We start from the raw sequence: 72,089 nt of genomic DNA, 5'->3' as shown, positions 1-72,089 counted from the left end.
CAATGCATCAATCTTGCATTGGTGACCTTTGCTTTATTCAAAATATAAAAGCGGCTGATGGTCCGTTTGCAAGGTAAACTCCCTCCCAAAAAGATATGTAATGAATTTTCCTATTCCCCATACTAAACCTAGGCACTCCTTTTCAATCACGGAGTACTTTTCTCTCTAGGGAGAAATTTCCTACTTGCATAAGCAATGGGCAATTTCATCCCCCCTTGCTCCTGTAGCAAAACAGCCCCAAGACCCGTATCGGACGCATCAGTCCTCAGTACAAAAGGTTTATCTATTTCCGGCAACTTTAAAATTGGTGCACTTACCAGTTTGTGTTTTAGAGTGTTAAACGCTTTTTCCTGGCATACACCCCATGAAACTTTATTCGGTTGCCCCTTCCTAGTCAAATCCGTTAATGGGCTGGCAATAGCCGAAAGTTGGGGACGAATTTCATGTAGAACCCGATTAGACCTAGGAAAGACCTTACTTGTTTTTTTGTCTCTGGTCTAGGGGCATCCCTGATTGCTCCTATTTTATCTGGATGAGGTTGCAACTGGCCTAGTCCACTTACCAGATGTCCCAAACATTCCAAACTGGAATACCCTATGCTACACTTAGTAGGCCTAACTGAAAGATTTGCAATGTGAAGTCTATCTAACAGATCCCGTAATACCTTAACATGTCTATCCCATGTATGCGTGTAAACAAAGATGTCGTCTACGAAGCTGTCGACGTTTTCCGTTCCGTTTAATAATTTGCGCATGAGACGAACGCACGACGCACCGGCGTTGACTAAACCGAAAGGCATAACTTAAATTGGAAACAGTCCTTTGGGAGTCGCGAATCCGTTAACTCGCGGGCATTATCGGCGATGGGTATCTGCCAATATCCCCTGCTTAGATCTAATTTGGGAAATGTATTTATGACCTGCCAATTTTGAAAATACACTTTCCATATCTGGCATTGGTTCTGCATCAAATTACGGTGATCCTGTTTAATTGCCGAAAGTCGATGCAAAACCGGTTGGTCCCGTCTTTCTTTCTGACTAACACCACGGGGGACGAGTATGGGGAGTTTGAAGGTTCGATCACTCTGGTCTAACATTTTCATCACTTCTTCGCTGATTGTCTCCCGTGCATTAAAGGGTATCGGATATCCTTAATCCTGATAGGCTCAGTGGTATTCAATTTGATCTCGTGTCGAATTAGACCCGTACAGCCTGGTCTGTCCGTGAACACATCTGGATATTTGGACAAAACCTCCATAATCTGTGTACGTTGACCCTCCGATAACTCAGGGCATACATTATCTGGCAATACTTTCTTTACCAACGTCCATGGGGTATTCAAGGGGTATTTCTGTGCTGGAGACGAATTCCGCTTCGTCACCAGACCTATCCTCTATCACCGCAACGCATACTACATTCAAAATCCCTTATCAATCGTTTGTCCAGGTCTCGCTACGTAGAGTTTAAGCATATTGGCATGAAATGTCTTGGGACTTCCCCTCCATATCAATGATATAATCCATTTCGCCTTTCACCTGCTACTTCATATTGGCCCTTTCCATTGGACTAGCAGCTTGTTGTTATTCGTTGGGAGAAGCACCAACACTTGATCGCCTACGTCAAATGTTTTACTCCGAGTTCCTCGGTTGTAGTACTTGGCGTACCTACGACTAGATTTCGCGAGTTCGTCTTGCGCCATTTGACAAGTAGTTTCTAATCTTTCGCGCAAATCAATCTACGTTAATGGTATGTGGTCTTAACTTCTTCGTCCGCGACCTCGTCTGTCCACAGTTCACGAAGTATGCGCATAGGACCACGAACTGTCCTGCCGTACAATAGTTCAAACGGGGAGAAACCCAAGCTTTCCTGAGGAACCTCACGATATGCGAACAAAAGGGCGTTCATATATCTATCCCAATCCTTCGGTCCTTTCCGCACACATTCTCCGCAACATTTGCTTCAATGTGCCGTTGAATTTCTCGACCAATCCATTGCACATAGGATGGTAAGGTGTTGTGCGTAACTGTTAAGGACAACAACCTACTAATTTCTGCCATAAGATCTGAGGTGAATTCGCTCCACAATCCGTAAGAACCTCTTCGGGCACTCCGACCCTGCTGAACATGTCTACGAGCGCTTCGGCTACACGTTCCGGTTTCAATTGATGGCAAAGCTATGGCTTCTGGATATCTGGTAGCGTAATCTACCAGTGTCCAAGATGTATCGGTTTTTCCGATCTGTAAGCGGAAATATTGGTCCTACAATGTCGATAGCTACTCGTTTGAACGGAGTATTCTCAAGGGCATCTGACCTAACGGTACTCTAGTTACCCTGCCCTTAGAGATCGTCTTCTGGCAAACGTCGCACGAGCGACAGAACCGCGCTATGTCGCTATTGACGCCAGGCCAATAAAATTCTCTTAATACCCTATCCGTTGTTTTCTTTACGCCTAAATGACCTGCCATACTCGACTCGTGCGCGACCTTTAGTACATGTGCCCTAAATTTCTGGGGAACCACTAATTGCAAGAACTTCCTATCCGATGTAGAGTATTCCCTGTACATTAAACCCTTTCGATCAAGGAATTTAGAGGAACCCCCGTTCTTACACTTTCTCACGGTACCCGTTAATGCCTTCTCAGAGGTTGCACGTAAAGACGCGTCACGTTTTGCTCATTTTGGAATTCTTCGCGGGATATATCAGTAATGGCTTCCGGTACTTTTAACTTACGCAAAGGTTTATTTTCCTCCTTTACCTGAGCCCTAGTTTGCACTGCCTGGATGATAGGGAATCGGAAATCTGCTATGGTTGGAAGTCTAGAACCCGGTACGTTGCCAATCCGTCAGTTCATAGATCGGGTTGGCTACGCATAAAGCTTCCACAGTCCCGGTCAAAAAAGGTGTATCTATCATTATCCTTGCAACTGGGACGTGGTCGATTGTCTGGTCAAGCAACATGCAAGGTGATTTAAACCCAAGCAATTGATCATCGCGGACTAAGCTCCGTTTCACGACTACAGTAGTGCATCCCGTGTCTCGTAGAACGGTGACTTCTTGTCCGTTAACAGTGCCGTTTGCGGTCGGCACCCGTGCCTCTGGAAAAATACACGTGCCGATTGATTGGATCACATCGCGACTGGTCTCTGAACGCACCACCGGTTCACGCACCGCTTTCCGCTTAACTTGCTGGGAAACATTAAGTTTTCCATTTACCGATCTTCTGCCTCTAATGGCTACCGTTACTTTCTGGACTGGTCCCTTCCGCCTTAGGACAATAGTGGGAGATATGACCCACTTCCTTGCAAATGAAACATTGCATGTCACTCCGCTTCCCCTGGTTACTCCTACCAGATTTTTCAGGTTCCCTGGGTTTTCTGTCGTTGACCTGATTCCCACCTTTGACATCTCGCGTGATGACATTCTGCGAACCTCCCCGAGCTTCGGCGAACAAATCCGCCTGTGTGGCCATTTCATGTACATTTTTGAAGGATCTTTCCTTCAAGAATAAATATAACTCCTTGCCACAAGTTGTTAACAATTGGTCACGAAGCAAGAAATCGACAAAACCCTCAAAATGTCTTGACGACTTTACCACATTCCACCCATCGCTGCAAATAATTGCAAGTCCTACTGACGAACTGTATGAATGTTTCGCCTCTCTCTGGTTTACTATACTTAAACTTCTTGCGAAACCCTTGCTCGGTTAGTTCATATTTCTTGAGAAGTGCCTCTTTCAACACGGGGTAATTGAGCGAATCGGCCGTGGATAAACGCGAATACACGTCTAACGCTTTACCTTTCAATAACGCGCTAAGATGGAGACGCCAATCGTCTTTCTTCCATTTTTGTACCGTAGCATACCTCTCGAACCTATTTAGATAACTATCCATATTATCTTTATCGTCTTCAAATGGGGGCAATTTTGGACCTCTCAGTTTAACATCATGTTCCCCCTCTTTTTTTAGCTTGCAATAGCTCAGAATTTCTTAGATGTTCCCTCTGCCGATTTCTATCTTCCCCTTCTAACTTCTCCCTCTCTGCTTCCCTTTCCCATTCTATCCTTTCCCTCTCAGCCTGTTTCTCTAGTTCAATCTTACCCTTCTCTAATTCTATCATTTCCTTCTGGGTTTCCCTTTTTTCCCTTTCTAATTCCCTCTCTAATTCCCTCTCCTTTAATCTTTGGTCCCTCTCCCGGGCTTGTTCTTCACGAACGAAATTTCTAAGGGACTCCCCCTCATAACCAAACTGTTTCCCCAGTTCTACCAGTTCTTTCATAGAAGTCATTTCAAAAGTTTGGTGGTGACCAACCTTAAAGTGCAGTTTTATACAAACCACGTAATTACCACAAACCGTATTTTCTTTCACGAAATGCAACAAAAATATTAAATACAAAAAATAAAGTAATATTAGGTATCTACCTAACCTTGGTGCTTTGTCAAACGCATCTGAAACACACAAAAAGCATACAAATATAGTAAAACAATTTCAGTGCTCTGTTATATCCGGAATGATCCCACTTCTGACACCATTTGTAACAAGATAACCGGGTGGGATATTTCGGATTAACAACAGAACACGTAATGACGACACATATATATGATTTAATGTGGCGATTTATATGAATAGTGGATTATGAAGATGTGTGCGTATTTATAATCCAAATATTGGATCTATTTAACATAAAAAACGCACAGTTTCAAAGATGGAAAAAATATACAAATAAATTTAGTTCAGTAACCCTAAAATACAGGATAAATGATTTCACAAATGATTCAATAATGAAAAGATGAATATAGTTCACTCAAATAGTAAACAATGTAAGTGTTTACACATAGTAAAAAATGTATTCGCTCAGGTAGCGAAAATATATCACTAAACAAGAACGGATATACAATCTATCCTTCCAGTCCTGAATAATACACTGGGTCTTACTAACCCAAAATTAGCATACAGCTAAAAATACACGTGTGGAGATGCACTCCGTCACCCGTGCACCATATCCTCTCCACAGCTCCTCCGAATCAATTTCACAACCAATATAGACTCCGGACCCTCGGAATACTATGATCACTTGAAATATTAGACCCTCCGGATACTTGAAATACTAGACCCTCCGGACCCCCTGGTCCTTTGACGGCTCTACAGCTGGGTCACCTTAGTCCCTCTGGACACTCCGGACGCTAGACAGTAGACGCTCCGGCACCTTAAACGCTCCGGACACACGGACGTTTCTACCCTCTGACAACACCGGACACCCCGGATATTCCTACCATCAAAAACTCACTCACTCACTCAGCTGAAAATATACCCGATACAGTGTACTACACTTGTTACAGACATAACGTAAGGACGTTATACATGGTAAGTTAAAAAGATTATATTATAATGGCAATTACAAAACAGGTTCAATAGTAAACCTAACCCTGCTTGATAAGACAATAGTAAACAATTCTTTTAAAAAAATTTAGCTTTACATTACCAATATAAATCTACATCGCAACAAGAATAAAAAATGCACGCATTATGGTATGTAAAGAAAACTATAACAAACATGCAAAGGCAAATATGGTAATACACTAGTTATCGCTTAAAACCCCAAACATTACCTACCCCTACAGCTGGAGTTGTGCGATTCCTTTTAGCAGGCCGCTTGCTGACAAAACCATTAGTATTGTAAAGGTCCTTTACATGTAGTAACGTATTTATACCTTTAGAATTTTCGTTATTCTTTATCAAAGGCACCTTGCACGTGTGGCACAGGACGAATCGTACTCACGATTTCGAAATACATAGACCATATTATAATCACCCTCGGGTATCGTTGTACAGAGAAAAAGAAACGAAACTCGAGTACATGTATTTAATTAACAACATTTACACCATTCCGTGACAATACCTCCCCCCTAAAAAAAGGGGTATCACTTTTAGAACAATCACGGAATGTGAACAATGAATCATTATTAAAACTTCCAATTTTCAGACCGAACGAAATGATTTGCTAATTACACCCTACTTAAAAAATCAGCTCCCACATTTTCTGACCCTCGAATTGCCTCGATTCGAAAACTGTATGGTTGCAAAGACAACGCCCAATGCATCAATCTTGCATTGGTGACCTTTGCTTTATTCAAATATAAAAGCGGCTGATGGTCCGTTTGCAAGGTAAACTCCCTCCCAAAAAGATATGTATGGAATTTTCCTATTCCCCATACTAAACCTAGGCACTCCTTTTCAATCACGGAGTACTTTTCCTCTCTAGGGAGCAATTTCCTACTTGCATAAGCAATGGGCAATTTCATCCCCCCTTGCTCCTGTAGCAAAACAGCCCCAAGACCCGTATCGGACGCATCAGTCCTCAGTACAAAAGGTTTATCTATTTCCGGCAACTTTAAAATTGGTGCACTTACCAGTTTGTGTTTTAGAGTGTTAAACGCTTTTTCCTGGCATACACCCCATGAAACTTTATTCGGTTGCCCCTTCCTAGTCAAATCCGTTAATGGGCTGGCAATAGCCGAAAAGTTGGGGACGAATTTCCTGTAGAACCCGATTAGACCTAGGAAAGACCTTACTTGTTTTTTTGTCTCTGGTCTAGGGGCATCCCTGATTGCTCCTATTTTATCTGGATGAGGTTGCAACTGGCCTAGTCCACTTACCAGATGTCCCAAACATTCCAAACTGGAATACCCTATGCTACACTTAGTAGGCCTAACTGAAAGATTTGCAATGTGAAGTCTATCTAACAGATCCCGTAATACCTTAACATGTTCATCCCATGTATGCGTGTAAACAAAGATGTCGTCTACGAAGCTGTCGACGTTTTCCGTTCCGTTTAATAATTTGCGCATGAGACGAACGCACGACGCACCGGCGTTGACTAAACCGAAAGGCATAACTTTAAATTGAAACAGTCCTTTGGGAGTCGCGAATGCCGTTAACTCGCGGGCATTATCGGCGATGGGTATCTGCCAATATCCCCTGCTTAGATCTAATTTGGAAATGTATTTATGACCTGCCAATTTTGAAAATACACTTTCCATATCTGGCATTGGTTCTGCATCAAATACGGTGATCCTGTTTAATTGCCGAAAGTCGATGCAAAACCGGTTGGTCCCGTCTTTCTTTCTGACTAACACCACGGGGGACGAGTATGGGGAGTTTGAAGGTTCGATCACTCCCTGGTCTAACATTTTCATCACTTCTTCGCTGATTGTCTCCCGTGCATTAAAGGGTATCGGATATCCTTTAATCCTGATAGGCTCAGTGGTATTCAATTTGATCTCGTGTCGAATTAGACCCGTACAGCCTGGTCTGTCCGTGAACACATCTGGATATTTGGACAAAACCTCCATAATCTGTGTACGTTGACCCTCCGATAACTCAGGGCATACATTTATCTGGTCAATACTTTCTTTACCAACGTCCATGGGGTATTCAAGGGGTATTTCTGTGCTGGAGACGAATTCCGCTTCGTCACCAGACCTATCCTCTATCACCGCAACGCATACTACATTCAAAATCCCTTTATCAATCGTTTGTCCAGGTCTCGCTACGTAGAGTTTAAGCATATTGGCATGAAATGTCTTGGACTTCCCCTCCATATCAATGATATAATCCATTTCGCCTTTCACCTGTCTGACTTCATATGGCCCTTTCCATTGGACTAGCAGCTTGTTGTTATTCGTTGGGAGAAGCACCAACACTTGATCGCCTACGTCAAATTTTTTACTCCGAGTTCCTCGGTTGTAGTACTTGGCGTACCTACGACTAGATTTCGCGAGTTCGTCTTGCGCCATTTGACAAGTAGTTTCTAATCTTTCGCGCAAATCAACTACGTAATGGTATGTGGTCTTAACTTCTTCGTCCGCGACCTCGTCTGTCCACAGTTCACGAAGTATGCGCATAGGACCACGAACTGTCCTACCGTACAATAGTTCAAACGGGGAGAAACCCAAGCTTTCCTGAGGAACCTCACGATATGCGAACAAAAGGGCGTTCATATATCTATCCCAATCCTTCGGTCTTTCCGCACACATTCTCCGCAACATTTGCTTCAATGTGCCGTTGAATTTCTCGACCAATCCATTGCACATAGGATGGTAAGGTGTTGTGCGTAACTGTTTAAGGGACAACAACCTACTAATTTCTGCCATAAGATCTGAGGTGAATTGCGCTCCACAATCCGTAAGAACCTCTTCGGGCACTCCGACCCTGCTGAACATGTCTACGAGCGCTTCGGCTACACGTTCGGTTTCAATTGATGGCAAAGCTATGGCTTCTGGATATCTGGTAGCGTAATCTACCAGTGTCAAGATGTATCGGTTTTTCCGATCTGTATGCGGAAATATTGGTCCTACAATGTCGATAGCTACTCGTTTGAACGGAGTATCTATCAAGGGCATCTGACCTAACGGTACTCTAGTTACCCTGCCCTTAGAGATCGTCTTCTGGCAAACGTCGCACGAGCGACAGAACCGCGCTATGTCGCTATTGACGCCAGGCCAATAAAATTCTCTTAATACCCTATCCGTTGTTTTCTTTACGCCTAAATGACCTGCCATACTCGACTCGTGCGCGACCTTTAGTACATGTGCCCTAAATTTCTGGGGAACCACTAATTGCAAGAACTTCCTATCCGATGTAGAGTATTCCCTGTACATTAAACCCTTTCGAACAAGGAATTTAGAGGAACCCCCGTTCTTACACTTTCTCACGGTACCCGTTAATGCCTTCTCAGAGGTTGCACGTAAAGACGCGTCACGTTTTTGCTCATTTTGGAATTCTTCGCGGGATATATCAGTAATGGCTTCCGGTACTTTTAACTTACGCAAAGGTTTATTTTCCTCCTTTACCTGAGCCCTAGTTTGCACTGCCTGGATGATAGGGAATCGGAAATCTGCTATGGTTGGAAGTCTAGAACCCGGTACGTTGCCAATCGTCAGTTCATAGATCGGGTTGGCTACGCATAAAGCTTCCACAGTCCCGGTCAAAAAAGGTGTATCTATCATTATCCTTGCAACTGGGACGTGGTCGATTGTCTGGTCAAGCAACATGCAAGGTGATTTAAACCCAAGCAATTGATCATCGCGGACTAAGCTCCGTTTCACGACTACAGTAGTGCATCCCGTGTCTCGTAGAACGGTGACTTCTTGTCCGTTAACAGTGCCGTTTGCGGTCGGCACCCGTGCCTCTGGAAAAATACACGTGCCGATTGATTGGATCACATCGCGACTGGTCTCTGAACGCACCACCGGTTCACGCACCGCTTTCCGCTTAACTTGCTGGGAAACATTAAGTTTTCCATTTACCGATCTTCTGCCTCTAATGGCTACCGTTACTTTCTGGACTGGTCCCTTCCGCTTAGGACAATAGTGGGAGATATGACCCACTTCCTTGCAAATGAAACATTGCATGTCACTCCGCTTCCCCTGGTTACTCCTACCAGATTTTTCAGGTTCCCTGGGTTTTCTGTCGTTGACCTGATTCCCACCTTTGACATCTCGCGTGATGACATTCTGCGAACCTCCCCGAGCTTCGGCGAACAAATCCGCCTGTGTGGCCATTTCATGTACATTTTTGAAGGATCTTTCCTTCAAGAATAAATATAACTCCTTGCCACAAGTTGTTAACAATTGGTCACGAAGCAAGAAATCGACAAAACCCTCAAATGTCTTGACGACTTTACCACATTCCACCCATCGCTGCAAATAATTGCAAGTCCTACTGACGAACTGTATGAATGTTTCGCCTCTCTCTGGTTTACTATACTTAAACTTCTTGCGAAACCCTTGCTCGGTTAGTTCATATTTCTTGAGAAGTGCCTCTTTCAACACGGGGTAATTGAGCGAATCGGCCGTGGATAAACGCGAATACACGTCTAACGCTTTACCTTTCAATAACGCGCTAAGATGGAGACGCCAATCGTCTTTCTTCCATTTTTGTACCGTAGCATACCTCTCGAACCTATTTAGATAACTATCCATATTATCTTTATCGTCTTCAAATGGGGGCAATTTTGGACCTCTCAGTTTAACATCATGTTCCCCCTCTTTTTTTAGCTTGCAATAGCTCAGAATTTCTTAGATGTTCCCTCTGCCGATTTCTATCTTCCCCTTCTAACTTCTCCCTCTCTGCTTCCCTTTCCCATTCTATCCTTTCCCTCTCAGCCTGTTTCTCTAGTTCAATCTTACCCTTCTCTAATTCTATCATTTCCTTCTGGGTTTCCCTTTTTTCCCTTTCTAATTCCCTCTCTAATTCCCTCTCCTTTAATCTTTGGTCCCTCTCCCGGGCTTGTTCTTCACGAACGAAATTTCTAAGGGACTCCCCCTCATAACCAAACTGTTTCCCCAGTTCTACCAGTTCTTTCATAGAAGTCATTTCAAAAGTTTGGTGGTGACCAACCTTAAAGTGCAGTTTTATACAAACCACGTAATTACCACAAACCGTATTTTCTTTCACGAAATGCAACAAAAATATTAAATACAAAAAATAAAGTAATATTAGGTATCTACCTAACCTTGGTGCTTTGTCAAACGCATCTGAAACACACAAAAAGCATACAAATATAGTAAAACAATTTCAGTGCTCTGTTATATCCGGAATGATCCCACTTCTGACACCATTTGTAACAAGATAACCGGGTGGGATATTTCGGATTAACAACAGAACACGTAATGACGACACATATATATGATTTAATGTGGCGATTTATATGAATAGTGGATTATGAAGATGTGTGCGTATTTATAATCCAAATATTGGATCTATTTAACATAAAAAACGCACAGTTTCAAAGATGGAAAAAATATACAAATAAATTTAGTTCAGTAACCCTAAAATACAGGATAAATGATTTCACAAATGATTCAATAATGAAAAGATGAATATAGTTCACTCAAATAGTAAACAATGTAAGTGTTTACACATAGTAAAAAATGTATTCGCTCAGGTAGCGAAAATATATCACTAAACAAGAACGGATATACAATCTATCCTTCCAGTCCTGAATAATACACTGGGTCTTACTAACCCAAAATTAGCATACAGCTAAAAATACACGTGTGGAGATGCACTCCGTCACCCGTGCACCATATCCTCTCCACAGCTCCTCCGAATCAATTTCACAACCAATATAGACTCCGGACCCTCGGAATACTATGATCACTTGAAATATTAGACCCTCCGGATACTTGAAATACTAGACCCTCCGGACCCCCTGGTCCTTTGACGGCTCTACAGCTGGGTCACCTTAGTCCCTCTGGACACTCCGGACGCTAGACAGTAGACGCTCCGGCACCTTAAACGCTCCGGACACACGGACGTTTCTACCCTCTGACAACACCGGACACCCCGGATATTCCTACCATCAAAAACTCACTCACTCACTCAGCTGAAAATATACCCGATACAGTGTACTACACTTGTTACAGACATAACGTAAGGACGTTATACATGGTAAGTTAAAAAGATTATATTATAATGGCAATTACAAAACAGGTTCAATAGTAAACCTAACCCTGCTTGATAAGACAATAGTAAACAATTCTTTTAAAAAAATTTAGCTTTACATTACCAATATAAATCTACATCGCAACAAGAATAAAAAATGCACGCATTATGGTATGTAAAGAAAACTATAACAAACATGCAAAGGCAAATATGGTAATACACTAGTTATCGCTTAAAACCCCAAACATTACCTACCCCTACAGCTGGAGTTGTGCGATTCCTTTTAGCAGGCCGCTTGCTGACAAAACCATTAGTATTGTAAAGGTCCTTTACATGTAGTAACGTATTTATACCTTTAGAATTTTCGTTATTCTTTATCAAAGGCACCTTGCACGTGTGGCACAGGACGAATCGTACTCACGATTTCGAAATACATAGACCATATTATAATCACCCTCGGGTATCGTTGTACAGAGAAAAAGAAACGAAACTCGAGTACATGTATTTAATTAACAACATTTACACCATTCCGTGACAATACCTCCCCCCTAAAAAAAGGGGTATCACTTTTAGAACAATCACGGAATGTGAACAATGAATCATTATTAAAACTTCCAATTTTCAGACCGAACGAAATGATTTGCTAATTACACCCTACTTAAAAAATCAGCTCCCACATTTTCTGACCCTCGAATTGCCTCGATTCGAAAACTGTATGGTTGCAAAGACAACGCCCAATGCATCAATCTTGCATTGGTGACCTTTGCTTTATTCAAATATAAAAGCGGCTGATGGTCCGTTTGCAAGGTAAACTCCCTCCCAAAAAGATATGTATGGAATTTTCCTATTCCCCATACTAAACCTAGGCACTCCTTTTCAATCACGGAGTACTTTTCCTCTCTAGGGAGCAATTTCCTACTTGCATAAGCAATGGGCAATTTCATCCCCCCTTGCTCCTGTAGCAAAACAGCCCCAAGACCCGTATCGGACGCATCAGTCCTCAGTACAAAAGGTTTATCTATTTCCGGCAACTTTAAAATTGGTGCACTTACCAGTTTGTGTTTTAGAGTGTTAAACGCTTTTTCCTGGCATACACCCCATGAAACTTTATTCGGTTGCCCCTTCCTAGTCAAATCCGTTAATGGGCTGGCAATAGCCGAAAAGTTGGGGACGAATTTCCTGTAGAACCCGATTAGACCTAGGAAAGACCTTACTTGTTTTTTTGTCTCTGGTCTAGGGGCATCCCTGATTGCTCCTATTTTATCTGGATGAGGTTGCAACTGGCCTAGTCCACTTACCAGATGTCCCAAACATTCCAAACTGGAATACCCTATGCTACACTTAGTAGGCCTAACTGAAAGATTTGCAATGTGAAGTCTATCTAACAGATCCCGTAATACCTTAACATGTTCATCCCATGTATGCGTGTAAACAAAGATGTCGTCTACGAAGCTGTCGACGTTTTCCGTTCCGTTTAATAATTTGCGCATGAGACGAACGCACGACGCACCGGCGTTGACTAAACCGAAAGGCATAACTTTAAATTGAAACAGTCCTTTGGGAGTCGCGAATGCCGTTAACTCGCGGGCATTATCGGCGATGGGTATCTGCCAATATCCCCTGCTTAGATCTAATTTGGAAATGTATTTATGACCTGCCAATTTTGAAAATACACTTTCCATATCTGGCATTGGTTCTGCATCAAATACGGTGATCCTGTTTAATTGCCGAAAGTCGATGCAAAACCGGTTGGTCCCGTCTTTCTTTCTGACTAACACCACGGGGGACGAGTATGGGGAGTTTGAAGGTTCGATCACTCCCTGGTCTAACATTTTCATCACTTCTTCGCTGATTGTCTCCCGTGCATTAAAGGGTATCGGATATCCTTTAATCCTGATAGGCTCAGTGGTATTCAATTTGATCTCGTGTCGAATTAGACCCGTACAGCCTGGTCTGTCCGTGAACACATCTGGATATTTGGACAAAACCTCCATAATCTGTGTACGTTGACCCTCCGATAACTCAGGGCATACATTTATCTGGTCAATACTTTCTTTACCAACGTCCATGGGGTATTCAAGGGGTATTTCTGTGCTGGAGACGAATTCCGCTTCGTCACCAGACCTATCCTCTATCACCGCAACGCATACTACATTCAAAATCCCTTTATCAATCGTTTGTCCAGGTCTCGCTACGTAGAGTTTAAGCATATTGGCATGAAATGTCTTGGACTTCCCCTCCATATCAATGATATAATCCATTTCGCCTTTCACCTGTCTGACTTCATATGGCCCTTTCCATTGGACTAGCAGCTTGTTGTTATTCGTTGGGAGAAGCACCAACACTTGATCGCCTACGTCAAATTTTTTACTCCGAGTTCCTCGGTTGTAGTACTTGGCGTACCTACGACTAGATTTCGCGAGTTCGTCTTGCGCCATTTGACAAGTAGTTTCTAATCTTTCGCGCAAATCAACTACGTAATGGTATGTGGTCTTAACTTCTTCGTCCGCGACCTCGTCTGTCCACAGTTCACGAAGTATGCGCATAGGACCACGAACTGTCCTACCGTACAATAGTTCAAACGGGGAGAAACCCAAGCTTTCCTGAGGAACCTCACGATATGCGAACAAAAGGGCGTTCATATATCTATCCCAATCCTTCGGTCTTTCCGCACACATTCTCCGCAACATTTGCTTCAATGTGCCGTTGAATTTCTCGACCAATCCATTGCACATAGGATGGTAAGGTGTTGTGCGTAACTGTTTAAGGGACAACAACCTACTAATTTCTGCCATAAGATCTGAGGTGAATTGCGCTCCACAATCCGTAAGAACCTCTTCGGGCACTCCGACCCTGCTGAACATGTCTACGAGCGCTTCGGCTACACGTTCGGTTTCAATTGATGGCAAAGCTATGGCTTCTGGATATCTGGTAGCGTAATCTACCAGTGTCAAGATGTATCGGTTTTTCCGATCTGTATGCGGAAATATTGGTCCTACAATGTCGATAGCTACTCGTTTGAACGGAGTATCTATCAAGGGCATCTGACCTAACGGTACTCTAGTTACCCTGCCCTTAGAGATCGTCTTCTGGCAAACGTCGCACGAGCGACAGAACCGCGCTATGTCGCTATTGACGCCAGGCCAATAAAATTCTCTTAATACCCTATCCGTTGTTTTCTTTACGCCTAAATGACCTGCCATACTCGACTCGTGCGCGACCTTTAGTACATGTGCCCTAAATTTCTGGGGAACCACTAATTGCAAGAACTTCCTATCCGATGTAGAGTATTCCCTGTACATTAAACCCTTTCGAACAAGGAATTTAGAGGAACCCCCGTTCTTACACTTTCTCACGGTACCCGTTAATGCCTTCTCAGAGGTTGCACGTAAAGACGCGTCACGTTTTTGCTCATTTTGGAATTCTTCGCGGGATATATCAGTAATGGCTTCCGGTACTTTTAACTTACGCAAAGGTTTATTTTCCTCCTTTACCTGAGCCCTAGTTTGCACTGCCTGGATGATAGGGAATCGGAAATCTGCTATGGTTGGAAGTCTAGAACCCGGTACGTTGCCAATCGTCAGTTCATAGATCGGGTTGGCTACGCATAAAGCTTCCACAGTCCCGGTCAAAAAAGGTGTATCTATCATTATCCTTGCAACTGGGACGTGGTCGATTGTCTGGTCAAGCAACATGCAAGGTGATTTAAACCCAAGCAATTGATCATCGCGGACTAAGCTCCGTTTCACGACTACAGTAGTGCATCCCGTGTCTCGTAGAACGGTGACTTCTTGTCCGTTAACAGTGCCGTTTGCGGTCGGCACCCGTGCCTCTGGAAAAATACACGTGCCGATTGATTGGATCACATCGCGACTGGTCTCTGAACGCACCACCGGTTCACGCACCGCTTTCCGCTTAACTTGCTGGGAAACATTAAGTTTTCCATTTACCGATCTTCTGCCTCTAATGGCTACCGTTACTTTCTGGACTGGTCCCTTCCGCTTAGGACAATAGTGGGAGATATGACCCACTTCCTTGCAAATGAAACATTGCATGTCACTCCGCTTCCCCTGGTTACTCCTACCAGATTTTTCAGGTTCCCTGGGTTTTCTGTCGTTGACCTGATTCCCACCTTTGACATCTCGCGTGATGACATTCTGCGAACCTCCCCGAGCTTCGGCGAACAAATCCGCCTGTGTGGCCATTTCATGTACATTTTTGAAGGATCTTTCCTTCAAGAATAAATATAACTCCTTGCCACAAGTTGTTAACAATTGGTCACGAAGCAAGAAATCGACAAAACCCTCAAATGTCTTGACGACTTTACCACATTCCACCCATCGCTGCAAATAATTGCAAGTCCTACTGACGAACTGTATGAATGTTTCGCCTCTCTCTGGTTTACTATACTTAAACTTCTTGCGAAACCCTTGCTCGGTTAGTTCATATTTCTTGAGAAGTGCCTCTTTCAACACGGGGTAATTGAGCGAATCGGCCGTGGATAAACGCGAATACACGTCTAACGCTTTACCTTTCAATAACGCGCTAAGATGGAGACGCCAATCGTCTTTCTTCCATTTTTGTACCGTAGCATACCTCTCGAACCTATTTAGATAACTATCCATATTATCTTTATCGTCTTCAAATGGGGGCAATTTTGGACCTCTCAGTTTAACATCATGTTCCCCCTCTTTTTTTAGCTTGCAATAGCTCAGAATTTCTTAGATGTTCCCTCGGCCGATTTCTATCTTCCCCTTCTAACTTCTCCCTCTCTGCTTCCCTTTCCCATTCTATCCTTTCCCTCTCAGCCTGTTTCTCTAGTTCAATCTTACCCTTCTCTAATTCTATCATTTCCTTCTGGGTTTCCCTTTTTTCCCTTTCTAATTCCCTCTCTAATTCCCTCTCCTTTAATCTTTGGTCCCTCTCCCGGGCTTGTTCTTCACGAACGAAATTTCTAAGGGACTCCCCCTCATAACCAAACTGTTTCCCCAGTTCTACCAGTTCTTTCATAGAAGTCATTTCAAAAGTTTGGTGGTGACCAACCTTAAAGTGCAGTTTTATACAAACCACGTAATTACCACAAACCGTATTTTCTTTCACGAAATGCAACAAAAATATTAAATACAAAAAATAAAGTAATATTAGGTATCTACCTAACCTTGGTGCTTTGTCAAACGCATCTGAAACACACAAAAAGCATACAAATATAGTAAAACAATTTCAGTGCTCTGTTATATCCGGAATGATCCCACTTCTGACACCATTTGTAACAAGATAACCGGGTGGGATATTTCGGATTAACAACAGAACACGTAATGACGACACATATATATGATTTAATGTGGCGATTTATATGAATAGTGGATTATGAAGATGTGTGCGTATTTATAATCCAAATATTGGATCTATTTAACATAAAAAACGCACAGTTTCAAAGATGGAAAAAATATACAAATAAATTTAGTTCAGTAACCCTAAAATACAGGATAAATGATTTCACAAATGATTCAATAATGAAAAGATGAATATAGTTCACTCAAATAGTAAACAATGTAAGTGTTTACACATAGTAAAAAATGTATTCGCTCAGGTAGCGAAAATATATCACTAAACAAGAACGGATATACAATCTATCCTTCCAGTCCTGAATAATACACTGGGTCTTACTAACCCAAAATTAGCATACAGCTAAAAATACACGTGTGGAGATGCACTCCGTCACCCGTGCACCATATCCTCTCCACAGCTCCTCCGAATCAATTTCACAACCAATATAGACTCCGGACCCTCGGAATACTATGATCACTTGAAATATTAGACCCTCCGGATACTTGAAATACTAGACCCTCCGGACCCCCTGGTCCTTTGACGGCTCTACAGCTGGGTCACCTTAGTCCCTCTGGACACTCCGGACGCTAGACAGTAGACGCTCCGGCACCTTAAACGCTCCGGACACACGGACGTTTCTACCCTCTGACAACACCGGACACCCCGGATATTCCTACCATCAAAAACTCACTCACTCACTCAGCTGAAAATATACCCGATACAGTGTACTACACTTGTTACAGACATAACGTAAGGACGTTATACATGGTAAGTTAAAAAGATTATATTATAATGGCAATTACAAAACAGGTTCAATAGTAAACCTAACCCTGCTTGATAAGACAATAGTAAACAATTCTTTTAAAAAAATTTAGCTTTACATTACCAATATAAATCTACATCGCAACAAGAATAAAAAATGCACGCATTATGGTATGTAAAGAAAACTATAACAAACATGCAAAGGCAAATATGGTAATACACTAGTTATCGCTTAAAACCCCAAACATTACCTACCCCTACAGCTGGAGTTGTGCGATTCCTTTTAGCAGGCCGCTTGCTGACAAAACCATTAGTATTGTAAAGGTCCTTTACATGTAGTAACGTATTTATACCTTTAGAATTTTCGTTATTCTTTATCAAAGGCACCTTGCACGTGTGGCACAGGACGAATCGTACTCACGATTTCGAAATACATAGACCATATTATAATCACCCTCGGGTATCGTTGTACAGAGAAAAAGAAACGAAACTCGAGTACATGTATTTAATTAACAACATTTACACCATTCCGTGACAATACCTCCCCCCTAAAAAAAGGGGTATCACTTTTAGAACAATCACGGAATGTGAACAATGAATCATTATTAAAACTTCCAATTTTCAGACCGAACGAAATGATTTGCTAATTACACCCTACTTAAAAAATCAGCTCCCACATTTTCTGACCCTCGAATTGCCTCGATTCGAAAACTGTATGGTTGCAAAGACAACGCCCAATGCATCAATCTTGCATTGGTGACCTTTGCTTTATTCAAATATAAAAGCGGCTGATGGTCCGTTTGCAAGGTAAACTCCCTCCCAAAAAGATATGTATGGAATTTTCCTATTCCCCATACTAAACCTAGGCACTCCTTTTCAATCACGGAGTACTTTTCCTCTCTAGGGAGCAATTTCCTACTTGCATAAGCAATGGGCAATTTCATCCCCCCTTGCTCCTGTAGCAAAACAGCCCCAAGACCCGTATCGGACGCATCAGTCCTCAGTACAAAAGGTTTATCTATTTCCGGCAACTTTAAAATTGGTGCACTTACCAGTTTGTGTTTTAGAGTGTTAAACGCTTTTTCCTGGCATACACCCCATGAAACTTTATTCGGTTGCCCCTTCCTAGTCAAATCCGTTAATGGGCTGGCAATAGCCGAAAAGTTGGGGACGAATTTCCTGTAGAACCCGATTAGACCTAGGAAAGACCTTACTTGTTTTTTTGTCTCTGGTCTAGGGGCATCCCTGATTGCTCCTATTTTATCTGGATGAGTTTGCAACTGGCCTAGTCCACTTACCAGATGTCCCAAACATTCCAAACTGGAATACCCTATGCTACACTTAGTAGGCCTAACTGAAAGATTTGCAATGTGAAGTCTATCTAACAGATCCCGTAATACCTTAACATGTTCATCCCATGTATGCGTGTAAACAAAGATGTCGTCTACGAAGCTGTCGACGTTTTCCGTTCCGTTTAATAATTTGCGCATGAGACGAACGCACGACGCACCGGCGTTGACTAAACCGAAAGGCATAACTTTAAATTGAAACAGTCCTTTGGGAGTCGCGAATGCCGTTAACTCGCGGGCATTATCGGCGATGGGTATCTGCCAATATCCCCTGCTTAGATCTAATTTGGAAATGTATTTATGACCTGCCAATTTTGAAAATACACTTTCCATATCTGGCATTGGTTCTGCATCAAATACGGTGATCCTGTTTAATTGCCGAAAGTCGATGCAAAACCGGTTGGTCCCGTCTTTCTTTCTGACTAACACCACGGGGGACGAGTATGGGGAGTTTGAAGGTTCGATCACTCCCTGGTCTAACATTTTCATCACTTCTTCGCTGATTGTCTCCCGTGCATTAAAGGGTATCGGATATCCTTTAATCCTGATAGGCTCAGTGGTATTCAATTTGATCTCGTGTCGAATTAGACCCGTACAGCCTGGTCTGTCCGTGAACACATCTGGATATTTGGACAAAACCTCCATAATCTGTGTACGTTGACCCTCCGATAACTCAGGGCATACATTTATCTGGTCAATACTTTCTTTACCAACGTCCATGGGGTATTCAAGGGGTATTTCTGTGCTGGAGACGAATTCCGCTTCGTCACCAGACCTATCCTCTATCACCGCAACGCATACTACATTCAAAATCCCTTTATCAATCGTTTGTCCAGGTCTCGCTACGTAGAGTTTAAGCATATTGGCATGAAATGTCTTGGACTTCCCCTCCATATCAATGATATAATCCATTTCGCCTTTCACCTGTCTGACTTCATATGGCCCTTTCCATTGGACTAGCAGCTTGTTGTTATTCGTTGGGAGAAGCACCAACACTTGATCGCCTACGTCAAATTTTTTACTCCGAGTTCCTCGGTTGTAGTACTTGGCGTACCTACGACTAGATTTCGCGAGTTCGTCTTGCGCCATTTGACAAGTAGTTTCTAATCTTTCGCGCAAATCAACTACGTAATGGTATGTGGTCTTAACTTCTTCGTCCGCGACCTCGTCTGTCCACAGTTCACGAAGTATGCGCATAGGACCACGAACTGTCCTACCGTACAATAGTTCAAACGGGGAGAAACCCAAGCTTTCCTGAGGAACCTCACGATATGCGAACAAAAGGGCGTTCATATATCTATCCCAATCCTTCGGTCTTTCCGCACACATTCTCCGCAACATTTGCTTCAATGTGCCGTTGAATTTCTCGACCAATCCATTGCACATAGGATGGTAAGGTGTTGTGCGTAACTGTTTAAGGGACAACAACCTACTAATTTCTGCCATAAGATCTGAGGTGAATTGCGCTCCACAATCCGTAAGAACCTCTTCGGGCACTCCGACCCTGCTGAACATGTCTACGAGCGCTTCGGCTACACGTTCGGTTTCAATTGATGGCAAAGCTATGGCTTCTGGATATCTGGTAGCGTAATCTACCAGTGTCAAGATGTATCGGTTTTTCCGATCTGTATGCGGAAATATTGGTCCTACAATGTCGATAGCTACTCGTTTGAACGGAGTATCTATCAAGGGCATCTGACCTAACGGTACTCTAGTTACCCTGCCCTTAGAGATCGTCTTCTGGCAAACGTCGCACGAGCGACAGAACCGCGCTATGTCGCTATTGACGCCAGGCCAATAAAATTCTCTTAATACCCTATCCGTTGTTTTCTTTACGCCTAAATGACCTGCCATACTCGACTCGTGCGCGACCTTTAGTACATGTGCCCTAAATTTCTGGGGAACCACTAATTGCAAGAACTTCCTATCCGATGTAGAGTATTCCCTGTACATTAAACCCTTTCGAACAAGGAATTTAGAGGAACCCCCGTTCTTACACTTTCTCACGGTACCCGTTAATGCCTTCTCAGAGGTTGCACGTAAAGACGCGTCACGTTTTTGCTCATTTTGGAATTCTTCGCGGGATATATCAGTAATGGCTTCCGGTACTTTTAACTTACGCAAAGGTTTATTTTCCTCCTTTACCTGAGCCCTAGTTTGCACTGCCTGGATGATAGGGAATCGGAAATCTGCTATGGTTGGAAGTCTAGAACCCGGTACGTTGCCAATCGTCAGTTCATAGATCGGGTTGGCTACGCATAAAGCTTCCACAGTCCCGGTCAAAAAAGGTGTATCTATCATTATCCTTGCAACTGGGACGTGGTCGATTGTCTGGTCAAGCAACATGCAAGGTGATTTAAACCCAAGCAATTGATCATCGCGGACTAAGCTCCGTTTCACGACTACAGTAGTGCATCCCGTGCCTCGTAGAACGGTGACTTCTTGTCCGTTAACAGTGCCGTTTGCGGTCGGCACCCGTGCCTCTGGAAAAATACACGTGCCGATTGATTGGATCACATCGCGACTGGTCTCTGAACGCACCACCGGTTCACGCACCGCTTTCCGCTTAACTTGCTGGGAAACATTAAGTTTTCCATTTACCGATCTTCTGCCTCTAATGGCTACCGTTACTTTCTGGACTGGTCCCTTCCGCTTAGGACAATAGTGGGAGATATGACCCACTTCCTTGCAAATGAAACATTGCATGTCACTCCGCTTCCCCTGGTTACTCCTACCAGATTTTTCAGGTTCCCTGGGTTTTCTGTCGTTGACCTGATTCCCACCTTTGACATCTCGCGTGATGACATTCTGCGAACCTCCCCGAGCTTCGGCGAACAAATCCGCCTGTGTGGCCATTTCATGTACATTTTTGAAGGATCTTTCCTTCAAGAATAAATATAACTCCTTGCCACAAGTTGTTAACAATTGGTCACGAAGCAAGAAATCGACAAAACCCTCAAATGTCTTGACGACTTTACCACATTCCACCCATCGCTGCAAATAATTGCAAGTCCTACTGACGAACTGTATGAATGTTTCGCCTCTCTCTGGTTTACTATACTTAAACTTCTTGCGAAACCCTTGCTCGGTTAGTTCATATTTCTTGAGAAGTGCCTCTTTCAACACGGGGTAATTGAGCGAATCGGCCGTGGATAAACGCGAATACACGTCTAACGCTTTACCTTTCAATAACGCGCTAAGATGGAGACGCCAATCGTCTTTCTTCCATTTTTGTACCGTAGCATACCTCTCGAACCTATTTAGATAACTATCCATATTATCTTTATCGTCTTCAAATGGGGGCAATTTTGGACCTCTCAGTTTAACATCATGTTCCCCCTCTTTTTTTAGCTTGCAATAGCTCAGAATTTCTTAGATGTTCCCTCTGCCGATTTCTATCTTCCCCTTCTAACTTCTCCCTCTCTGCTTCCCTTTCCCATTCTATCCTTTCCCTCTCAGCCTGTTTCTCTAGTTCAATCTTACCCTTCTCTAATTCTATCATTTCCTTCTGGGTTTCCCTTTTTTCCCTTTCTAATTCCCTCTCTAATTCCCTCTCCTTTAATCTTTGGTCCCTCTCCCGGGCTTGTTCTTCACGAACGAAATTTCTAAGGGACTCCCCCTCATAACCAAACTGTTTCCCCAGTTCTACCAGTTCTTTCATAGAAGTCATTTCAAAAGTTTGGTGGTGACCAACCTTAAAGTGCAGTTTTATACAAACCACGTAATTACCACAAACCGTATTTTCTTTCACGAAATGCAACAAAAATATTAAATACAAAAAATAAAGTAATATTAGGTATCTACCTAACCTTGGTGCTTTGTCAAACGCATCTGAAACACACAAAAAGCATACAAATATAGTAAAACAATTTCAGTGCTCTGTTATATCCGGAATGATCCCACTTCTGACACCATTTGTAACAAGATAACCGGGTGGGATATTTCGGATTAACAACAGAACACGTAATGACGACACATATATATGATTTAATGTGGCGATTTATATGAATAGTGGATTATGAAGATGTGTGCGTATTTATAATCCAAATATTGGATCTATTTAACATAAAAAACGCACAGTTTCAAAGATGGAAAAAATATACAAATAAATTTAGTTCAGTAACCCTAAAATACAGGATAAATGATTTCACAAATGATTCAATAATGAAAAGATGAATATAGTTCACTCAAATAGTAAACAATGTAAGCCAAATGATTCAATAATGGAAAGATGAATATAGTTCACTCAAATAGTAAACAATGTAAGTGTTTACACATAGTAAAAAATGTATTCGCTCAGGTAGCGAAAATATATCACTAAACAAGAACGGATATACAATCTATCCTTCCAGTCCTGAATAATACACTGGGTCTTACTAACCCAAAATTAGCATACAGCTAAAAATACACGTGTGGAGATGCACTCCGTCACCCGTGCACCATATCCTCTCCACAGCTCCTCCGAATCAATTTCACAACCAATATAGACTCCGGACCCTCGGAATACTATGATCACTTGAAATATTAGACCCTCCGGATACTTGAAATACTAGACCCTCCGGACCCCCTGGTCCTTTGACGGCTCTACAGCTGGGTCACCTTAGTCCCTCTGGACACTCCGGACGCTAGACAGTAGACGCTCCGGCACCTTAAACGCTCCGGACACACGGACGTTTCTACCCTCTGACAACACCGGACACCCCGGATATTCCTACCATCAAAAACTCACTCACTCACTCAGCTGAAAATATACCCGATACAGTGTACTACACTTGTTACAGACATAACGTAAGGACGTTATACATGGTAAGTTAAAAAGATTATATTATAATGGCAATTACAAAACAGGTTCAATAGTAAACCTAACCCTGCTTGATAAGACAATAGTAAACAATTCTTTTAAAAAAATTTAGCTTTACATTACCAATATAAATCTACATCGCAACAAGAATAAAAAATGCACGCATTATGGTATGTAAAGAAAACTATAACAAACATGCAAAGGCAAATATGGTAATACACTAGTTATCGCTTAAAACCCCAAACATTACCTACCCCTACAGCTGGAGTTGTGCGATTCCTTTTAGCAGGCCGCTTGCTGACAAAACCATTAGTATTGTAAAGGTCCTTTACATGTAGTAACGTATTTATACCTTTAGAATTTTCGTTATTCTTTATCAAAGGCACCTTGCACGTGTGGCACAGGACGAATCGTACTCACGATTTCGAAATACATAGACCATATTATAATCACCCTCGGGTATCGTTGTACAGAGAAAAAGAAACGAAACTCGAGTACATGTATTTAATTAACAACATTTACACCATTCCGTGACAATACCTCCCCCCTAAAAAAAGGGGTATCACTTTTAGAACAATCACGGAATGTGAACAATGAATCATTATTAAAACTTCCAATTTTCAGACCGAACGAAATGATTTGCTAATTACACCCTACTTAAAAAATCAGCTCCCACATTTTCTGACCCTCGAATTGCCTCGATTCGAAAACTGTATGGTTGCAAAGACAACGCCCAATGCATCAATCTTGCATTGGTGACCTTTGCTTTATTCAAATATAAAAGCGGCTGATGGTCCGTTTGCAAGGTAAACTCCCTCCCAAAAAGATATGTATGGAATTTTCCTATTCCCCATACTAAACCTAGGCACTCCTTTTCAATCACGGAGTACTTTTCCTCTCTAGGGAGCAATTTCCTACTTGCATAAGCAATGGGCAATTTCATCCCCCCTTGCTCCTGTAGCAAAACAGCCCCAAGACCCGTATCGGACGCATCAGTCCTCAGTACAAAAGGTTTATCTATTTCCGGCAACTTTAAAATTGGTGCACTTACCAGTTTGTGTTTTAGAGTGTTAAACGCTTTTTCCTGGCATACACCCCATGAAACTTTCTTCGGTTGCCCCTTCCTAGTCAAATCCGTTAATGGGCTGGCAATAGCCGAAAAGTTGGGGACGAATTTCCTGTAGAACCCGATTAGACCTAGGAAAGACCTTACTTGTTTTTTTGTCTCTGGTCTAGGGGCATCCCTGATTGCTCCTATTTTATCTGGATGAGGTTGCAACTGGCCTAGTCCACTTACCAGATGTCCCAAACATTCCAAACTGGAATACCCTATGCTACACTTAGTAGGCCTAACTGAAAGATTTGCAATGTGAAGTCTATCTAACAGATCCCGTAATACCTTAACATGTTCATCCCATGTATGCGTGTAAACAAAGATGTCGTCTACGAAGCTGTCGACGTTTTCCGTTCCGTTTAATAATTTGCGCATGAGACGAACGCACGACGCACCGGCGTTGACTAAACCGAAAGGCATAACTTTAAATTGAAACAGTCCTTTGGGAGTCGCGAATGCCGTTAACTCGCGGGCATTATCGGCGATGGGTATCTGCCAATATCCCCTGCTTAGATCTAATTTGGAAATGTATTTATGACCTGCCAATTTTGAAAATACACTTTCCATATCTGGCATTGGTTCTGCATCAAATACGGTGATCCTGTTTAATTGCCGAAAGTCGATGCAAAACCGGTTGGTCCCGTCTTTCTTTCTGACTAACACCACGGGGGACGAGTATGGGGAGTTTGAAGGTTCGATCACTCCCTGGTCTAACATTTTCATCACTTCTTCGCTGATTGTCTCCCGTGCATTAAAGGGTATCGGATATCCTTTAATCCTGATAGGCTCAGTGGTATTCAATTTGATCTCGTGTCGAATTAGACCCGTACAGCCTGGTCTGTCCGTGAACACATCTGGATATTTGGACAAAACCTCCATAATCTGTGTACGTTGACCCTCCGATAACTCAGGGCATACATTTATCTGGTCAATACTTTCTTTACCAACGTCCATGGGGTATTCAAGGGGTATTTCTGTGCTGGAGACGAATTCCGCTTCGTCACCAGACCTATCCTCTATCACCGCAACGCATACTACATTCAAAATCCCTTTATCAATCGTTTGTCCAGGTCTCGCTACGTAGAGTTTAAGCATATTGGCATGAAATGTCTTGGACTTCCCCTCCATATCAATGATATAATCCATTTCGCCTTTCACCTGTCTGACTTCATATGGCCCTTTCCATTGGACTAGCAGCTTGTTGTTATTCGTTGGGAGAAGCACCAACACTTGATCGCCTACGTCAAATTTTTTACTCCGAGTTCCTCGGTTGTAGTACTTGGCGTACCTACGACTAGATTTCGCGAGTTCGTCTTGCGCCATTTGACAAGTAGTTTCTAATCTTTCGCGCAAATCAACTACGTAATGGTATGTGGTCTTAACTTCTTCGTCCGCGACCTCGTCTGTCCACAGTTCACGAAGTATGCGCATAGGACCACGAACTGTCCTACCGTACAATAGTTCAAACGGGGAGAAACCCAAGCTTTCCTGAGGAACCTCACGATATGCGAACAAAAGGGCGTTCATATATCTATCCCAATCCTTCGGTCTTTCCGCACACATTCTCCGCAACATTTGCTTCAATGTGCCGTTGAATTTCTCGACCAATCCATTGCACATAGGATGGTAAGGTGTTGTGCGTAACTGTTTAAGGGACAACAACCTACTAATTTCTGCCATAAGATCTGAGGTGAATTGCGCTCCACAATCCGTAAGAACCTCTTCGGGCACTCCGACCCTGCTGAACATGTCTACGAGCGCTTCGGCTACACGTTCGGTTTCAATTGATGGCAAAGCTATGGCTTCTGGATATCTGGTAGCGTAATCTACCAGTGTCAAGATGTATCGGTTTTTCCGATCTGTATGCGGAAATATTGGTCCTACAATGTCGATAGCTACTCGTTTGAACGGAGTATCTATCAAGGGCATCTGACCTAACGGTACTCTAGTTACCCTGCCCTTAGAGATCGTCTTCTGGCAAACGTCGCACGAGCGACAGAACCGCGCTATGTCGCTATTGACGCCAGGCCAATAAAATTCTCTTAATACCCTATCCGTTGTTTTCTTTACGCCTAAATGACCTGCCATACTCGACTCGTGCGCGACCTTTAGTACATGTGCCCTAAATTTCTGGGGAACCACTAATTGCAAGAACTTCCTATCCGATGTAGAGTATTCCCTGTACATTAAACCCTTTCGAACAAGGAATTTAGAGGAACCCCCGTTCTTACACTTTCTCACGGTACCCGTTAATGCCTTCTCAGAGGTTGCACGTAAAGACGCGTCACGTTTTTGCTCATTTTGGAATTCTTCGCGGGATATATCAGTAATGGCTTCCGGTACTTTTAACTTACGCAAAGGTTTATTTTCCTCCTTTACCTGAGCCCTAGTTTGCACTGCCTGGATGATAGGGAATCGGAAATCTGCTATGGTTGGAAGTCTAGAACCCGGTACGTTGCCAATCGTCAGTTCATAGATCGGGTTGGCTACGCATAAAGCTTCCACAGTCCCGGTCAAAAAAGGTGTATCTATCATTATCCTTGCAACTGGGACGTGGTCGATTGTCTGGTCAAGCAACATGCAAGGTGATTTAAACCCAAGCAATTGATCATCGCGGACTAAGCTCCGTTTCACGACTACAGTAGTGCATCCCGTGTCTCGTAGAACGGTGACTTCTTGTCCGTTAACAGTGCCGTTTGCGGTCGGCACCCGTGCCTCTGGAAAAATACACGTGCCGATTGATTGGATCACATCGCGACTGGTCTCTGAACGCACCACCGGTTCACGCACCGCTTTCCGCTTAACTTGCTGGGAAACATTAAGTTTTCCATTTACCGATCTTCTGCCTCTAATGGCTACCGTTACTTTCTGGACTGGTCCCTTCCGCTTAGGACAATAGTGGGAGATATGACCCACTTCCTTGCAAATGAAACATTGCATGTCACTCCGCTTCCCCTGGTTACTCCTACCAGATTTTTCAGGTTCCCTGGGTTTTCTGTCGTTGACCTGATTCCCACCTTTGACATCTCGCGTGATGACATTCTGCGAACCTCCCCGAGCTTCGGCGAACAAATCCGCCTGTGTGGCCATTTCATGTACATTTTTGAAGGATCTTTCCTTCAAGAATAAATATAACTCCTTGCCACAAGTTGTTAACAATTGGTCACGAAGCAAGAAATCGACAAAACCCTCAAATGTCTTGACGACTTTACCACATTCCACCCATCGCTGCAAATAATTGCAAGTCCTACTGACGAACTGTATGAATGTTTCGCCTCTCTCTGGTTTACTATACTTAAACTTCTTGCGAAACCCTTGCTCGGTTAGTTCATATTTCTTGAGAAGTGCCTCTTTCAACACGGGGTAATTGAGCGAATCGGCCGTGGATAAACGCGAATACACGTCTAACGCTTTACCTTTCAATAACGCGCTAAGATGGAGACGCCAATCGTCTTTCTTCCATTTTTGTACCGTAGCATACCTCTCGAACCTATTTAGATAACTATCCATATTATCTTTATCGTCTTCAAATGGGGGCAATTTTGGACCTCTCAGTTTAACATCATGTTCCCCCTCTTTTTTTAGCTTGCAATAGCTCAGAATTTCTTAGATGTTCCCTCTGCCGATTTCTATCTTCCCCTTCTAACTTCTCCCTCTCTGCTTCCCTTTCCCATTCTATCCTTTCCCTCTCAGCCTGTTTCTCTAGTTCAAATCTTACCCTTCTCTAATTCTATCATTTCCTTCTGGGTTTCCCTTTTTTCCCTTTCTAATTCCCTCTCTAATTCCCTCTCCTTTAATCTTTGGTCCCTCTCCCGGGCTTGTTCTTCACGAACGAAATTTCTAAGGGACTCCCCCTCATAACCAAACTGTTTCCCCAGTTCTACCAGTTCTTTCAGAGAAGTCATTTCAAAAGTTTGGTGGTGACCAACCTTAAAGTGCAGTTTTATACAAACCACGTAATTACCACAAACCGTATTTTCTTTCACGAAATGCAACAAAAATATTAAATACAAAAAATAAAGTAATATTAGGTATCTACCTAACCTTGGTGCTTTGTCAAACGCATCTGAAACACACAAAAAGCATACAAATATAGTAAAACAATTTCAGTGCTCTGTTATATCCGGAATGATCCCACTTCTGACACCATTTGTAACAAGATAACCGGGTGGGATATTTCGGATTAACAACAGAACACGTAATGACGACACATATATATGATTTAATGTGGCGATTTATATGAATAGTGGATTATGAAGATGTGTGCGTATTTATAATCCAAATATTGGATCTATTTAACATAAAAAACGCACAGTTTCAAAGATGGAAAAAATATACAAATAAATTTAGTTCAGTAACCCTAAAATACAGGATAAATGATTTCACAAATGATTCAATAATGAAAAGATGAATATAGTTCACTCAAATAGTAAACAATGTAAGTGTTTACACATAGTAAAAAATGTATTCGCTCAGGTAGCGAAAATATATCACTAAACAAGAACGGATATACAATCTATCCTTCCAGTCCTGAATAATACACTGGGTCTTACTAACCCAAAATTAGCATACAGCTAAAAATACACGTGTGGAGATGCACTCCGTCACCCGTGCACCATATCCTCTCCACAGCTCCTCCGAATCAATTTCACAACCAATATAGACTCCGGACCCTCGGAATACTATGATCACTTGAAATATTAGACCCTCCGGATACTTGAAATACTAGACCCTCCGGACCCCCTGGTCCTTTGGCGGCTCTACAGCTGGGTCACCTTAGTCCCTCTGGACACTCCGGACGCTAGACAGTAGACGCTCCGGCACCTTAAACGCTCCAGACACACGGACGTTTCTACCCTCTGACAACACCGGACACCCCGGATATTCCTACCATCAAAAACTCACTCACTCACTCAGCTGAAAATATACCCGATACAGTGTACTACACTTGTTACAGACATAACGTAAGGACGTTATACATGGTAAGTTAAAAAGATTATATTATAATGGCAATTACAAAACAGGTTCAATAGTAAACCTAACCCTGCTTGATAAGACAATAGTAAACAATTCTTTAAAAAAAATTTAGCTTTACATTACCAATATAAATCTACATCGCAACAAGAATAAAAAATGCACGCATTATGGTATGTAAAGAAAACTATAACAAACATGCAAAGGCAAATATGGTAATACACTAGTTATCGCTTAAAACCCCAAACATTACCTACCCCTACAGCTGGAGTTGTGCGATTCCTTTTAGCAGGCCGCTTGCTGACAAAACCATTAGTATTGTAAAGGTCCTTTACATGTAGTAACGTATTTATACCTTTAGAATTTTCGTTATTCTTTATCAAAGGCACCTTGCACGTGTGGCACAGGACGAATCGTACTCACGATTTCGAAATACATAGACCATATTATAATCACCCTCGGGTATCGTTGTACAGAGAAAAAGAAACGAAACTCGAGTACATGTATTTAATTAACAACATTTACACCATTCCGTGACATTTGTCTTCTACTAAAATTTTGAACTCTGGCTTAATTCCATAGTGTGTTTCTTGTATCATTATTACATCAAAGTTTGTTTCTTTGGCTACTTTGTCTGCTTTCGCTTTGTCTATCCCATTGCTGTTGATAGTAGCGATCCGGAAATTTGTTTCTTCCATTTTTGCTTTACTCCCAGGTGCCGCATCACTTTTATATAGAATTTAATTGTATATATTTCAGTTAAAGTTATTATATTCCATTTTTTTTTGTACACACACACCAGCACGCTCGACAAAGAGCGCTTGAGTAATATACAGTTTGATACATCCTACATGGTAGTGGGCAGGAATACATATATAGGTCGTTATCCTTCTCGACCGAAGTAGTAACATTGTTCCAATGCTAACACTCGACGTCCTCGATTTGTGCTTCATCGTATTTGCAGTCTATACACTTAAAGTTACAATGGAAAAGTGTACATGAACATATTTATACCATAGACAGAGCCTTGAAGTACTACTTTTTTCGGTCTAAAACTGTCCAAAAAAAAAAAGAAAAAAAACCCCAGCATGTAATAGTTCATTTCGATACAGTTGCACAGAGCATTTGACGTTCATTTTGATGTCAATATATATTGATATCGATTAAGTGCGATTTGTTTTCAAAGCTGCTTTATTGCTGGTAGTGCTTCTGTTTTCAAGTTCGATATATAATATACCCATGGAGCAGTAGTAATACAGAAATCAGAACAACAACCATCATCATCATCGGGAGTATTATTATCGTATATGTTGGTCACATCGATGATCATTAATAAAAAGCGGTTGAAATATGAACAATATTCCATCTCTTCAAATAGCAAATAACCAAGCAAAGTGTGTGTGTGTGTGTGTGTGTGTGTGTGTGTGTGTGTAATTTTTAACGTAGCTTTAAAAAAAAATGCAATCATATCGCTACCATGTCTGCATTGTGACAGTTTATAATGATGTCTAGCAATGTGGCATCATGCCACAAACATACAGTATTTTGTCCCACCCAATCACATTATCCTCACACCAATATCTTAATGATGGGCGCCAAAAGAGGCAGCTGCTAGTACCATTTTTATGTCTTTAGTATGATTCGGCAGGGGTTTGAATCCGCGACCTCTCGCATCCAAGGCGGACGCTCTGTACAGACACTGCACCACCTGAGCGATCGCTTAGCAAAGAATGTACGATACTGTTTCCTGTTGTTCATAACAACTCGACCTGGAGACCTACCTGACGGAAAATGAAAGCGCATTATAACGTTATAATATACGAATCCGGAATTTTTTTGATTATTATAATTTTCAAGAAAGTTAGTGCCTTTTAGCATTTGACAAAGTGTGCTTGCAGTTGCATACTAAGGGGAGGGGGAGTTTACAACATACTTCGATGCTGACTACTGATTTGAAGCATAAAATTAAAACTAAACAACAGCATAACATGTTTATATATCTTATTAAATACGTCTTCGTTTGTCTTTCCGTGCGCCAAAATGCCTTCCTACACGAACATGTTCCATATAGGTAAATAAGTTGTACCAATCGTAAACAACCACCGACTTCGACATATATGATATCAATTTATAGGTTTCTCATCAGTTTAAATCGATCTGTGCAACAACAAAAAAAAAAAAAAAAAAAAAAAATAATTAAAAAAAATGTGTGAAAATGAATAATAAAAAAGTTGCTATTTGTGACTCATTGTCGCTTGCGACTTTACCGATCTTCGTATCCTTGATGCTTCCATCCTTCCCGTTTAGGGATGGTAGCACCTACTTGGATGCTAATACTATAGATTTGAAGCATATAATTAAAGCTGTACAACAGTAAATAATATGTTTATGTATCTTCTTATTAAGTACGTCTTCATAATGTATGTTCGTGTGCCCAATGCCTTCCTCTACGAACGGTTTCGATATACACGAATAAGTCATACCAATAGTAAACAAACACCGATTTTGACAAATTTCATATTAATATATAGGTTTCTCATCTGTCTAACTCGATCTGTGCCAACAGACATGTGTGAACATGCAGAATACAAAAAAGTGTACTTTTTACTGAATATTGGGTTCGACTTTACTGATCTTCATATCCTTGCTACGTTCATATACCGTTCCCGTTCTGCGATGGTAGCACATACTTCCATGCTAATACTATAGATCTGAAGCATAGAATTAAAGCTGTACATAATTATAAAATATGTGTATGTATCTTATTAAGCATGTCTTTATCTGTCTTTCCGTGTGCCTACATCTGACCTATACGAAAGTTTTCCATATGGGCGAATAAGTCATACCAATCGCAAAGAACGATTTTGACACGTTTGATATCAGTTGATAAATTTTTATCAGTCTAAATAGATCTGTGCCAATATAAATGGGTGAAAATGCAAAATAGAAAAGTTGGTATTTTTCACTCAGTATCGCTTACAACGTTACCGATCATCGTATCCTTGCTACGTCCATCTGCCATTCCCGTTTTGCGATCGTATCACATTTTTTCGATGCTAATTCTATAAACCTGACACATATAATAAAAGCTGTTCAACGGTAAATAATGTGTATGCGTCTTATGAAGTACGTCTTCATTTGTACGTCCTTGCGTTTAGTGCCTTCCTAACCGAATATTTTCCATATAGGCGAATAAGTCATACCAATCGCAAACAACCAACGATGTTGACAAGTTTGATATCAATTGATACGTTTCTCATGATTCTAAGTCGATCTCTGCCAATAGACATGTGTGAAAATGCAAAATAAAAAAGATTGTTCTTTTTACTGAATATCGGGTGCGACATTACCGATCTTCATATCCTTGGTACGTGAAACTACCATTGCCGTTTTGCGATTGTACCACATATTTCGATGCTAATACTATAAATTTGAAGAATATAATTAAAGCTGTACAACAGTAAATAATATGTGTGTGTATCTTATTAAGTACGTCTTCATTTGTCTGTCTTTTCTCCTAATGTCTTCTATACGATCGTTTAACAAACAGGTGAATAAGTCATTACAGTAGTAATAAACACCGATTTAGCAAAATTTGATATCAATTGTTAGGTTTCTCGTCAGTCTAAATCGATCTGTGCCAACAGAAATGTGTGAAAATGAAAATAAAATAGTTTGTATTTTTGACTCGATATCGGTTGCGACTTTAACGATCTTCATATCCTTGATACGTGCCTCTACCATTGCAGTTTGCCACGGTACCACATATTTCAATTTTAATATTATAGATCTCAAACATATAAGGAAAGCTATACAACAATATATAATATGTGTATGCATCTTATAAAGTACATCTTTGTGTGTCTGTATGTCCGCTCAATGTCTTCCTCAATGAGCGTTTTCCATATAGGCAAATAAGTTATAACATTAGTAATTTTTTAAAAACGCGATTTAGACGAATTTGATATCAATTGATAGGTTTCTCATCAGTCTAAATTGATCTGTGAAATATATAAATGTGTGAAAATGCAAGTAAAAAAGTTGATATTTTTTGCTTGGTGTCGCTTGCGATATTACGGATCATCAACGGATCATCATATTCTATATTCTACCTACGTGCCTCTACCCTTGCCGCTTTGAGATGGTACCATATAATTCGATGATAATCATTTGAATGTTAGTGCTCCTAGATCTTTACAACACGAACGTTTATCTTAGAGTCGAATAAGTCATACCAATCGTAAGCACACACAGATTTTGACAAATCTGGTATTATTTGGTAGGTTTCTCATCAGTCTAAATTGATCTATACCTACAGAAATGTGTGAAAATGCAACCTAGAAAAGTTTATATATTTTACCCAGTATCCTTTGCGACTTTACCATTACCAATCTTCATATCCTTGTTACGTGCCTCTAGTATTGCTGTTTTGCGATGGTATCACATACCTCGATGCTGATACTAGTGATATGAAGCATATACTTAAGCAATAAAACAGTAAAAATTATGTGTATGTATCTTATTAAGTACATCTTCATTTCTCTGTCCGTGCGCCTATATCCTTGCAACATGATCGTTTTCTATAAGGCTAAATATGTCATGTTAATCGTAAAAAAAGCTACAAAGATTTGGACCTATTTGATATCCAGTTATTGGTTTCTCATTAGTCTAAAACGACCCGTGTCAATATAAATGTGTGAAAATGCTACCTTGAAAGTTGCCTTTTTTGTCTCGGTATTGCTTGCGACTTACCGATCTTCATATCTTTGCTACCCGCTTCTACCCTTGCCGTTTTTTGATGGTTTGTATATAACCAAATAAGTCATGCCAATTGTAAAGAACCACCGATGTTAACACATTTGATATCAGTTTATAGGTTTCTCATCCTCCAAATCTTTCTGTTTTTAAGAAACGTTTTTCTAATTCAACTAACGGGTCATCACGCTAAAATTACGCTACTGACAAATGTCACCTTAATATCCTACATACTAAACTTAGACAAGCAGGTAGTCTCCTGAAATCCGACCTTTACATGGTGAATTTAGTTAACTCTTTCACGTGTGCATGTGCTTATGATAATGAAGAAGTTGAACACTTTGTCTATTGCCCCTTACCTAATGCCAAAGATCCCAGCTCTTTCGCTCTACCTTTCAATACACTTCTTGGTTAAGTCTAGATTTATCATTGAAGAGTGACGTGACTACTCACCTACAATAAGATGTCTTTCTGCTTGTGTGATGACACGTTAGTTAAATTAGAGAAACGTTTCTTAAAAATAGAAAGATTTGGAGGATTTCGGATATCATCAGGCAGAGAGTTCTAAAGACGAATCGTATATGGTAAAAGGTCGTGTGAAAATATAAAGTTTGGTTGAGATTGGTGTGATACTTTGAGAGTAACGTAGACGATAATTAGATGCCTCATATCTCCTTTGTGGAAGAAGTTCGTTTAAATAGTTAGGTACTTGAGTATTTATAATCGAATACATAATGCATAATCTCTTCCTTTTCCTTCGTTGTGCAAACCAAGCAGTTTCCGCATAAAGAGACTATCTAGAAGAATTAATGGGTATAGATCTGGAACGATCCGTGCATCTTCCATCTGATTTTCCCCCCTTTATTCTGATCTTTCCGAATCTTCAATAGAACAATTATCCCAGACTCCAGAAGTATATTCTAAGGTTGGACTTATGAATAGTGTATATAATTTAGCTGAAGTCAACAATTAGTCTGCATTTAGACGGTAGTGTTTTATCTCCTTTCTTATACATCGGTATGTCATACGCTAGCTTGCACTGTGTTAGGAACACGCTGGCTGGGAGTGATTTATTTAAATGTATTTGCAATGGAACATACATTTCTTCAACTATACTTGTACAAGTTTATTACTTATTGGATTGGTTCCAGCGGTTTTGTTTAGGTCAAGACTAGTTACTACATCTATAATTTCTTGTTTATATATAATGATGGCAGAAATAAAAGTTTCATTTCTAACTTCAAAATGCGGTAACTGTTTATCATAATTTTTTAAACGTGTAACATATCAAACTTCCGAGTTCAACAGGTCGCACTTCTCCTGATCACTTGTTGCAAATTTAGATGATCATTTCGTATGTTTCAGTGGAGGTAATAGGTTCCATGTCTTTGTAGAATGTACTTGTTATCTCATTATTTTCCAATAAGGTCGAGGATTTGATCCGATGGCAGGGGTTGAACCTGCATCCTTTCGGTCGCAGGTCTGAGACGCTAACCACTGAGCCAATGTTGCTCCTCTTAAGATTAATATACCCATATGATATTTTCCAGTATCATACGTAACTATATGATACGTTTAATAACACCCAATAACTCAGCAAATGCCGGCATGACGACATATGAATTGAAGGTGTAATGACGAATGTAATTTAAAGTCAATTATGTAACCTATTTTTATGCTTTTTATTGAATATCATTTCTGTCATGTGATACACATAACATAATCTTACATTTAAGATTATTTAAAATGAAATTTATGAAATTCGTTAAATAGTTTCAATCTTTTGCGACTCTCGTGAAAAGATCCTTCATTGCTGTTCATGTAATTTTACATGTCATTATATTTCTTTATTGATTTGCACTTTGGTTACAAAAGAAAGAGACAACTTTTGCAATTTAAAACTTATTTCATCTATACTACACTAGTATAGCTCATGAAATGAAGGCAGTTTACTTGGCCTCTAATTCATCTATAGGGAATGATACCTGCGGGAGACTGCTCTATCTGACCAGTGTGTAACTATGGAAACGGTAATTTAGTGACCTCTTCTCCAGCCTCGAGCTTTAGGTTAAGACTGAAATTCGCTGTCTTATGTAATGTTCTGTATCTGTAGTTTAAAGCTGGGAGAATTATACAAAGAGAATAGCAAGTAAACCCTTCTGTAAATGGAGCAAACTCGCACTTTTACATTGTAAAACTAATTTATCTTACAATCATTTATGAATAATTAAAAATTACTGAGTAGTAACTAAGAATATATAAATTCTTTAGATGGAGACCCAAATTTCATTTTTTAAATTATCGTATTTTTTATGTTTACTTTCCAGATACATTTTTTAAAAAATTCTCAAGAAAATATGAAATCTAACAAAAGATGAACGAAAGTCTTATTATTTTGATTTTTTGTAAAGAGCAAAGAAAGAAAACTATTAATGACATAAGCTTTCATCATGACATATACACACTAGCCTCCACAGAAGTACCTTTATGACAGTACGGTTAAAATAGAAATAAATATGCATATACAGTTGTAAACTTTCCCGATTTATGACTAAACATTTATACTGTGATAGGGTATTCTTAGTAAGTAAAATGTGTATTATACAATGAATTAATAGGAGGTATTCGATGAATGGACTGCACGCATTTCAGGTGCAGTGGCTACTCAAGATTATTTACTGATGCACAAACTAGTTATAGTTGTCATACTGGTTGTCATTCCAGGGATACTGACAGTCAGTGATTTCCACCTTGTAAAATCTTTCCTCTAGGGCGGACAATAATAATAGTTTCTGAAGCTGATTTTATTAGCAATGGTTTGCAAAATAACAACAAATATCCTTGTGTTTTATCAACTCATTATGGTTCCGCTGCTTTGGTAGAACAAAAAGGAATGTTCTTTATTGTTTTATGAATTTTATGCCCTGTGACAATGGCCAACATTTTGTAGGTCACGATCACTTTGGCATAAACTTATTTTATGCATGGCAGTTGGAAACTACGAAAATCTTCTTAGAGGCGAGCTGTATAATCGGCAGTTACATTGTTATTCTGAAAGAGTTCTGATAACTAAATAAATAAGTAAATAAATAAAAACACCATCTTTTATCATCAAAAGTTGCCAAGTGTTGTTTATACATTGTACGTGGCGTAATTCGTAAGTTTACTCGGCATATATTCAACTCGGTAACGCCTGGTAACGGTCATACTTTTACCTAAATATGTGGGTCCTTTGAGAGCATCGTAAATGTATGGAGGAAAAGAAATAATTGTATTTTATGCTCATCTCAAAAGATTTGTTTGTATTTCTGCGAAATAGTCATGCCTAACCAGATAATATCACAGACCCTACCCCCCCCCCCGCATTGTAACTACAAAACCTTGAGCAAGTGCGAAGTTACCAGTTAATTTTATTGTTTGTTTCTATTTTTCAAGTTGTCTTCGTGTGTGCGCGCGTAAATTGAAAGCTTGTTATTACTAGTCAATATCGTCAATCAGATTTGCTCCATTATTCCATGCAGATAAGAAAGGAACTAATTTTGTGTTGAATTTGTGCCCCCCCCCCCCCCCCCATCCCACCCCGCCCCGGCACGGTACAATAAACAAACACTTGATTGAAAATAAAATAAAAGAAACAAACCTTGCATTGTTATAATGTATTCCTTCTTTTTTCATCATGCGAAATTTACAGAACAAAATGTATCAACGAACTCCGTAAATGTAGCGGATGCCGGCATGCGTATGCATCCTTACTGTGTGTGTATCGCTAATGTCAGATAAAAAAAATATCGCAAAAGAGACGAAAATATCACCAGATTGCTTGAAGGCGCCTGCCATTCACGCATGATACGTTTCAAGGTGCAAACGGACCAAGATTATATTGTATCCAGGTTAACTATACGACGATATCTCGCAAATAAAAAAAAAATCATTATTTTAAAGAACATACAATGTGAGTGCAAATGATAATCTTTCGCTAGTATGAGTTACGAAAGTATCATGGGTGGGGGGGGCACCAGACAGATGACCCCCCCCCACAAAAAATAAAGTGTTTTCATGTACTCTTGTATACCCCAAGATGTGTGTGCTTGTTTAAAGTTTAAAAAAGGAATTTTGATCAAACTTTTAGTTTATAATTAGTCCTAGTGTTTTCTAAAGGGTAGTAGTCTGAAACATGGGTCTTATTCCCATTTTCAGATTTCATATCCTTGATTTTTAGTGATCTTTGTCAAGAATTTTCTATGTTCCGTGTATGCTATGTGTATCAATGCTATGGTGTGTGTATGCTATATAGTCTGTGTGTAGGGACAGCAATACTGTGTCAAATTTGTCTCTGTTGTCTTAATATATATTTTTCTATGGACTTTTCAAATTTATTTGTTTGTCCTGGTATAAATTTAGTTGCTTTTGAATTAATTTGCAATTTAGAATTCCGGCGAGATGAACGGTATACTACTATTTGAAATTAAAATAAAACCTTTTGTTTTATGTGATTGACTATGGTGTGGCGTTTCTCACATTAAAGTCTATTTTCAAAATGAGGTAGGCTGTATTCGAGTCAGGGTCCGCACTTTCTTTCTTTATTTATTTGTGTTTCTCCCGATTCGAGTTAGGCCTCCTCTCTAGTATTTAATTTATAATGTAAAAGAAGTAAATATCCAACCCAAAACCCCTTAGGAATCTTTATACATTTACTGGTTTGGTTTTAGTATGAAAAACATAAGTGACATCTACAAAAATAATAAACTGGTAAAAAGACTAGAAACAACAAGGACCTTTAGAAGTACAAAGGAACTTTTATGTAAATATAGGGAAAATGAGGAACTTTGGGGAATTGAAACTAAGGAAAGATATAATTGGATAAGGGAAAATTTAACCTCTAAAATTAAAAATAAAGTAGAGGAGGAAATATCTCGGTTAATTGGGACAGACCTTGGAGGTACTGGACCAACATCGGCTCTCCAAAAATACAAAGCTTGATATTCAAATATCTACACGACATATGCATACATGTAAAATATCTGATGTGCAAATGTGCGAACTTCACAAAATATCATGCGATGGCACAGTGCGAGTTTAGGAAACAAGACAGGATACAATTAATTATGGAGATATCCAAGAAATAAAAATACAGAAGAAACCAAGTTTTATATCAAGACGGCAACTTTAACAAAACTTTAATAGGAAAAATAACAGATAACATAACTAAAACCATGATGGCGTGTGACCAAGTCATAAACATAAAAAAAATGAATAGGCAAATTTTTTTGTAATCCTTTCAAATTAATTAGAAAAAAAGAACTTCTAGGAAGATTTGTGAATGGGAGGGACGGGGCTGCAAAGGGTGAAAAGAAGGGGAGGGAGATGGGGCAATGGATAATCTCCCCTTAAAGGGGACCATCACAAAGTGAACCCTTGCCCTCATACCCCCACCCCGGATTGGAATCTGCTGTAGCCGCCACCCTTTTAATTTCTTATAAATTTTCCTAAACAGCTTCAGTTTCTTTTTATTATCCATTACAATTAAAATTTAATAATTAAATAGACTTTAATTATATTACGTAAACTATCACAAATCCTAATTATCGGGACAGAGAAACTATATGGGAAAAGTACGAGATAATGACGTCATGGGGCTATGAAAGAGTCGGGAAAAACACCTCATATAGGAAACTTTACATACATACACGAAAACAAAGGATCTAATAGGTCTCTCTTCTAATTCTATTTGCTCAAAATGTGCAGCTCTCGCACTGCACGGTAAATCCCCACTGTGTGTGTGTATGTGTGTGTGTGTGTGTGTGTGGGAAGAACAACCATTTTTAGAGATTTTGGCAGAAATCCAATAAATAATTTGAGACGGCCTAACTCTAGGTGGGAGAAATACAAGCAAATAAAAAAGTGTATGGATTCCAACTCGAGTACAGCGGATTTCAATTTACAAATCCAATATGTGAATAATGACACAATATATTTGCACACAGAACACATTAAGTTTTTTTTTTCTTAATTAAATTATAATACACCGTTACTTAGCCAAAATTCAAAAATATATTAAATAAATAAAAATAAACCTTTTCTTGATCCGATTATAAGGTCCTAAGATTACTGGGGAGATTTGGGAAAAAATAAAGGCTATCCCAACATGGAAGCAAAATATAGCATACACAAACTATAGCATATATATATATATATATATATAGCACACACGGGATATAGGCGACCTCTAGCCAAGGTCAACCAAGAGTATAGGGAAGGGATTTCAAGTCAGATGATGGAAAGATGGAAACCTATTCGGAAAAACAACCCTATAGATAAAACTAGGTTTTAAAAGAAATACCCCGTTAAAAAGGAGAATTAAATTTTTTTGACCTAAATTCTTTTGCATAATATAAAACATACAACACATGGGGGGGGGGGGATAAATACACATAAAACATTATAATTTTTTGGAAAAGTGGGGTGGGGGGTCTGTCTGGTGCCGGCCCCCCCCCCCCAGTACTTCGTCTTGTGGGGATAAATGTACGTCATTTCCTGCTGGCGTCCTCTATAGGTGGAAAATCGTATCTAAGTAACAGTGATGTATACTTTTATTTCGAGAAATTAAATTATTTTTTCTGTACACTTTATAGGTTTTTTTGGTTCTTTTTGTTCAAGTATAACTACTTTTAATCATGTTATGCAAATCTGATGTATAAAGAAAAATGTTGGTGCATGGCCGGTAACTTTTATACGTCATGGCAACGGAAAATAAATTCCGCGCATGCGCATTTTGTGTGGGAGCACAAAAAAAAAACCCACACAAAAACAAGCAATCTACTAAAACAAGCCATTACATGAGAACTTGGCCTGAAAAGAGCAAATATAGGTACTATAAAATATTGCTAGTCTCGGATTTGACAATCCTTAGTTTTTTATGCTGATGAAACATTTTTCAGTAGAATTTTTTTTCCTACAGTTTAAATGCCTAATTTTACTGTTTATAATCATACATGTTCAAATGTACTGGTCACATATAACAATATCGTCGAAATATTAACTGATACCATGCTGGATTTATATAGAATGTCTAAATAATCATAAAACTAAAGGTGTAATTGATTATAACCAATATATATTTTTTGCAATAACAAGATAATGAGATCCGAACATTGACCAAACAGTACTTAGAGAAATTCAATATCGATTAGTTCATCCTCAACCTCCAACTGATATACTTTATTGCAAGGGGTAAATGGTACCGTATTGAAAGACGTGTTAGGATAAAAGATACCGTTGTTAAAGAATATCCTGACCGACTGAGATCTTAACATCGTACATCATAGCTGAAAACACTGCAAGCCAGTATACATATTTGCATTATGCTCACGCAAGAAATATTGTATCAACCAAATGGGTTTCTTGACCGAGCGATGTCAAGCCCTTGCGCGAATCCCGCTACGAGTCATAGGTTTCCCCGATTCAAAGGAATCCTGTACAACTACTTCTGCAAACTGGAAAGTCCAACGCGTCCAATCTATCAGTAATGTTACTCTAATTAATACATGACCACAAATCCCAACTTCCCAATTGTATGTCAATGTCACAACTGCAAAGCTTCTCTTCGTTAACTTTCCGTAACTTACCGCCAGTATTTCACGCCGTGAAACTATACAACTCAACAACCTAATACAGGGAACCGTTTTTACTACGCCACCTTAGGCCTTTTAAATCATGATTTTTAGCTTCATTTCGCCTGTAACTTTGTAACATATTTACCACCACAGCAACAATAAATGGCGCCCGCCGACGGCGGAACAGTCCTTTTCTGTTGATTCCATTGTATAATTTACCAATCTCCAGTCATAAATTCTGCACCTGGAGACACACGATCAATTCACGCAATTAGATTTGAATAGGGACTACTGAGTGACAGGGATACTCATGCGGCTCTTACCTGAATTCACCAAAAGTAAACCATGTCATCTTGAAACTCACTTACACTTCACTCCGTAACGTTTGCCCCTAGTAATTGGCTAATTATTTTGGTCTAAAGACTGTAATCCCAGCACCGACTTCCCATATTCAAGCAAGTATATAAGGAATCCTTAAAATGGAGAGCGGTAAACAAATGCGCATACTCCAAAATATATTACAATATTATACATACCTTGGAATTTTATTAACTATTTTTGTTTACATATTTTCATTGTACTCGTGGATGGGTAATGTGATTTTGCGTTCTGCCTTGCTTATAAAATGTATTGTCTTTGGTCAACAAAAGTTGATTTAGAGAGGATAAGAAAAGAAGTTTTGTTAAACGATGATGGAATTAAATAAACACTGGGGACAATATCGTACGTTGCACATAAATCGCAGAGATTAACTGAGATTTTGCTTAACGGTCAATCAGTCCGCACTCGAAGTAGGGAAATAAGCGAATAGTGCAAAAGCCGACCATTGTCTGATAATCGACGTACATCTGCCACAGCCATATATTGTAAAAATCCCATTACTACAGGTAAAAAAGAATTAACTACAACTGCTTCTTTGGGGCGTCATGTGTGACCAGTGTATATTAGTACTGTGTTAGAAAAATATTGCGACAAACCAAAGTAAAGAAAACAGTCACTTTTATCAATCAGTCCATATCGTTTTACAAATTATACTGAATAACTGACTTCAGTAGAACTCAGAAGAATTTATTCCTGTAAGCACATCACGATTGCGGTGTTTGTACATTTATATAAAGTGGGATCATTTTACAAGCAAAGTATACATTTAAAAATTAACACTACAAATGAGACAACGCTTAAGTACATACGGATTATAATCGTGAGATGGCAAAGAATGGTTCATATGTTGAGAGGTAACCAATACACCAACAAAATAAGAGTTTGTAAGAACATCTTATTTCCTTCTTAGATATACTTAGCCATAATGCAAATTGTTTCCTAATATGAAACATGTAAACATATTCCGACCATGCTGGAAACAAAAATAGTAAATTTAATTTAGTTCAGCGTAAACTGTAAGTTAGTTCTTTCCTTTTGGCATGGTGTCTGAATAAAAAAGTATATTTCTCAAATTTGCTAACCACTACACTGTCATTATGTAATTAGATACCTAATTGATGTACCATGGTTGTATACATATATCTATAAATATATATAGTTTTGTGGACATGTACGGTTGAATAATACCATCCCGTGTTTGTGTAGGGAAATGCGTACATCACAATCGCACTCGTAAATTTGAATCAATACCATCTCATGAATGGTTAGGGGCCGTCCATTTAGTATGTACGCATAGAGGGGTGAGGGGGGGTAACCCAAATGCATAGGCTTGAGCATGGAGGTATACTGATAATATATGTACGCATTTAAGGGGGGGGGGGGCGCTGAAACCTCGAAAATAAGTTGTATAATACGTAACCTGTTCGACTTGGTTCAGTAGGCTTTTGCATTTTAGCGGACATAAGACAAACTTGTCCCACCCAGTCACACTATCCTGACACCAGGCCGACTAATCCGAACACTAACCTCTTAATGATCGGCACCAAAAGAGGCAGCTGCTAGTACCATTTTTATGTCTTTAGTATGATTCGGCCGGGGTTTGAATACGCGACCCCTCGCATCCGAGGCGGACGCTCTATAGACACATTGCACCATCGGAGAAGTCGCTTAGTAAAGAATGTACGATACTGGTTCCTGTTTTTCATGACAACTCGACCTGGAGACCTACCTGATGGAAAATGAAGGCGCATTATAAGGTTATAATATACGAGTCCATAAATACATAAATATTTTTTAAATTATAATTTTCGAGCAATCAGTGTCTCTTACCATTTGACAAAGTCTGCTTGCAGTATCGTACTAAGGGGAGGGGGGTTACAACATACTTCGATGCTAATACTACTGATTTCAAGCATAAAATTAAAGCTAAACAACAGCATATAACATGTTTACATATATTATTAAGTACGTCTTCATTTGTCTTTCCGTGCGCCAAATACCTTCCAACACAAAGATTTTCCATATAGGTAAATTAGTTGTACCAATCTTAAACAACCATATATTTCGACATATATAATATCAATGTATAGGTTTCTCATCAGTTTAAATCGATCTCTGCCAAAAAAAGTCGAGAAAATTAATAATAAAAAAGTTGGTATTTATGACTCATTATTGCTTGCGACTTTACCGATCTTCATATCCTTGATATGTGCATCTACCCTTCCCGTTCTGCGATAGTAGCACATACTTGGATGCTAATACTATAGATTTGAAGCATATAATTTAAGATGTACAACATTAAATAATATGTGTATGTATCTTATTAAGTACGGTTTCATATGTCTGTTTGTGCACCCGATGCCTTCCTATCCGAACGGTTTCCATATAGGTGAATAATTTATACCAATAGTAAACAAACACAGCTTTTGACAAATTTCATATTAATATATAGGTTCTCATCTGCCTAAATCGATTTGTGCCAATAGACGTGTGTGAAAATACAAAATAAAAAAGTTCCACTTTTTACGGAATATCGGGTGCGACTTTACCGATCTTCATATGCTTGCTACTTTAATACACCCTTCCCGTTTTGTGATTGTAGCACATACTTCGATGCTAATATTAGAGATCTGAAGTATAGAATTAAAACTATACAATATTATAAAATGTGTGTATATATCTTAATAAGCACGTCTTTATTTGTCTGTCCGTGCGCCTAGATCCGACCTATACGAAAGTTTTTCATATGGGCGAATAAGTCATAACAATCGCAAAAACAACGGTTTTGACACATTTGATGTCAGATGACAAATTTGATTTTAATTGATATGTTTCTAATCATACTAAATCGATCTGTGCCAATAGACATGTGTGAAAATGCAAAATAGAAGGTTTTGTTCTTTTTACTGAATATCGGGTGCGACTTTACCGATCTGCATATCCTTGCTACGTGAATCTACCATTGCCGTTTTGCGATCGTACTACATATTTCGATGCTATTGCTATATATCTAAAGCATATAATTAAAGCCGTACAACTGTAAATAGTATGTGTATGTATCTTATTAAGTATATCTTCCTTTGTCTGTCATTTCGCCTAATGTCTTCCTATACGATCGTTTTCCATACAGGTGAATAACTCATAACAATAGTAAATAAACCCCGATTTTGACAAATTTGATATAAATTGATAGGTTTCGCATCAGTCTAAATCGATCTGTGATAGTAGAAATGTAAGAAAATGCAATATGAAAGTTTTGACATATTTGACTCTGTATCGCTTGTGAATTTAACAATCTTCATAACCTTGATACGTGCATCTTCCATTGCCGTTTGTCTCGGTATCACAAACTTCAATGTTTATAGTATAAATCTGAAGCATACAAGGAGAGCTATACAACAGTATATAATATGTGTATGAATCTTATTAAATACATCTTGATGTGTCTGTATGTCCGCCCAATGTCTTCCACAGCGAGCGTTTTCCATATTGTGTATTGTTCCACTTCCTATTTTTACACTACCTAATTTTGACCTAGTTTAATAAACACCCATTTCTACAGAGGACACATCTGTCGCAGCCTCGACATTTTTTACACTTATCAGCATTGAGTCACTCGGACAAAAAGATTTGTCAAAAGTCATATCATTATTATTAATGAAGTGAAACAAGGACACATACGATGAAAAAAATAATACATTTCTCCAATTCACTTTTTTCCAACCAGGAAGTCCTCTTAAAATCTTTACCAACTATTCTGACAAGGCAAATACAATTCGTTCCATACCAATCATCCAGTCTGCTACTCAACATGTGTTAGCTATGTGACTCACAGCTGATAACTGCATCTCCATCACTTTTTTAGAATTGTGTTTTGTGTTTTACGTGAATATGTCATTACTGATTTTCTGAGGTGGTTCTTGGGTATTTTACTTTGGAGTAATGAACATGAAACACACGTTTATGGTATATTTCATAAATAAATCAGCATCCTCTACATTACTGCTAATTTAAATAAAATTACGTGTATTACTATTAGGATTTTTCTCTCAAAAATAGGCAATTTTACTTTAATAGTAAATTTTCAAACGTCCATTAAACTAATCTTGATATTTAACTTATTTTGACAAATTAATTCTTTCTAAATGTCTTCTGTCTCCTATTATTTGCACTATTAGAGAAATAAGTTATGAAGTATGCAAAACAGTTTTGTACCTTAAACAGTACATGTACATTAAAGAATTGGGGTTCTGCATATTCACAATGCCATTTAATTATTGCAAGGATGTTGTACACTAAATCTAGTATTCTTTTATTATAAGTAAACAATTGTATTATTATACCATCATGATTTTCCCCCAATTTTATTCTTTCAGCTTTTCCAACAAAATATCTGTTCCAAAACAAATTTTTTGATAAATATAGGAACAAATTCTGAATAAACACCATTTTTCTTTTGTTGTCGTTGTTAATGGCAGACTGAGAGAAGAAAATGCAGCAGCATATAATATGAACTTACGTGAAGTTATGAACTTACTAAGCCTGGATTTAAATAAATGGTATCACTTGTATTTCTAATGACAGCCACAATCCTCTTAGTTTGGGCTCAAGACCAGCAATAGTGAATAGAGGTATTTCGAAAGACATATAACAGCTCAATCATTATAATGTTACTAATTAGCATTATTGAAAACTTCTTAGATATCAAAATAAATAGTATATATGTATGGTGCTTGTTGGCGACATTGGCAGATTATTCACTCCACATCCTGGTTCCCGGGCAATTTTGATCTCTCACAATAATAATCACGGGCACAGTGGCTCGTTACAAAGAAAATCAACAGATTTGGGTTCTAACCTGTAACACTATTAACATATTATATTGTTACAGGTTAGAACCCCATCCCTTGATTTTCTTTGTAACGACCCCCTGTCATCATGGGCAGTAAATTTGAAACATACTACTTCCGGGTCAATCTATTTTTAAGGTGCAATATATACTAGTACATAATGGGAGGTAACTCAAGTTGTGCTATTCAATTCAATTCATTAATGAAAAAATGGAAATAAATAGGTAAAAAGGCAATTATTTATTTTGCAGATGAATATTTATCGAATATTTAACATTCAGCAGCGTAAATATGCATTTATTTTATTGATATTTGTGGCAAGAGTGCAGAAAAGGACGACGTGCTTCGTGGGCAGATGGAAATCTGCCCACGAACTTTTATCTGCCCACGAAACCGTCTGAGGACGACAAAACTGCCCACGACCCACCTTAAATAATAGTATATATATATATATATATATATATATATATATATATATATATATATATATATATCAAGTATGTTACATATTAATGTTATTCAAGACGAATTGGAAACTGAGTTAAGCTGCAAAATATCACCTGTTCCCTACAATTATACAAATGAGTTTATAGTACACTGCAGGTACTAGCAGCTGCCTCGCTGGGTGCTCAGCATTAAGAGGTCGGTATGAATCCCCAGCGAGAGACATCAATATAAACTGCCACACCGCAGACATCGTAGTGTTATGGCTGAATTTTTTTTAAAGCTACGTTGACAATCCAAACCACACACACACACACACACACACACGCACGCACACGCACATACGTTAGTACACTAAAAGACAATGAGTTGTTTATGGAAGTAACTGTAGAAGATCATTCATGATGCAAATATTATAAACCATACTGCCTCTATATTTCATTATGAATATAAGACATAGTGACATCACTTTTCACCCACGAAATGATATATATATATATATATATATATATATATATATATATATATATATATATATATATATATATATATGGACACAGCAAGGGATCACGTTTGTCTGGGATTAATTAAGATAAATGTAATAAACTGACTACGAACAGTGAAAATCTAGTATCTTACTAGCCTAAGCGTTTCGACTCTTAATGAGCCTTTTTCAAAGGCAAATACAAAACATAGACAAGACAAACAAATAAAACTGAAAAACCGTTGTCTTTGCACAACTTTACATGACTATGACTTGCTGCGGATACTGGAAGATATTTTATATTGACATAGAAATCGATGAGACATAGTGACATTTGTTAATCTTACCATAACACCATGCAAGCTTCTAAAAATTGCTAAAATTTCTTGGTCATTATCTTATCTACGCGGTACTGAAAATACTGATCTATTTCACTCCAGTCAATTATCATACTTATTTAACTTTAAATTTCAGTAATTCACGGTCTACGGAAAGTCACGGCCTAACTAACTCACGGCCTACAATAATTCACGGTCTACGTTAATTCAGAGCCTACGGTAATTCACGGCCTAAATTAACTGACGGCCTACGGTAATTCTCTGATTACGGTAATTCACGGCCTACAATAACTCACGGCCTAGGATGAAATTAAAGGCATTAATTTACTAGTAACATTTGTTGGCACCATAAGAAGCTAAAATGTATTTCTCTCTACCATTCCTGTATCATACATTGCTCTATTAAATATATAGCTGGCATCGCAAGACTCTAATACTTATTTCACTCTTCCAGTTCCCAGTCACCCAGTACTATATTAATATATAGCTGGCATCAAAAGATGCTAATAGATATTTCGCCCTAACCTTCCCCAATCAACCCATGCTCAATTAAACACACAACTAGCATCATAAGACCATAACATTTGTTCCACTATAAAGTTCCCCAAGCGCCCCACGCTCATTAAACACACAGCTAGCTCTAAAATAAGTTACCATTTGTATGTTTTATACATTTCAAGCCAAGGGAGAAAAAAAACTTTAATAGGTTGTAATTTTGTACATCATTTTAGATCAGGACCACCTGCCTCATTATCATAATGTCTAGACATGAATCATAAAGTAAGGACGTAGTTGCTTTAAAGATAAAACAAATTATACTGAACCTGATATTTAAGGATACAAAGGTCACCCGAACAAATGTTTTGCTTGGGAAATATGATGCAAGATTGGCATTCACGATATGACACTGTGGCACGGAGATCTCAAGTTCTACCGAGTCATGGTGATACGCAAAATATCTAACTTTACAACACCTGGCCATTAGCATGCATTTTCTGAATAATGCAAAGTACACAATGCTTCGGAGCTGAAACTTTAAGTGACCATCATTTGATCATGGCATTAGTGTTGTACGAACAGTTGATCATTTTATAAAAGAACAATTTATTTACATCCACGATTGTCCTCGCGAATAAGGGACCAACAAATGATTTTCGGGTCGGTAGGGCTGGCTCATTTAGAGCAAAAAGTTCCTACCCTCGGATAGCTCGAAACTCTGTTCTTGCTTTGATTTCAGTAAGATATTAATTTTATAATAAAGCTAATGCACACAAATAATGTAATATTTAGAAGCCACGTACCAGGCTTCGTATTGTATCTGGATGTGTCTTGGGATCTGCTTTGTAAATGTAAATGCTACCTGACCAGAGGTTTTCTAAATGTATGCACAAGTGTATTATATACGATCATTACATAACTAAAACTAGCAATAAGTCTCACTACCGAGCGAATCAAACAACACTTCTGTTAGTCTGGCTTGATGTCACTGTTTCCGTTATTTCCATGGACGTCAAGGAAAACAGCCGTTCTCTGCTGTAGGGTTCTTAATCGCACAAGTGCAGCATATAAATTCCTCCAATCAACCAACAGCCAAACACTCACTAGATCCTAATTTCAGATTGGCATGGTCTCAATCGCTTTACAATTGCATGACCCATCAGTAAGATTTTCCATGCCAAATATTAGTAAATACCTGTGCCTGAAAATATCAAGGGACTTCCTTAAGCTAAGAAATTAAGAAGAATTGTTTTTACGAAATTAGTCTATTTTCCATCAAGTCTCGCGAAGGATATACGTTATAATTTCTGCTCCTAAAAAATGACAAAAAAAACTAGTTTTTATAAATATTTTCACGCAACCGACAACCTATAATCAAAGAAATAATCGCTAAAATCTAAGAAGACTATTAATAGAGAGATATTTACAATTCACCCCCACCCCGTGTTCTTTACAATATGAAACACTTCCAAATATGATACATATACCTTAAATATCACCCGAATGCGTGTAACATATATTGCATGTATAAGGAAATTGAGGGAAAGTACTTAAATGTTGGACCAAGGAAGGCATCAACTAGCTCTAGAATATACACAAAGCATAGCTTTACCAGCTATTCTCCGTTCGTAAATTATTGCATGTTAGCTTGTATATGTTTCACCAGCTGTTATTAAAATCATAGTCTTATGGCATGTGAGCATAGGATAGAATTAAATATAGCCAGGACTGACCCAATGGTATTAAAACCTTTACCCTTTCGATCACACGTCTGACATGCTAAATGCTGAACCGTTACCTCATCTTGGGGAAAAGGAGTATTCATAAATCTTAGTCTGACTGACAAAACCGTTTTTTTTTTTAAATTATGAAAAACTACACATTATTATTTTTATTTTTAGGACTAGTAAACAATGTGACAACCACTTTCCAACCCTTTTTACGTTTCTACACACAGCTTCAAGACATGTGTATTCATGATTGCAACAGTTTGCACGTGTCCGTTGCCATGTGGCCAATATCAGGCACAGGAAAACAGACCGTATCATAACTGGCATAGCCAGGTCAGGCCCAAGAAAACAACTGCAGTATAGGTAGAAAATTCAGGTCAGATCCAAGAAACCTAACTATATTGTAACTAGCGTAGTCAGGTCAGGTGCAAGAAAACAAATCATAGCGTAACAGGCATAGTCAGGTCAGGCGCAAGAAAACAAACTAGTGTAACTGGCATAGTCAGGTCAGGTCCAAGAAAACAAATTATAGCGTAACAGGCATAGTCAAGTCAGGCCAAAGAAAACAAACTGTAACGTAACTAGCATAGTCAGGCCTGGTCCAAGAAAACAAATTATAGCGTAACTGGCATAGTCAGGTCAGGCCCAAGAAAACAAACTAGTGTAACTGGCATAGTCAGGTCAGGTCCAAGAAAACAAATGATAGCGTAACTGGCATTGTCAGGTCAGGCCCAAGAAAACAAATTGTAACGTAACTAGTATAGTCAGGTCAGGTCCAAGAAAACGAACTGTAGCATGACTAACATAGTCAGGGCAGGCGAAAGAAAACAACCTGCATCGTAACTTTCATAGTCGGGTCAGGCTGAAGAAAACAGAATGTAACATAACTTGCATAGTCATATCGGGTCCAAGAAAAACAAACCGTAGCGCAACTTGCATATACATATGATGCTACATTAGTAACATACAAACTGAGAGCCATGTCTTGAAATAAGAGCAGTAACAAGAATGTGTTGTCTCCTTGTTCACCTGCATTGTGCTTTATTTCATGCATATCTGCATCGATTACCTCTAATCAGTAACTAATCATATAAACTTGTCAGATCATGAGATCAATTTGTGGTGTTCGGTAAACGCTGTTTTGTAATTGGTAGAAAGACGAAGATAAGCTTAAAATAAGAAAAGATGGATGTCATGCAATTCATCAAAACGCGAGGGTAAGCTGATAATCGGAAAATATGGTTATGAAATTAATCGAAACAAATGGGCTAGCTGATAATCGGAAAAGATGGCGGTTATGTAATTAAATAAACAAGTAGGCTTACTGACACTCGAAACAGATCGCAGTTATGCAGTGCTAGCTGATAATCAGAAAAGATTGCGGTTAGATAATTTATATAAAAACAAGAGGTATCTGATAGTCGAAAAGATGGCTGCTATGTAACTGATAGAAACTCGAGGGCTAGCTGAAAATTAGAAAAGATGGTTATGTAATTCATGGAAACACGAGAGCTAGCTGAAAATCGGAAAAGGTGTGATTATGTAATTCATAGACAGATGAGCCTAGCTGATAATCGGAAAAGATGTTTGCCAAGTCATTTAGAGAAACACCATGCCTAACTGATGGTCAGAAGAAGAAAAGAAAAAACGTCTGTCAAGCAATTCATAGAAAAACGTGGGCTAACTGATAATCTGAAAAGATGGCTCGTGAACTTGGGTTAATATGACAATCATAGACCGCGAACTAAGTTTTGTCAAGTGAGTTGGTGTATTTCATATCCGGTAAATCACAGTTCAAACCATCAAAGACCATTTTCATTTAATTCAAGTATCCTCTCACGATCGTCACTTTATTCTCATTTGACCGTTTGCAGTTCAATCATAAATGGGGCATTTCGCAAATGGGATTACAACATTAGGAAATGTAAACCTTTCAAGCAAAAGTTTAATTGAGGAAATTTGTGTCTGCGAAATGACCCAAAATTCAAAGAGGTTAGCGAGAATGTTTCATTGATTATGAACTTGACCCATTATAAAATAGGCAAGCGTTCTTGTTATAGCATGAATTAGCATAGCTTTAAATTGATTCATCTTATAGCTTTAAACTGATTCATCTTAAGGATGATGACGTTATTAAAAGGGTTCGGAAAATATGTGCAAATATAAAACTTGAAAAACTGAAATATGCTTTTCGGTTTCCTGCTAGGATGAGATTCACAAGAAAATAAGAACGAAAACGCAACACCAGGACGTGCCGTTCTACAAAATGCATAGCTGTACTGGTGACAATAGACACCGCAAAAAAAAACATATATGTCATGTCAATTATCAATGGTCTTTACTGAAAATGCGATATGGGTCCTATTTTAGGAATAAACCTATTATCTGGCGAAACCGACGATAAGAAACTAATGCATCCGGGACATAAGGAAGCAACATTATCCACCTGTATGCATTTGAATAAGGTAATCTGAGTCGTGTTGTTGAAAAACCACACACAAGATAAACGATGTTTTCTTTTTTAATTGTCAAACCTTGAGAAAATATGTTCGAATTAAAATCAGACGATTGCAGGTAACTAGACAGGAATGTGAAAGTTGTAAGCATTCCGTGTCGTGCTTGATGTGATTATAGACAGTACAAGCCCATAGATGCAAATAAGCGAAATTAATACTCGTCCCTTTATCAAGAGCGCAAACATATATTTTAAGCCAAATATGTAAATCTCCATTTTCGTACCATTTTAAACACACTCTTAGCGTGTACACTATTAAACCATATCTCCCCTCTATAGCTGTGCCATCTTATTATATTGCCATTGTAACCTTTTTGTATTACGTCAGTTTAAGTCTGGAAACTATAATGGCAGTTTAATTCTGGGTAATATCATGTCAGTTTAACTTTGTGTACTATAACGTTATTCTAACTATGTGTAATATAATGACATTTAACTCTATGTACCATAATGACAGTTTAACTCCATATACTATAATGACAGTTTAAATCTAGGGTCCTATAATGTCAGTTTAACTCCATGTACTATAATGTCAGATTAACTCCATGTACTATAATGTCAGCGTAACTCCATGTACTATAATGTCAGTTTAACTCTGTGTACTATAATGACACTTTAACTCTATGTACTATTATGTCAGTTTAACTACATGTACTATAATGTCAGTTTAACTCTCTGTACTATAATGACAGTTTAAGTCCATGTACTGTGTCAGTTTAACTCTGTGTACTATAATGACAGTTTAACCCTTTGTACTATAATTTCATTTTAACTCTGTGTACTATACTGACAATTTAAGTCCATGTACAATAATAACCGTTTTACTCCATGAACTATAATGCCATTTTAACTCTGTGTACTATAATGAAAGTTTAACTCTGTGTACTATAATGAACGTTTCACTATATGTGTAATATAATGTCAATTTAACTCTATGTACTATAATGTCAGTTTGAGTCCATGTACAATAATGACAGTTTAACTCCATGAACTATAATGTCATTTTAACTCTGTGTACTATAATGACAGTTTCAGTCCATGTACTATTGTGACAGATTAAATCTGTGCACATAATATCAGTTTAATTCTAGCAGTTTAACTCTGTGTACCATAGTGACAGTTTAACTCTGGGTACTCTAATGTAAGTTTACCTCTGTACTAGAATGCCAGTTTAACTTTATGTATTATAATGCCATTTTAGCTGTGTTTATCATACTGTCAGTTTAACTTTGGGTGCTCAAATGTCTGTTTAACTCTGTGACTTGTACTGTCAGTTTGACTCGGGATACCATAGTGGCAGTTTGTCTGTATGAATTATAATGTCGCTTTATCTAAAGGTACTCTCAAAAATAATATAGTGGGTCACTGCGTAAAGACTGTAATCATTCACCACTATGCTGATTTCTCCTAACATTGTAAAGTTGTTTGTTTAATGGTATTTGTTAGCTGTATGTTTACTTGCAGGGTCAAAACCTTGTCAGGACGTTTGCCAGGATCTTTGAAACTTAAGTGTTACACGTTTGTGATATCGAATACATTTTTAGCACATGGATGTCAAGTTTGAATTAATGACATAATCTGCCACCAGCAACTCTTTGCTCTAATTTGACATTAGACAGGAAATATTGCAAGCGGACACTAGCAATACTTTACTACAATCCGTCGCTAGCATTACATAGCTCCAATTTGACAATACAAATCCACTGCTACAGTCTGACACTAGCAAACCATTGCTCCAATATGATGCGTGCAATATATTACTCCAATCTGACATTAGGAAGCCACTGCTCCAGTCTGATACAGAAACGTACTGCCCCAATCTTCACTAGCAATACATTACTCCAGTCAGACACAGAAATGTACTGCCCCAATCTTACACCAGCAAAATATTGCTCCAGTCTGACAATAGAGAAGCAATGCTCCAGTCTGACACAGGAAATACTCTGCACCAATGTAACACTAGTTATCGATTTGTTTAATTCCGCCAATAGCTATGCCCGGATCTCTCTCACTAGAAGCGCTCTGTTTTAATATTAACAATACATTGATGTAGTCTGACACAAGAAACGGACAGTTTTGATACTAACATTACATTGTTGTAGCCTGACACTAGAAACGGACTGTTTTAATACTAACATCACATTTATGTAATCTGACAATAAAAACGTACTGTTTTAATACTAGCATTACATTCCTGTTGTGTGATATGAGACACGCGCTTTTTTAATTGATAATAACATTGCTGTAGTCTGACACGAGACACGCTGTTTTAATTTAATACTAACATTACATTGTTGTAGTCTGACCCTATAAACGCACAGTATTAATACATATATTGTATGTATGTAGTCTGACAACAGAAACACACTGCTTTAATACTATTATTATATTTCAACAGTCTGAAATGAGACACGCGCTGTTTAATTTAATACTAACAAGTCATTGCTGTAGTCTGACAGGAGACACACGATGTTTTAATTTAATACTTACATTGCATTTATGGAGTCTGACACCAGAAACGCACTGTTTTAATTTTATGCCAGCAAGTCATCGTTGTAGTCTGACATTAGGAACGCTCCGTTTTAATACTAACTTATTGCTTTTGTCTGTCATGTGATACACGCCGTTTTAATTTAATACTAAAATTGCATTTACGTAGTCTAACACTAGCAACGCACTGTTTTGATCTACTACAAATTTAATATACATTTTTAATTTAATACTAAATTAATACATGTTATATATTAATAATGATAATTTAATACTAATGTAATACATCGCTCTAGTCTGACTCAAGGAAAGCTCCGTTTTAATACTAACTTTACATTGCTGAAGTGTGACACTAGAAATAATCAGCTCCAATCAAACGTTACCAATACATTACAGAAATCTTCCGCTCCAGTCTGACAATAGCAATACATTGCTCCAGTCTGACTATACCAATACATTGCTACAGTCTGACTATAGCAATACATTGCTCCAGTCTGACTATACCAATACATTGCACCAGTCTGACTATACCAATACATTGCTCCAGTCTGACAATACCAACACATTGCTCCAGTCTGGCAATACCAATACATTGCTCGTCTGACAACACCAATACATTGCTCCAGTCTGACAATACCAACACATTGCTCCAGTCTGAAAACATCGTTACATTGGTTCAATCTGACAATATTAATACACTACTCCAGTCTGAAGACATTGCTACATTGGTTCAATGTGACACTAGCAAAACGTTTCTCATTTTGACACTAGATCTGCTTTGTTCAAATCTGAAACAGAAACGCATTGATGCGATATGCCACTAGAGGCATAATTCTCCAATCTGATACTAGAACGCTTTGCTCGAATCTGACACTAGCAATAAATAGCTCCAATCTGATATTATTAATAAATTGATCCAATATGACACTAGCAACACATTACTTCAATCTTATACTAGCAAGTAAGGTCTCCAGGCTGCCACTAGCAATGCATTTCTACGAGCTGACACTAGCAATAAATTGATCCAATCTGACACTAGCAACTCATTACTTCAGTTAAATGTTTGCAGGATTTGAACCAGCACCATTCTCGTCACCAATACAAACGATACTCACTGAACATGGGTTAAATGATAGCGGCTAGACTGATATCATTGAAGATGGGCTAAATGTAGCCATTATACCAGTATCACTGAGCATGGGTTAAATGTTCACATGTAGATCGATATCACAGTGCACGGGCTACATGTTGACATGTAGACCGCTACCAATTGACATGGGCTATGTCACGTTTGCTAAGCCCAGGTATTAAGACATGTATAAGTGCCATGGCCATGTGTTCGATGTCTAAACATTGCCGCGGGCTAGAGTTAATATCTTACGCAAGGTTACCGTGACCTGCCAGAGAGCGGAGTCTTCAATAGACACAGGTGACAGATCGTGCCAACTGGATAACGACTTGCCGTATCACACCTACATGTTAAAGGTTTGCTCAGAGATCAGAGGATACCCGCGTGGCGAACAGGGCGTGTTCTCATCCGTCCCCACGTGGATAGACAGCAACAAGGACAATGTCCTGTAAGATTGATTGGATCGGTTCACAGCGATATCCAATTTGAATTGAGATAGAGGGTATGGTTGCAATTTAGATTATAATTATAACTTCATAACACACAAGCAAAAGGTCAGTAGTTCTCCTGGGAAAATTGCTGTGCAAATAGGATTACTCCCAGAAAGCCACTCGTAATTTGGTGGTATATATGGAGTACTTGGGGAATTTGAATGATTTGACTATTGAATTGTTTCTAAATTGTTATTCGTTGAATTTCACTTTTTTGTTTATATTCAATCATTTAACGGTCGGCATTGTTGACTGGGGGTTTAGAGCTTCACATCTATATTTTACTAATATAACTTCCAACCAAATTCGAGCCTGGGCGGGACTTCCATAACAATTTAGATAACTATAGGGAGCACCTATAACAACCCCAACTGGATAAATTTTGACATGTAAATACATAATACAGATTATGGGCTAAATGTTGGTAGGAAGACGAATATCATGGAGGACATACTTATCTTCATAAAAGCAGCAACTCGATGTCACGTTTCAACTTGAAATCAAAAGTAGCCTGGTGAAATTGTAATATACATCTATTATAATCGGCCTGGTGAATTTGAAACCTGCATATATCAGAATCGACCTGGTGAATTTGAAACCTGCATCGTTCAGAATCGGCCTGGTGAATTTAAAACCTGCATCTATCAGAATCGGCCTGGTGAATTTGAAACATGCATCTATCAGAATCGGCCTGGTGAATTTGAAACCTACATTTATCAGAATCGGCCTGGTGAATTGGAAACCTGCACCTCTCAGAATCGGCATGGTGAATTTGAAACATGCATCGATCAGAATCTACCTGGTGAATTTGAAACATGCATCTATCATAATTGGCCTGGTGAATTTGAAACGGCAGGCAAAGTAATTAATTCTCATCAGTCTAGAGTCACTCCGGATTCCTATAAAGAAAGCATGAAATCAAGGTATATAGACTCATTATAAAGAATTAAAAATATAAACCAAATAGAACGGAAAGTTATATCACTGGTTTCTACAGGAGAATGTTTGAGTACCTATTAATGTTTATCAATGTATGAAATGACCAGAGTCGGAGGTCGCTGTCAACATGACATATGATAGGCATCGCCATTCACGGACAATATGGTTGATAAACAGCATTTGAAATTATTGTTGAGATTTGTGCATGTTCGGTGTCTGAAATTAGGTCTCACTGAATAGTTTCGTATTTTGACACCACCATAATTTTTAAGGTAGATGGCATCAACCTACTTATTATAAGCCTAGCATTTATATATTCACACATAAGCTAAATATGTAATGTGGTTTAGATTTAATTTGAGTTAGGCTTGAAAATGGGTTGGCTGTTTTGGTGACTGCCTGTCACAGTTAGACTAGTATTTGAGATCAAATGCGTAACTTTCGCTGCAAATGAACAGCCGAATTGGCTTTCGTATTTACGTATGTCTGCTACAGAGGTAAATATCTAAAAATCGAGATGGTTGAGGGGTGATGAATAGTATGCAAATTTGTTATAGTACTAGAGAACTTTATTCATGCACAAGGCACATACTGATTCTTTTAGCTGCCTTGTCACGGGAAAATATTCAAAAAAGCTCTTTGTTGTCAAAAATGAATGTAAAAAGAGGGTTGGTGGCAGTGTTGGTTCAGTATAAAGACACCAGTTGTATAAGAAAAGAACATGATTGCCTCAGTCAAAATCTCACATGCATCCTTTCTACTAAAATTATTCATTTGTTTTTATTTGTAACTTCATTCTAAAATTATTCTTATTTTTCTCCAATAGGTCATTGTCGGATGACAATTAACCAGAAAAACTGTCCAGTGAGACTTTACTATCAATACCGTACTTGAATGGCGTATGAGATCAATTTCAGCAAGGTGCATGATTGACACCTAAGATCAACGCCTACAACGAACGCGATAGGCGTCTGAGATGACTGACATCATGGTAAGGGCTCTTCGTCAGAGATCATTTGAAATATTTTACATTGCCGGTGTCAGAGATTAGTTCCAACATAGAATAAGATCGACGTCTGAGATTATTTGAGTATGTTCCGCTTGTTTATATTGTCTTTTTCCATCCATCTCTTGACTGGCATTAGGAATTAAGGACACATGACAACATTAAACTAACCATGCAAGCAGTAACGAAAGGAACATTTTCAGACTCCGTGCATTTTGTTCCGTGGGTTGCTTATTCTATAACCACCTCCTTATAATCCTTATAATACATCGACATCGTGATTGAGTTAAAGGAGACCAGAAACCAATGAAAATGTAAAATAATAATAAAAGTACTATAGCAGAAAACCTTATTCTGAAGTATCATCTGCGACCGTAATGCCAATATTTAAATATTGGCCTATCTTCTAGGAACTGAATTTCCGTGACCTCGTATGCAAACATTCCGCGCCTATTCGGTTAATTTCGGGATGTGACGTCATAGTAGCGATTCCAGCAGCCCAAGTGGTTGTTGCCAGAGTAAAAGACAATACCGTTTTGCGTTGCTTACGGGTGTAATAGAACATTAAGAAAAGCCTGTTGACATAAAAAAAACAATCTTTTCCGAAAGATAAAGGCATAATGAAAGAATAGGTACATTATTACAAACGAGTCGATTTCAAAGCAACACCATACAGCGCTATGTGCTCGTTGCATTTCTCAAAGGAATGTTACGAGAGGGATCATGAAAAAAATAGCAGCTCAAAGGTACGCAAATGCTAGGCCTAGACTAAACGTTGGCGCTGTTCCAGACATACCTTTGGACATCTTAAATCCTGGGAAAAGTGTTAAACGTGTGAGTTACGAAAAGGACGAGTAAGTGACCACAAATGCAACAATCACTCCACATCTTTTATCTAAAAACAGCAGTGCTAAAAACAAATCTGATAGTCCGATACCCTGGGCCCTTTCTGGTTTTAGTTCCGGCCCATCTTGTCGAAACAAAAATTGTTTGCCCGAGGAAACTTTGATTGCGCAGGTGAAATGAGTAAATGCATTTTCAAGATGTTGACATACATGCCTTAACACGGCACAATCTAAATCAAATCACCACTGTCCTAGGTGAAATTTGGATTTGATTTTAATCAAATGGAAACTTTGCTAAAAATAAGGTTCTAAACTGGTCGTGTTTCGAGAAAACACAATTTTCAGTAATCTTATACAAAATTTTAAAAAATTTAAAAAATGCATTGTTTACATGTAGTATGCATAAACTGTAATCTGTAATAATTGGAACTGATATAAAACTATTGATTGGGCAGTTTAAAAAGCAGCGATTAAAAAAAAGAGGTAAAAGTTTCACATTAACTGTCTGACAATAGAACGGGGGGACTATTGACCCCCCCCCCCCTTTGCCCCAATGTGCGACCGCCCATTTGACGTGCCTTTTCTCCCTGTGATACGCCTTATTATTCCCGCATGACAAGCCCCTTTTGTATATTCTGGTCAGTTCTGGCTAAATTGCAAAATAGCTAAAGTTTTCATTTAAGTACGCAAACGATAAAGCCGGTGTGACTAATGAACATAATCCTTATCCTTGCATTGATCTTGCGAAAAGGACTGCCCTTCAAACATACTTCAAAGAAACCATGTTCGACAGTGTGTGTATGCGTAAGCACCATCGATTGATTACCAAATAAACGATGCCTATTTTGTTGTTACTTACGATGCTATGGACTTAATTTTAACAGTTCAAATCTGCAGTCACAAGTTACCGTACTTGTGGCAACTGTTTTTCTCACGTTTTATGTCCCACCTTATTTCCTTAGGTTTAAGTCTTAATGCATGTAACACTGTTTGTTGAATAAAATATTTATTCAGAATTAGTTCTTTAGGGCCACATATACTGCATGGTATATTTTGTTTTATTCCTTGTAATTTAATCATGATAATTAAACTTTTCATATACGGTAGAAGAATGTCAGGTGTTAACTGGCCGAGTTTCATTGGCGGAAATGGAGATGTGATTTTGTTTACAAAGAAAATTTCAAAGTGATCATTCATTTTAGCTAATTGGTGACAATTTTATTCTTTGAATTTTTTTAAATACTATAGTACTGTTGTAGTTGTTTAAAAAATCTGAAATTTACTTGAATAATGTTTAATTTTCACGTTCTATTTACTGAAGAATAAAAAAGAAGAAAAAAACTGTTGTATGATATTAATTATTTCGTCCAGTGTCGGTTTAGACGTGTGTGCGTGTGATTTCAATTTTTAACGTAGTTTTAACAATTTTTCAGTCATATCGCTACGATGTCTGCAGTGTGGTAGTTTAGACTGTGGATTACATAGGTTATATTTAAAAATGGTTTGGGGTTGGTTTTTTTTTTCTTCTGACAAATGAAAATTGACAGACATAATGTAACAATCGGGACTTCGCTGCGCAAAATTGAGAGATATTACGAGATCGGGAGATAAATGAGGAAATACCCCCAAAATCGGGAGGTTTTCTCCCGGCTTGAGAGTTGACAGGTATGAACTGTCCGGGCTTGTGGAATTTCATTCAGGACTTTAGTTTATTTAAGTCACCAGCCCGGGGCCTGTGCCTAACAAATTTCTTTTAGCACTTACCAGTACAGTACATAAACTATTATATCAGATTGCAGATTCAACTTTTGAATGCGCAGCCCAAATGTGGTCTCCTGTCTGCCTCGCTCGCCAATGTTTATGTTTGTATTCGAGGACTGGCTAGTATAGCGTCACGGTACCACGTGATCTGTCGTCTCATCGAAACTCGACAATTTACATAATCGTGGTATCTTCCACGCAATATAATCACTACCCGCTTACGATATTTAATTTATAAGCATTGCAGTCGGATTAAAATCTGAAGAGAATTACATACGTAAAAGAAAATTTTGATTTCTACTCTCCTTCAAGCTGATTCTCAAAAACACTAATCCAGTAATTATATATATATATATAAAGAATGTTACATATTAATTCTATTCGAGACGAATTGGAAACTGAATTAAGCTTCAAAATATCACCTGTTGCCTACAAATATACAAATGAGTTTTTAGTACACTGCAGGTAGTAACAGCTGCCTCGCTGGGTGCTCAGCATTAAGAGGTTAGTGTTAGGACTGGTCGGACAGGTGTCAGGATATTGTGACTGGGTGGGACATCATAATATCTGTATGCCGCATGAATCCCTAGCGGGAGACATAAACTGCCACACCGCAGACATCTTAGCGGTATGGCTGAAATTTTTTTAAAGCGACGTTGACAATCCAAACCACACACACACACACTCACACACACACACGTACACGCATATACGTTTGTACACTAGAAGACAATGAGTTCTTTATGGAAGTAACTGTAGAAGATCATTCATGATGCAAATATTATAAACCATACTGCCTCTATATTGAGGAGATTTGATTGACACTGTTTCATCCACGAGATGATATATATATATATATATATATATATATATATATATATATATATATATATATATATATATATATATATATATATATATATATGTGTGTGTGTCTGTGTGTGTGTGTGTGTGTGTGTGTGTGTGTGTGTGTGAACTAAATCCATGAAAATATACAACTTATATGTACATAACATTCATACTATAAAAAAAACTTTTCATTGTCTGAGGTCAGATTTTTAAGATTATCAGCATATCTTAAAGCGCATGTGTAAGATGTGGTTGGAGGGGTATCAAGAGAGCAGTTGAATAGCTTTAATGATTAGATGATTGCCGGAAGAAAGACATTAATATTAATATTTTGTGTAACTATCCTTACATTTGCCAAGAATGTTAGATCATATCACATTCCTCTATATTATTGGAATCTAACCCAATTTCCTCAAGAAATTAATGAAACAACAAGTTTACGTCACATCATGACCTGACCTTAAACCTTGGATCTGTTTAATCACTTATAACATCATGTCGCGTTTTAAAGAAAGTGAATGACAGCTTAAGGAATCATTATGATTTCTAAGTAAATACTTTCATTCTTTCATGTAAATGTATATTCTGCTTTAACTATGAATGTATCATCTGTGCTAATGGTATCTAAGTACCCATGTCATATTACATTTAGTAATTTACAACGACATAATGAATAATGGCATTATGACATATAAGGTGAAAGTATGATAAAAAAAACGGCATCCGAATGTAATTCAACGTCAAATCTTTTTTCTTCTAGTTGTTTTTCAGTGAACATTTGTCTTCATACATAATATAATCCGACTTTTGAGTTTATTTCAGATGAAACTAGCGAAATGTGTTGACTAGTTTCGATATTTGCGGGCCTTTAATTATTCAACTGGTTTTTATAAATTGAGGTTGAACTAATCACTCGTCTAACATCCTCCATTGTTTATTATACTTATTTTCCTGTAGTCTTTTATTAAATGGTACTTTTTAAAAAAAAAGAGATAATTTGATCTAACCCTGTCGTAACATTAACGTGCCATTTAAATAATTATTTCATCTATAATACACTACTGTTTCCCTTTAAATTTAGGCAATCCTGCTAGCTTGAATTCTATTTCATATTTTTGGAGCATACTGCCCAGTTCCGTCAATGCTGAACTACGGAAACGTTCTTTCAGTGCATCCCTAACTAGCCTGGAGATGTTTGATTACTACTTATATCACCACTCTTATATGATTGGTTCTACTTGTCAACAGTTTAAAACTGAAATTATTATACAAGTAGAACAGCAAATAAACACTTCGGCAAATGTTCAATCTCGTTGAATTACGTTTTCAAACTAAATGGCTAATATTACAATTCTGTCAATAGAAACATTCATTTATAAAAGGAATGCTCATTTTAAGTTCGAGATATTGGTGTTTTTTATCTAATCGTTTAATTTTAGCGTACAGGTCCAAATGATGAAAACGAAAACTATATTATACGGGCAAAAATAAAACTGAATCGTCCATAATACGTTTCTTGGCATTTTAAGATACATTTAATTGTCTACTCTCTGTTGATTGTGTTTATGTTGGTCGCAAAATAAAGTCACGCAGTTCCAAAACCTGCAATGGGCTCAAGCAGAAAATAAATCCCCGAATAGCAATCGTGAGTATAAAGGCATAAAATGTAAGCTTCAAGCTTCAAGTGACATGCTTAAAACCATATCCAGCACGTTGGAGTAAACAACATAATTAATAGGCGCTTCCTGTTACACAAGAACCGGTTTTGAAGTTATAAAAATAAACTCAGTGAAAACACATTTGAAGAACATGTTACGTATACGGAGTGTGAAATATCAGTGTGTATAATTAAAGTACTATATCTGCCAATGTAAAGATGTAATGCATCGCTAGCTTGTATTCATAAAGAACTTGTTAAACAGATTTGTTATCCCAAGGTTGCCTCTATGTAAATCTTATTCATAAAGTACTATATCAGTAAGAGTAATCATATCAAACTCATTTCTTAATTAACTTGTACTTGCACGTGACAATTAGTCGTGCAGAAATACAGCAGGCATATACATATATAATCACAGTGAATTCAAACACCAGTTATGATCTGCTTGCATGTATTGCTGCAATTATCACGACAGCGATGATGAATGGTGCTATAGTTCAATGTTTAGTTTTGGAGACTGGTTATCATGATGATCACTATTTTATTTATATCCATATATCTACTGAATTTATATGCAAATAATGTATAAATGCGGTTTGTCGTATTCTTGCATGTTTTCTAGTCTCAGTGCAGATTGAATTGTTTGAATTAATATGAAGTATCCAATTCAAGAACTAATGTTTACGTGTCACATGGAAAACATGGCTAGATCGTCTGTCTCTTCAGACGAATCGACAGCAAACGATAAAAATTCACCAGCAAACTGATCTTGGTTAGAGGCAATAACAACCGATGACGTATTATCATACATTGGTTGTACGGAAGTCGTGATGAAGAAAGATATTGACATGTAGCTTCAAAATACCTGATAGAGTAATATGCATCAGCTTTAGCGTATATTTCAGCTACGTTATTCTATTTGGTGTTTGGATCTAAAGTGAGAAAATAATATTGGAATCGTGTAATTTGATAACCCTAATCTCTTTACAAGTGTAATACTGGGTAAACAAGTACATCAACCAGCATGTACATCCATCCAACAAAAGTGAAAGTTTCAAGTGGTTGCCGTGGTGACAAAACTGAATGTAAGATCAGCATGTTTTCATTTGAACGAACAAGATATAATACAACTTCATTTAATAAACTCCCGATGCTGATATGACCATTTATTTATAAGTAGTGATACCAAAAGTGTCAAGATTGCAACTTTGGCGTCCATGTTGGATGTCTAAACAGAACTGTTTTAATTCAGGGCCAGCTAATAATTATAAACAGTTTTGCTACAAAACCCCATTTCAATGCAGCTTCCCATTCAAGATTAGAAGCTTGAACATGATTTGGTGATGGCCAATGTGCTGGCAATACTATATATTTCAAGAACACTATTTGTATTTGGAACCAGCTCGATATTGTGAGAAGACTTGCTGCAAAAAACCGATTCCAATATGACTTAACGTTTAGAAGGACTAATGATAATGTGTTCAACATGGCCACTGGGCTGAACATACTGGATGCCTGCATAGCATCATTTTCATTTATGACCATTTGGACCATGTGATTAATGTGTGTTTTAAGATTCATAGCGAAGCTTGAAGTAGCTGAGGATGAGTAGCACCGTGTGCTAATGGCTTGATGGACAGAATATGGACAGCAGGCCATCACATAATGTCTTCTACCTCGCTGAGCTATTGTACCAACTGCATTGTTCTATTGTCTTTATTGACAGATTATAGACAGCAGCCATCAAATAATGTATTTTAGTTCTCTGAGCTATTGTTGCAACTGTATCGTGCTAATGGCTGTATGGATAGATTATGGACATCAGGCCATCACATAACGTATTATTGTTCTCTGAACTATATATGCATACACATACTGACGTCATTCATCCATGTATACGCATAGAAAACATTAAAAATAAATCTCACTCAATGGCTGAGAGATTACCAGTGTAATAATCTGAAAATTGTTTCAGTAGACATAAGCAGTTGCTGTCTTGCTAAACGATCAGGAAATGCATTGCTTAAAAACATATGGGGCCGTTCAGCCGAGTTGGTAAAGCCAGTTGTGACTAAAACAGCGGTTTTCGTCCACCTCCTTGGTTTACCTAATCAACACGTTCGTGTGGCGATAGAAGCCCATACGAGTAAAATATAAAAGATGGTTAGATGCTACCGAGTTCGCGACGCAATGCGTTCTACGTTCTGTTGACAAATCCAGGTTGATGATGCTGGTTTACCTTCAGCGTAGAATCATCGATGCAAGTCCTTGCTACATCAAGACAAACGTTTGTTCGAAGGATTCTGTGATGTCTTCTAGTTGAGTTTGTTGCGTCTATAAATATCTTTTACACGTTTCAGGACGGATCCGTTCCTGGTGTTCGCGGAAAACTTTTCGGTGTTGCTCTTTATTCTTTACCGTGGTGTCACTGGCGGGTTTTGACATTATATTTATCATTTTTGTCCATATGTTCTCTATACGTTTCTGAAATGTCTGGTGAAATCAATAGTTAGGAAACTATTCGTCTCCTTTGTGACCTCCGCAAACATACTCATTGCATGAGTGGTCTGCAGAACACCAGGTCCAATTCCATGCGCATGATTGTCACGCAATATCATTAACATGGTTCAGTTGTCCTTGATCACGTGAGTGAAGTGTGCATATCGTTGAGTCACATGGACCTCGTTTGTTGTTTTTATTGTGTTGAGGTCCGGAAAATATTCTCGCTTGAGTGTCTTGGTGTTCAACTATAGAGTTGTACACAACATGATTATTTGCGCTCGAATCACGATCGTCAGAATTTAATCAATTGTGAAAATGAAACCAGTCTTGACGCTAACAACGGAATCACTTCCCTAAAATCTGTAAGTACATGATAACACGGTTGATAGCTTGATGACGGTGCAATCATATACAGATGATCATATGTTAACCATCCAATAATTGAACACTACGCACATTTGCCCTAATCTGTCTGAGCCAACGAGTAACACGCAAACTGTGTTTGTAAGCTTGTCAGACTGCTTCGATCATCTAGGCTTTTCATGCGCAGAAATGTCAGTGAAGGTGACTTTCCTTTTAAGTGATTTCTTGTTAAATATCACCTGTTGTAAAATGAAATCGTATCTTCATATTGTGTGCGATGCCACATGAAAAATCCTACCCCAAATCCAAATCGGGTTCAATGGTAGTGCTGCAATCATTGCAACTTATGTTGCACGTGGAGCAAAATGAGTTCACGTTGTATGACGTTCCATGTCGACCGGTGGACACAAATGTAAGGCCAAAAGGTCGACAGCGGTAATTCGCTTTTGCGTTGAAGAAGTCAACTGGAACACTTTGGAGATAATATCCTGTTGATAAAGATATTGTCAGAAACAATTACTGTGGAATTGAAACACGAACTCATATACAGTTTGATTCGAAGAACCCTCCAAAACCTGGCGAAGCACCGATACATCGTGTCGATACTGCATGGTACCGATATGATCAAGCTTAAAAGACATCAAACGATATCTGTACATGGCAACACTTCTGATATACACTTCTTCCATGACTTTGACGCGATCAGTCCTGCACTTGGAAAAAAGAATTGATAAAGAGGTATGAGGGCTAAGATTGTCATTGGTAAATACAGCCCACTCACTAGAGTGAAACAAACTGATATAATGAAAGTAGATACAGATCGAAGTTAGCCTGCCATTTGTTACATTCACCGAGCTAATTGGACAGGTGACTCTGCTTTTGAATATTCAATTAGCGCGGAAGAGTTCACACACGGGCTTGCTCAATTATGGTTTGGGAAATAAGCTTTCTGGCTAGTTTAAATATTGTGCAGAGAAAGATTGTCGAATGTGACACCAGACGATGTTCATCAGGACAAACTTTTGCTTCTTTGATATGATCGGGTACGGGAATATACGTACAAATAATCTATAATCTTGGTGTATTATGCCTTTTACGGCACACCAGCATTGAACAGCCATAGAGTTCCTCAAAAAGATTTAACCATTGAAGATGGTGCCAGTAGATACAATGAAGCGCTACGGTTGATATCTAAAGAATCAGTAAGTGATGCTGATTTTCTTAAATATATTTACGAACTATAGCCCCCACCATGACCACAGCTGTTGCATGGGAATCCGGCCAAATGATTTCTGGAAGCCGTTGCTGCGTTATCAACAAAACATAAAATGCGGATTCGTGTTTCATATGTTGATATGTTCAGACATCAATACACACGTGAATTATGGATGAATGTTGAAGTGAGGTCTCGCGAGTTGGTGAAACGGCTTCCATCAGTCGCTGAATAATGAAGTAGCAAGCACGACCGGGTTAAAACACACTGATCAAATTCTATAGACGTTCATCACCAACATACCCCCGTCCACAAGGTCATATCCAATAATTCTAAACTTTTTTCATTGTTTGCATCTATCCGCTATGGGCTTTGCTTTTATGAACTTAGAAATGATTTCATTAAATCTCTTGCTTTAGTTAATGACCGTGGATTATATTTTTATATTAACCATGAAGGTATTTCTTTAAAAATCGATCACTGTTGACAGAACTATCTCCTTCGCTAGTATTACTCACTGAGACTAGCGACTTTAAGTTGTCTTGCACATTATTAAACAATGACTTTTCGCAGGGCTGGGAGGATATGCGCTTGACCTAATCTGTGTTGTTGTGTCTCCAATAGAATCTGTAGTTCAACTAATTGATCAAGATGATCCGGATATGTATTTGAAAAAAGATAGACATGGTTTAATCCTCTTTGACAAATTTGTTTTCTGCATTTAAGCGAAATAGCAATGTAGTCTTTTCTGTAATGTTACGAACGCTTCATTGTTTGAGTAATATAATTTCAGCATTACATAGGTTCATTAATTCTTTCCAAATACTATACGCATCAATTTGTGAACTTAAATCAATTAAAAATCCTCTTCATAGAGTAAACGTTTAGTCTCACATAAAATGAAAATTTAGATATGTAGTATAATCACAATCAGTAATGCCAGTAGCTTCTCAAATGTATGTGGTTTTTTCCGGGGTTTTACTGGGTTCTTCCTCTACCATTAATACTGGCCGCATGTATAGCCAATTGTGTGCTGAAAAATGGCGTTGAACCCTACAACAATAACAACATGGTTGTGGTAGGAGTCTGGTGTCATTTTACACAAAACTAGAAGCAATTCAAAAGTCTAATTTGTGTGTTATGTCTGTTAACTGGTATGTGTGAAAACTGATCTAATTATGATATCGTGTGACATTAAAGTCTTAATGATTCCTGCGACGTATCCGATCCGTCCCGACCCAGGGTAGACAAGTGTAGTTCTGCTTCATACTTTAGATATTGTTATGGCCTCCATTACGAACGACATACATTATTACTAGGCATGGAAAATGAATTCAGACATGAAGTCATTGACATCTCACCTCTGACCGTGTGGGTTCGAGTCATGGGCTCAGCCAACATGGATATGTTAAAAAGCGTGTTAGCATTTTTCCAATGGAGGGTTGTTCGTCGCGGGGTTATTCCTCCAGATATCCTGTCCGCCATATGTAACTTTTCATATGCTAAATATATCAAGTCAAGAACAATAACAACATAAATTGCATTTTATATCTTCATAGAGCCAAGATGTGTCAGCATGGCCATGGCTTGTTTTGCGTTAATTTTACTCTCACTTTGATGTGTCTCAGAGGTTTGTGGTCTGCGATAGACTACTACTGACTTATTCTGAAGGATTAGCTTTAGCGTTTCATGCAACGCTTTGGATAATATGATCTATCGTGTGGTTACCTGAAAGATATGTTGGGATTAAGTGGTATTCGATCAGCTTTGTCCATGTTTCTGTATTTTAAGAGGAAGTTGAGTTGCTTTGGTTTGCTTTTTTCCGCCTGATATTAAATCTTCTTGTGGTACGGTCGGTTCGTTGAATATTTACAAAACTCCTCGAACATTTTTGGAATGTTTCATCGAGGAGAACATTTCTGCGTTTTGTTAGTGCTTGGCAGAACGAGATGCGATTCTTTGGATGAAGCTGAGAAGGTTATGGATTTTATTGCTTTCCCAATCGTGACAATATAATCGTAAGAAAAATGCATGTCTGAACAACATACACAACGGCAGATATACTTCTTAAATTTAAAAAAAGTTCCAACATTATGTCGACATTATGGTCTTATCTCACGTCTTCAAGCTGGAAAAAATGGTAACACAAGACAGTGAAAATAATAAGCTTTGAAAAATAGAGAAAGTTATTTCCCTGTAAAAAATAAAAATAAAATAACTTCCGATTTTTAAAATCAAATCCAAAAATGATCCACGAATTAAATTTTAGAAGTCCTAATAATAAAATGTTCTAATGAAATCAAGCTCTAATCTAATCTAAGATGGAAGGCGATGATGTATGTTGTAACCTGTACTGTGTTGAAGTCTACAGTTCCTTGTTGATACAATAAGCAATCCTCTCGTTTTGGTAATCCAAATAAATGTGTTAATAAATGTCCTTGTTAAAGAATTTTGTATCAACACAATAATAGTTCGAAAGAAACGAGCTAATAATTTAGAATCTAAATAGTCTGAAGAACATCAACATATAAATCAAAATCTGGCTATAACAGAAAAAAATACTTGCCATAAAGTGTATAAAAGCCCAAAACTCTGAAATCTCTCTCTAAACATGACTATTAATACTAAATATTTCTCAATTTCGGAAATGCCTGACTGCGAAATAGAGGATTACGTTTACATATACAAATCACGTAGCCACTGTATGTCCTTAATAAAAACCAATCATTTCACTCCGAGATTAAAGTTGTTTACTTGACCTCAATCAAGCCCAGGAACTAATTAAAAATAGAAAAGGCGCCTTCTCAAATACGATTATTCTACCAGTCTGCACTCTGGACTAGAATTTGCTAAATTGCGGTAGGTTGGCAAAAGTGTACAAATGCAATTGAAATTTGCCTAAAAAAGCTGATCCAATTTCCGATGATGAAATTGAAACTGTATGGGCATCTGACCAGCTAGGTGATGCAACACTAGAAAGCGTTATCAACACACTATGGTTTCTTAATACAATACAATTAGCTATGAGAGTGTCGGCAGAACATAAAGATATGTGTTCAGGGATGTACAGGAAAACAAGACTCAAATGTTTTCGATGCATGGAATTTTCAGAAAGACAAACTAAAACATGAACTGGTTTATACCCATGAGATGCTAGTGTGATTAAGCTCAAAATGTGGCAAAACCAAGTAAAGGCAGCACGCTTCCCAAGTAAGAACCTATAGTTTATACGTAGTGAAACGTCCTGTGGTCTACCACGATGCAGATTCGCACTTCTATATCGCAAGTAACACAATATATGGATCTTGCACCCCATTCCCGGACAAACATGGTTTAAATGTGAACCTATATGAATAAACAAACTTACCTCTCTCATGAAGAAAATGTCAGCAAATGCTGGTCTCCCTGCTGACAAGAAATTATCCAACCACAGTGCCAACATTTCTTTTATCCAAAAGTTGAA

The sequence above is a fragment of the Sinohyriopsis cumingii genome, chromosome 8, assembly GCF_028554795.1.
Source record: "Sinohyriopsis cumingii isolate HCF-2022 chromosome 8, ASM2855479v2, whole genome shotgun sequence".
Lineage (NCBI taxonomy): Eukaryota > Metazoa > Mollusca > Bivalvia > Unionida > Unionidae > Sinohyriopsis > Sinohyriopsis cumingii.
The sequence above is the reverse complement of the archived record's forward strand: the minus strand, read 5'-3'. Positions refer to the sequence as shown.